The sequence below is a fragment of the Taudactylus pleione genome, unplaced genomic scaffold, assembly GCF_031769625.1.
Source record: "Taudactylus pleione unplaced genomic scaffold, aTauple2 ptg000720l, whole genome shotgun sequence".
In the NCBI taxonomy this organism is placed as follows: Eukaryota; Metazoa; Chordata; class Amphibia; order Anura; family Myobatrachidae; genus Taudactylus; species Taudactylus pleione.
In genome coordinates, this window is record NW_028285122.1 from 1 (window position 1) to 72,089 (window position 72,089).

Genomic DNA, 72,089 nt, shown 5'->3' on the forward strand with positions numbered 1-72,089 from the left:
TCTCTTTCCCTCTCTCTTTCCCTCTCTCTTTCCTCTCTCTTTCCTCTCTCTTTCCCTCTCTCTTTCCCTCTCTCTTTCCCTCTCTCTTTCCCTCTCTCTTTCCCTCTCTCTTTCCCTCTCTTCTCTCTTTCCTCTCTTTCTCTCTCTCTCTCTCTTTCCTCTTTCCTCTCTCTTTCCCTCTCTCTTTCCTCTCTCTTTCCCTCTCTCTTTCCCTCTCTCTTTCCCTCTCTCTTTCCCTCTCTCTTTCCCTCTCTCTTTCCCTCTCTCTTTCCCTCTCTCTTTCCCTCTCTCTTTCCCTCTCTCTTTCTCTCTCTCTCTCTTTCCCTCTCTCTCTCTTTCTCTCTTTCTCTCTCTTCTCTCTTCTCTCTCTCTCTTTCTCTCTCTCTCTTCTTCTCTCTCTCTCTTTCTCTCTCTCTCTCTCTCTCTCTTTCTTTCTCTCATCGTGTGAGCACTACACACCACCTTTTACAGTGCCACAGTGACCGGCACTTACTGATGTGTACCGATTAGTGACATGGTGAGCAAACTCCTAGTGGCACGTGTGCTGCATAAAATACACAGGGGCCTATTCATCAAAACATGTGATAATAAAGGTTTGAACTCGCTGCGAGTTCACACACAGTTTAGGAGGTACTCATCATGCCTCACTCATCATGCCTCACTCATCATGCCTCACTCATCATGCCTCCTGCCCTAAACTATCACTTCTGAAAAACTGACGTTTCACCTGTCCCTCTTCAGTTTTCACTGCCTGTCTTCAAGCTGCGCATCTGCAGCTTGAAGAGAGGCTGAAACCCGCCCGCCTATCTGCCTGCCCTCCCAGCTCCACTAGCCCTGCTGGTGTCTGCACCCCCCATCCTTGTAAAGCTGCCTCCGTGGCCGACAGAGACCAATGTAGACCTCCCCCGCACGAGGTGTCTGAAGCCACACCCCCTCCACTCCTCCGCTCACGGGTGTCTGATCACCAACCCCCCTCCACATGGGGGTCCGATCCGGACCCCCCTTACCACCCTGCGGGCGTCCGATCCGGAACCACAGCATCTTCTCCCTCCCTGGCTCCCCTGCTGTGTTCAGTCGGTGAGTCTGGGTCACATGTCTGCAGTGCTCAGGGGCCGTCAGCTCTGGGGATCTGCAGTGCAGACACAGCGGGAGCGATCTGGGAGCGATCTGAACAGATCCCTCCGCTGTGGCTGCCATGTAAATCTTCACAGGCTGCCATGTAAACAGCAGGTTATCGGGGGCTTAAAGCCATCTGAAAGCAGTAACATCATCAAGTTTCCGAAGAAAAATGGTTTTATTGGAACTTGATGAATGGCCCTGACACTTAATTTACACATGCTTTCTGGAAAGATAAGTGATGATGAACAGGCTTTACAGTCAGTGTGTAATTCATAGCCACCTCTTTCTGGGGTGACACTTGTAGTTCAGTGATGGTTTTATACAGAGCCCTTTAAACCGCACTGTATATTTCTAAGGCATGTTATCACTCTGTGAGCACCGCACATCCCTGCAGAACAATGTACATGGCACAAGTCGCACAGACCGGCTCTGACTTTTCTACAATGAGGTGTTATAGCGCCGATACCTGTATCGAGCATACTGCACCGTAATAATAAAGGCAGAACACAATTATATATTGTTTTTCAAAGGGGTACTCAGGACTCGCACACCGAATTATTTAATCCTTTATTACGCACTCATTTATATCTCTCAGTCCATGACAACTATAGCGTACCGAATGACAGGTTCAGTCAGCCAATCAGCAGACGGATCTACAGACATTGCATTGTCTTTATTACACATGCGCAGTGCAGTTTAGGAAAAGCGACATCTGGTGGACAGAAAGTTGTATTACACTCTCCTGCTTTTCCTGCGCTTCAGTATGTTACGATGTGACTCAATACGGGACAGTGCGACTAGCAGGGCATGTAGCAGAACACATCTGTATATAGATATATGCTGATATCTACATATTTATGATCAAGCTCCCAACTCATTACCAAGTGTGAGTGTGCAATACTTGAATAAATTTCCACTTGTTTCTCTCCGATGTTGTCTGTGAAGTGCCTCATCGCTCTGTTCCCTTCCAGGGCTCTATTTCACCTCACTCACCTGGCCGTGCCTCATCTCATCCAGACCAGAGGGAGCATTGTGAATGTGTCCAGCGTGAACGGGCAGAGATCAGTGAGTAGATGTCGTCCCTCAGTAACGAGATGTTTATAATGCTTTGGGGAATTAAATACAGTTTAGTCACATGCATGAAAGCTACAAACTAGATTGGATAAATATTTCTAATTCTGTGGGGTGAGGGGTATAACTTGCTACTAACTATGGGGGAGATGTACAGTATGAAGCCCCTTTAAAAGAGTGGAAACTTGGACAAGAGATAAAGCAGAATACACTGGGGAATAGCTCCCTTGCATGCAAAATTCTATCCTAATTATTTTCGAGGAAACCTATTTTTTTGTGATGATGATTTAAACTGATCATAAACAGGGTTAATCCAAGTCACAACCTAATCTCAGGAATCATTGATTGTAACGGATGAGCCACACCCGACAAACCAGCGTGGCCAGTCTATTTCTCAGCTTCCCAGTATGCAGCGATGTCCCTGATTATTATACACATCATTTCCTCATACATAAGTATATGGAGAGTGATATATAGAAGCACGTGGAGCTCAGCTTTCCCCAGCAATGCCCCTAATTATTATACACATCATTTCCCCATACATAAGTATGGGGAGAGTGATACATAGAGGCACGTGGGGCTCAGCTTTCCACAGTGATGCCCCTGATTATTATACACATCATTTCCTCATACATAAGTATATGGAGAGTGATATATAGAAGCACGTGGAGCTCAGCTTTCCCCAGCGATGCCCCTGATTATTATGCACATCATTTCCCCATACATAAGTATGGGGAGAGAGATACATAGAGGCACGTGGAGCTCAGCTTTCCCCAGCAATGTCCCTGATTATTATACACATCATTTCCCCATACATAAGTATGGGGAGAGAGATACATAGAAGAACGTGGAGCTCAGCTTTCCACAGTGATGTCCCCAATTATTATACACATCGTTACCCCATACATAAGTATGGGGAGAGTGAAACATAGAGGCACGTGGGGCTCAGCTTTCCACAGTGATGCCCCTGATTATTATACACATCATTTCCTCATACATAAGTATATGGAGAGTGATATATAGAAGCACGTGGAGCTCAGCTTTCCCCAGCAATGTCCCTGATTATTATACACATCATTTCCCCATACATAAGTATGGGGAGAGAGATACATAGAAGAACGTGGAGCTCAGCTTTCCACAGTGATGTCCCCAATTATTATACACATCGTTACCCCATACATAAGTATGGGGAGAGCGATTCATAGAGGCACGTGGAGCTCAGCTATCCCCAGCGATGTCCCTGATTATTATACACATAATTTCCTCATACATAAGTATGGGGTAGAGGGATTCATAGAAGCACGTGGGGCTCAGCTTTCCCCAGCAATGTCCCTGATTTTTATACACATTGTTTCCCCATACATAAGTATGGGGGGGAGAGATACATAGAGGCACGTGGAGCTCAGCTTTCCCCAGCGATGTCCCTGATTACTATACACATCATTTCCTCATACATAAATATGATGACAGCGATTCATAGAGGCACGTGGAGCTCAGCTTTCCCCAGCTATGCCCCTAATAATTATACACATCATTTCCTCATACATAAGTATGGGGAGAGAGATAAATACCGGGCTATTTATTTTTTTTGGAGCGGCCTCCTGGCCGCTCGCATAGCTGTGGGAGACCACACACAGCTATTGTGAGCGGCCATGATGATGGTCGCGATGGTCTTCATCATCGCGACCAGCGGTCTTGCAACGACCCTACTTGTGGTAGGGTCTCGTGGCCGCAAGCCCCAGAGAGCTTTCGGCTCAAACTGAGCCGGAAGCTCTCCACTGACATCACTTGCCGGGTCTCGTGCTAGCCGGGTCTCGCGCATGCGCACGACGGAGCCGGCTCCATCGTGCGCTTGCGATGTGGGTCACCATCGACCCGGTTGCGAGTGCTCAGCGCTTGTGAACGGGTCTGAATCAGGCCCCCAGTGTACCAGGTTCACAATTTGTACTTTTGTCACAACGTAGTTGGCATAAAGTCACAGATTAATGTTATTGACATGAGGACACAAGTAGCAAATTGCAGTACACACCTCCTTCACTATGCCAATGGCAGTACACACCTCCCTCACTATGCCAATGGCAGTACACACCTCCCTCACTATGCCAATGGCAGTACACACCTCCCTCACTATGCCAATGGCAGTACACACCTCCCTCACTATGCCAATGGCAGTACACACCTCCCTCACTATGCCAATGGCAGTACACACCTCCCTCACTATGCCAATGGCAGTACACACCTCCCTCACTATGCCAATGGCAGTACACACCACCCTCACTATGCCAATGGTAGTACACACCACCCTCACTATGCCAATGGCAGTACACACCACCCTCACTATGCCAATGGCAGTACACACCACCCTCACTATGCCAATGGCAGTACACACCACCCTCACTATGCCAATGGCAGTACACACCTCCCTCACTATACCAATGGCAGTACACACCTCCCTCACTATGCCAATGGCAGTACACACCACCCTCACTATGCCAATGGCAGTACACACCACCCTCACTATGCCAAAGGCAGTACACACCACCCTCACTATGCCAATGGCAGTACACACCACCCTCACTATGCCAATGGCAGTACACACCACCCTCACTATGCCAATGGCAGTACACACCTCCCTCACTATGCCAATGGCAGTACACACCTCCCTCACTATACCAATGGCAGTACACACCTCCCTCACTATGCCAATGGCAGTACACACCTCCCTCACTATGCCAATGGCAGAGACAGGTGCGCCAGGATAGGAGGTGAGGTTGCAGTACACCATGTAAGTCACTTGGAGCATGTGAGACGCTAATTGAATAAGAGGCAGATGGGAAAAAAATATTTCCCCCCTTCCCGCACTCAGTAATAATCACACTTTGTTATTTTTAAAACGATTATTCAGTAAAATTTCATCTTTCTTAGTTATAACACTTTAAATTAATTTGCATTATTGGGTGTGACTAAGGGGTCTATTTACTAAGCAGTGTTAGGAGACAGAGTGAAAAGTGATAAGACAGTGATAAGGTACCAGCCAATCAGCTCCCAACTGTCATTTTTCAAACACCGCCTGTGAGATGACAGTTGGGAGCTGATTGGCTGGTACCTTATCACTTTCTTATCACTTTTCACTCTGTCTCCTAACACTGCTTAGTAAATAGACCCCTTAGACACATATAACAAATCAGAAGTGGCGACGGCAACCAAAATAGTTCCTATAGCACATAAAATGTAAGCAGTATATACATGATCTCCTGGGCTCCTTATTCACAATCAAATATAATGAAAACCTGAGAAGCACGTAAAGTCCCGTCTCCCTGATAAGACTCACGTGTAACTTTGTGTGACCATCTTACCTGCAATCTGCATCAAAGTGCGCAGAACACGGCTTTACTGCACCTCGACTGCGTTTCTACGACCCCTCCAACCCCTGTTCCGGACCCTTCTTTTTATGGATCCGCGACTGCAGGTTGGCCTGAAAAAATTAAGCACATCGCACGAAAACACACAAACGCACAAAAAGAAACTTGCGTTAAAAAAAGGCCCAACCTGCGTTTATAGGCAACTCTGGTTCTCGCAGATGAGAGAGCGACATCTCTGTATTAGGAATTCTCTTTCTCTAAATGCTCATCCAGTGAAGGGCATGCTGGGACTTCCAGTTCCACCTCAGATAATTTACCGATTAATATTTATATAGTACAAATTAGTGCAAAAGGAAAGAAGACACCGTCTCTTGTTATTTATTTAAGTAGTATATATAATTATATTATTAATGTACATATGTTTGAAGAATTTTACAAAGAGTAATAAGAGCTGCAGCCTGAATAAACACTGTAAGGTACAGAACTCCAGCAATATCCCTCTTCCCAGCCTCACAGCACGTCCTAGTCTTACTGTAACAGGAACATTTTCACATCCCAAATATTTTCACTCTTGAGCTCCAATAACACAATTATACACCTACTTAATACCCAGGTGTTCTTCCTGTGCACGCACACCGACTTGGGTCTAGACCCGGGGCAGCCAACCTCTGTCCTCAAGAGCTACTAAAAGTTCACGTTTTCTAGACCACCTAGCTGGTACACAGGTGTATTCATTACTCACTAACACATTTGAAAAGATCCATAGGTGGAGATAATTATTTCACTGGTGATTTTGTGAGGAGACCTGGAAAACATGCAATGCTGGTAGCTCTCGAGGACCAGGTTTGGCTACCCCTGGTCTAGACTATACGTGAAAGGGGCTGACCAGGGTCGGAGTCCTGGGTCTGCGACTCTGCTCGGTAGCAGGGTTATTCCCAGGGTTGTCCCTAGTCTAAACGGCATAACCCGGGTCTCGATTACCCGGGTCATTCCTAAAAGGCTCTGATTGGCCTGTTCAGTGGCACTTGGAGATGACACCATCTCCAAGCATCCACTGCTTCCTGACGGAAGACCTGGGTCACTGCACGACCCTGGTGTGGTGTGAAGAGTGACAACCTGGTTATAACCTGTGTCATCACCCATGTGTAATAGGTGTAGCTTGGCTTCAACCTGTACTCTGTGTCCTGGGTCCGAGGGTTGAAGCCGGGACTTTGGACCTTATTCAGAGGTGGCCGTACGGTCTACGACCACACTGCCGCCTCCATGTTTTGACAGTGCGCATTCGCACGAGGGAGCCGGCTCCCTCCTGTGCATGCGTGAGACCCGCTACGACCGACAGCGCCGGTCGTAGCGGGTCTCTTTCCAAAGGGGGCGAGTTGTCGATGTTGATTAACAGCTCGCCCCATTTGGAAGGCGGGCCGGGGGGGTGGCAGCCCAAACGGAGGGGAACGCCTGCCGTTTGGGGGAGGCCCCACTGACATCACTAGTGATGTCAGTGGAGAGCTTTCGGCTCTGACAGAGCCAGAAGTTCTCCGGGGCTTACGACAAGTGAGACCCTACCCTAGGGTCTCGTCGTAAGCCCCGATGGTCGCGATGGTCTCTGACCATCGTGACCATCACCCGAGCGGTCGTTAGAGCTGTGGGTGTTAACCCACAGCCTAACGACCGCAACAGAGGCGGGCGGTCAGGATTCAAGTGGCCGCCCAGTTTCTGAGCGACCGCTTGCATCCTCCGACCGCCTCTGAATGAGGCCCTTTATGTCTTAAAGTAGTATATTTGTGGGGTCTAAAGACTCTGAGAAAGGACATGATCATCTCAGAGGAGCTGCTAATTGTTATTCTAAATAAAAGAACCAAATAGATAAAAATGAATGAATAAATAAATCAGGGATCCAAAACTCCAGTCCTAAGTTCCCGCAACGGGTCAGGTTTTCAGGATTTCTGTCAGTGGAAGCAAGTGGGATAATTACCGACTCAGCAGCATAGATTAACCCACCTGATCATTGCTAAGAAATCCTGGAAACACGACCTGTTGGGGGTTACTTGGGGACTGGAGTTGAGAACAGCTTTTTAAAATAAATACTGTTTCAAGTGCATACTGTGCGACGCTACATTAACTCGGAGTAAAAGTCAAGAGATGTGGTTAGATATGAAAGGATTGGGGGTAATAAAGGTGGAAAGAGAGAGTAAACATGCCACAACTACAGTAGAGTTAACTGAAAATCCCAGCATTGCAGAACATAAGTAAAAGAGCAAATATCTTACAGAAGACAGGAGCTATAGAATATACAGTAATACAAAGCATAGTGGTGACATGTGCCCTGCCTGTTATTCTGCTATGTGGGGAGGGGGAGTATGGGAAGAATAGAACTTTAATGAGTTTATATATAGCTGGAGGAAACCACTGGGCAATCAATACTGCGGCAGCACAGGGAGTAACCTCTGTAAGTACATTGTGCATTGTTCTATGTCTCTCAGCCGCTGGCATTACACCCACTGACATGCCTCATTTCCAGGGTGATAATGTTCTTCTCCTGTATGCCCGACTTTATACCAGTTGCATTGACCTGGGCTGAATTAGTTCATTAACAAAAAACAAAGCTTTAGGGCTCATCCACCTGGTCATAGAGACAATCTATCTGCTTCTGAGCATCACCAGATACCACTGCATAGGCAAACGCAGGGGGGTTTCCGACTGCCTGGAAACCCCCCTCCCCAGCCCACACTATGACCATGATAGAAATAGTAATATAATAGAATGTTACTAGTGCTGCATCTTCTTCTCAGTATCACAAATGAAATAATTTGCACCATCTGTGGATCTTTTAACATGTGTCAGCCAGTAATAAATTCACCTGTGCACCAACTAGGAGATGTGGAAAACATGCACTGTTAGGGGTGCACTGCTATAGACCATTAATAGGGTTAATTATTAATATTGTATAATAATACATTATCCAGTGTACAAGGAGACAATATGTACATATATGCCCACAGCAGTGCTAAGTTCTTCCGCTGCTCCCCCAGACTCCCGGACTTGCTCCAATGCCCTGGAATGATGCCCACATGTGAAAAAAAAACATTCTGCTCAGACAGGATGGCCCTACTACTGCATCTAATGGCTTACTGTGATCCTGTATATGTTGGAATTATGACACACAATACACTTTGTATGACGCATATTAAAGCTGGATAAGTGATAATTATGCCCTCTTTATGGACTGGCCACACTCACTCTAAAATCAAGCATTTGGAAACCCCCCTCTAGGAATCCTGCATTTGCCACTGCACTGTGCCCACACTAACCCAGCATTAAAGCGGCAATGTTCTCTTTGTTTTAGCTGCAGGTACTGTGGGTGCGATAGGCTGGATGCTCCTTGTCTCAGGCACTTACCAGCCGTTTGCCTCCAGTGGACCATCTCAAATTAATCTGCCGTTAATGCCCCTTTATTCAGCATAGGTTACTGCAAATGGTATAAAATGTGTGGGGACCACAGAGGCAGAATATTACCAAAGTTACTGTAGATTACTTTACCACAACATCGCTAATTTTCCTACGCACCTCTAAGGAAGATTAGCCATGTCCATTGCCACAAAATGCCTTTGCCCGACTGTACTGGAGGCACCTCGCTACTAACGCTTAGAACTGAATTTCCTGTTGTGAATCCTATTAGTAATTTGCATTTACATGTAAAGTTTGTACAAAAACCATAGCAACCAATCGGAAACCTGCGTTCAGTATATAATATGTCATTGCTGATTGGTGGATACAGTTCAGTGCATATTATTCCCCTAGCTTCAGCGTTAGAAATTAAATATTTGCCTCCATCTTGTGGGTATGATTCAGAGGAGCACGCAATATCGATGGTTGCGCAGCTGAGCTATTATTTGCTACTGCGCATGCATGAAAAGTCCTAAACACCCCAACGGAACACGCGTTCCCCTGAGGCAAAGCCATGGGATTTCCTGGGCGGTGTCTGGGAGGTGACCTGAAATGTGCGCAAAAAAGTCTGTCTCATGGGCGCGTCACGGGAGCAGTGGGAGATATTGCCTAGGGGCTGCGAGGCTGCAGTCACCCCAGCAGAATCCACTACCTCAGTGTAATCAGTGCAGTCCGTGACTCCACTGGCTACACTGTGACTGGCCGTAGCTTCCTATTGGAAGCGCCACCTGCCAGTCACACATACACCAGGCAGCCCCAGGGGCAGGAGCCAGAGAGTGATCCTGAAGTTTTCAGTGGCGGCAGCCCCTCTCATCAAAGAGGGTAGGAGCCACCGCTGCACGGGAGTGTCAGGGAATGCGGCTGCCATCTATATCTTTTATGTAAGCCGTCATCTTTTTGTTCTTGCGCACTATTGCAACGCTCCCTACTCCCATGAAAGTAGATCTAACTTGATATTGTATAAAAAAAAAAAAAAAAACCCCTTAAAAACAAATTAATGCACTTGCCTACGGTAGTTAGTAGGTGGGTCCCTCGGACTTACCAGGCCCCAGGCAGCTAACCAAACCACTTGTGGATACTCTGGCCTCAATGCCCGCCAAGCTATATCCACTACTCACGGCCCTGGCACCCAGCCACATCCTTACCCTTCTTATAACACTCCTAAAACTTTCCCAATAAAAAAAATTTCATATCATATACATTGCTTAAAAAAAAAATAAATATATTATTATATATATATATATATAGTCAATTAGAGCGGCACTCGCTGGTCTTTTCCAATAAAGATAAATAAGGACACTTAGTCCGTGATGCTGTAACGTTTCGAGGTTTAATCCTCGATCTCAGGCAGTAAATATTTTTTTTTGTATTTACTACCTGTACAAACACACAAAAAATATGCAATTACATTCAATTATAATTTAAAAAAGCTTATCTGAGAAAAATGGTAGGTCAGGTGACGGGGGTCATCCTATTCTCAACGCGTTTCGTCACTCACGAAATTTGGGCCAGACTTCATCAGGAGGATGGTTTAAGGGATATCACTTCCGGACATCCGGTGATGCTCCCCCCACCTTTTTGATTTATTTTTGGACAGGGTGCCATTTTTCTCAGATAAGCCTTTTTGAATTCTATTTGAATGTAATTGCATATTTTTGTGTGTGTGTGTTTGTGCTGAATAAAACCTTTAAAGTATTACACTATGAGAGTGTTCTTTATCTCCCTGTACTAAACATTGGGGTCCGGAGTCAAGTCCGAATTTGGACAGTAAGAAGGACCAGTGGGGACTTAAGATCTTACTACATGCCTATTAACTAGGGCAACACGGTACACATATATATAAGTGTGCAAAATACTGTATAAACTATACTTCACTATAAGGCGCTTGATTTCACTTTCTGTTATTATATATATATATATATATATATATATATATATATATATAGTACTATGATTGACAGAGAGGCAGCCAGTTTGCAGAAAAGTGCTAGTGCATACAATAAATTAATTAATAAATCACATGTAGCATAAAATAAGTATGTGGTAAAACAGTGATAAAAAAGTGCAATAATGAAGTATATATTTATAGAGATAAAAAATAATAATGAATCACATGTAGCATAAATAAGTATGTGATAAAACAGTGATAAAAAATCAAGTGCAATAATGAAATATAAAATATATAATTTTATTCTATAGAGATAAAAAATTGAAATGCATAAAGGATGATCACATGATAAGAAAATACAAAAAAAATCACATATCAATAAGTGCAATGGGTAAATGAATAAATAAATGAATAAAAAGAGGATGTCGGCTTATATGTGTAAAAAAGAGAGGTAAAGTTCATGGGGTAAGAGACTGCTAGCCCCAACGTGTTTCGTCCAGGGACTTCTTCAAGGGAATACCAAACAGGAGGGGTATCTGCCTATTTATACCCCTCCATGTGCTCATTAGGGATCACTGTTGCAATTACTTCCGGGTTACTGAGAAACACAAGACTCATGTATTTAACCCAAATTAGAGCCAGCATGTAAACATGAATGGCATAGTAATATGTTGTATTAAATCATATATTAGTCCATATGTTTACTGTCATGAATATATAGTTATTTAAATAGGAACGGGCCACTTCCGCCCTTCCTATTCAATTTAGCACTTCCGCCCAAATCTTGGATCCCGCGACATCACATCCACGTGCATGTGTGCCCGCTAGGCTTTCCATTGTGTCATCTGGTGTTTACATCAGTTCCACCCTTCTCCTCGTCGTGGCACTTCTGCCTTTAGGTAGCCAGGATCTGGGGCACATGTCTGGTCATGTGTGGATCGTGGTCACTTCTGCCCTCCGATAAAGACCAGGTCCATCTCGGGTACCTCATCTATGCTAGTTAGTGTACATCAATTCTGCCCTTCTTAGTTAGGTGACATGTGCCATATTTCCGCCCTCACAGCGCATCTTTCTGGAACTAAAGGAGATTAATATTATGAATAAAACGATCATCTATTGTCATGTCAAGTAGTGTTTTTTGTGGATCAGAGCATTCTTTCACATTTTGGCCAATATTTATAAGGAAAATACACTAGGGGAATATAGACATTTTTCAAGATATGTAAACAGACACAGTCCAATTCAGTTCTGCCAATCATAAACTAGTGAATATGATTTAAAAGGTTTGTGCAACGGATATATAGTAGGATACTAATGGCCCGCGTCTTTTAATAGTATTCCTAGAGTGCAATCCAGTTCTAGAGATGTTGATTGGTAGATAGATAATTATATAAAAAAATAAAGAGTCATTAATTGTATTCCAGGAGTCATCATTTTTCTTCACAAACAGGCCAGGAGACAAGTCCAAATGGCCAATTCCATTGTTGTATATGGATTCATTCAGGGCTTCCAGGGACTTGTGCATAGTGGATGTATGTATTATATCTAGGGGATATACCTACAGCACCTGGTATTCTTGGGAGGTCTACAATCCCAATACTGACCAAACCCAACCATGTATAGCTTCCAAGATCAGACGAGTTTTGGCATGAGCACGGTGGTATGGCTGTAGAGACCTGAATTACCCCAAATACTTTACATTCTTCCTGTCCCAGATTTCTTCATCGCTATCGATAAGTCTACAGACTCTACTACACCAGGTATTCCCAGGAGGTTACCCTTCCTAGTACTGGCTGGGCCCACCTCTAATTGGCTTCCAATTATAATTGGTTGCTTAGAGGGTGGTATAATAGTAGAAAATGTGTATCATTCTTCATAAGAAGGGGACTATTTCACAGCCTTCATTGAATCCCTTTGGGGCCATAGTACCAAGTTCAAATATCCAGTACATTTCTCTTTTGGAGAGTAGGTTGCTCAGGTCTCCTCCTCTTTCTCCTAGTGTCACATGTTCGATGGCTTTGAAACTGATTTCCTCTGGATTGGAATTATGCTCCGTGGTAAAATGTTTGGATACTGCGTGTCCTTCGATCCTGTTTTTGATGTTTCTGATATGTTTTTGAATTCTTAATTTCTTCGTTTTCCCCACATATTTTTTGCCACACTTACATTCAGATAAATGACGGATGTTGAGTTACAGTTCATGAAATCCTTGATGGTGTATTCTTTCGATCCATCATAATTAGTGAATGTTTTCCTCTTCGGATGTAAAAACTTGCAGGTATTACAATGCCCACATTTGTAACTGCCCTTAGAGGTTTGAGACAGATTTGTTTATTTCTCTTTCTCAGCATACTTGGTGCTAATATATCTTTCAAATTCCTGGATTTTCTGAAGACAAGTTGTGGTTTTGGAGGTAGTATGTCTTTTAAAATGGGATCCATAAGAAGAATATTCCAGTGTTGGTTAAAAGATTTCCTGATATGTCCCTCATGGCCACTATAGGTCGTAATAAATGGGACCATTTGTTGATCGTTGTCCTCTTTTGATTTTATACTTCAACAAATCATTTCTTTCCATGGCCTTCGTCTCATTAATGGCTGTCTGCAGGACTTTCTCAGGATATTCCTTTTCTCTGAACCTGTTGGCATTAATTTCTATCCGTTCATCATATGTCTTCGAATTGCTAAAATTGCGCTTAATCCTGCAGAATTGGGAATGTGGTATATTCTGTTTCCATCTCCTCAAATGGCAGCTTTTGAAGTGCAAGAAGCTATTGGCGTCTACTTCTTTAATTAAATTCTTTTTACATATCTTGTCCTTTTCACCTCTTAAAACCAAGTCTAAAAAGTCCACTGTCTGGGTACTAAATTTGGACGTGAAGAAAAGATATGTACAAGATATGTACATATCTTTACCTCTCTTTCTTACTCAGATAAGCCAACATCCTCTTTTTATTAATTAATTTATTTATTCATTTACCCATTTCCCTTATTGATTTGTGATTTTTTTGTATTTTCTTATCATGTGATCATCCTTTATGCATTTCAATTTTTTTATCTCTATAGAATAAATTATATATTTTATATTTCATTATTGCACTTGATTTTTTATCACTGTTTTATCACAAACTTATTTATGCTACATGTGATTCATTATTATTTTTTATCTCTATAAATATATACTTCAGTATTGCACTATTTTATCACTGTTTTAGCACATACTTATTTTATGCTACATGTGATTTATTAATTCATTTATTGTATGCACTAGCACTTTTCTGCAAACTGGTCACGTTTCTGTCAATCATAGTACTATCGCTAATTCTTGGTAATTGAACACCTTTTGCTTTTAATTATTGACTTAAGGCTGACGCCCACTATCCTATTGCAAAAGCTGCATAAACTGGTTTTTATGTTTGAATTTATATATTTATTGAACAAACACTATATGTACTGGTGCCGTATCAACTTCTGTTTTCATATATATATATACAGAATAAGAACAATAACAGTTCATGTTTTCCAAGTCTCCCCCAGAATCACAAATCAAACATTTAGCACAGACGGTGTAATGGTTAACATTACTGCATCACCGCACTGAGGTCATGGGTATAATTTCCACTATGGCCCTAACTGTGTGGAGTTTGTATATTCTCCCTGTGCTTGTGTGGGTTTCCTCCAGGGGGCTCTGGTTTCCTCCCACACTCTAAAAATATACTTAGCTCCCATCAAAATTAACTTGTGTATTTGTGTGTGCATGTGATAGGGAAAATAGATTGTAAGCTCCACTGGGGCAGAGAGTTATGTGAATGGGATGTGAATATTGTCTGTAAAGCGCTGCGGAATATGTGTGCCCTATATAAATAGTGCGAGCTTTGGATCTCTTACAATGTGTTAGTCAGTAAGTAACGCACCTGAACTCCACCCAACATTTTGGAGGGTGTGTGTGTCAGAAATGTGCGCGCACACTGAATACGTGCCATATTTCACGCCCTTGCTGCATGCCACAATGTGGGCATGGGAGTATGTCATGTCCTTATCATGCGGGGAGTGGGGACCATGAGGTGCAGACAGCAGGGGGGTAAATGACGTCACACAGTCTCCCAGCAACTCTAGTTGCGGCAGGCGCACTGTCTCCTGGTAATTACTGCCGGTGCCATGGTGCTACAGATATGCCCAGCTATATCCTTGCCACTGGAGCTGTGACCGTGCCTTCATAGGAATGAAAGGTGTGATTGCAGTGCGCTCCATAGTGTATGCAGGTGTGGGAAATCACATTGCGCGATGCATGCGCACGTTTGTGGTGCAATCAGTCACAATGTAACTGGGTGCATCTGTAGCATGCCAGGCTCCCAGCAGAACAAATACATCACCCCATCCAAGGCCAATGTTTCAGGCGGCTGCTTGTAGTACGCTGTATAAGGAGTACAGCATCTTTACCCATTAATAAAGGAGTACTGCGTCTTTACTCATCTAATAAAGGTGTACCGCGTCTTTACTCATCTAATAAAGGAGTACCGCGTCTTTACCCATTAATAAAGGAGTACTGCATCTTTACTCATCTAACAAAGGAGTACCGCATCTTTACTCATTTAATAAAGGAGTACCGCGTCTTTACTCTTCTAATAAAGGAGTACCGCGTCTTTACTCTTCTAATAAAGGAGTACCGCGTCTTTACTCTTCTAATAAAGGAGTACCACGTCTTTACTCATCTAATAAAGGAGTACCGCGTCTTTACTCATTAATAAAGGAGTACCACGTCTTTACTCATCTAATAAAGGAGTACCACGTCTTTACTTATCTAATAAAGGAGTACCACGTCTTTACTCATCTAATAAAGGAGTATCACGTCTTTACCCATCTAATAAAGGAGTGCCACGTCTTTACTCATCTAATAAAGGTGTACCGCGTCTTTACTCATTAATAAAGGAGTACCACGTCTTTACTCATCTAATAAAGGAGTACCACGTCTTTACTTATCTAATAAAGGAGTACCACGTCTTTACTCATCTAATAAAGGAGTACCACGTCTTTACTCATCTAATAAAGGAGTATCACGTCTTTACTCATCTAATAAAGGAGTGCCGCGTCTTTACTCATCTAATAAAGGAGTGCCGCGTCTTTACTCATCTAATAAAGGAGTATCACGTCTTTACTCATCTAATAAAGGAGTACCGCGTCTTTACTCATCTAATAAAGGAGTATCGCCTCTTTACTCATCTAATAAAGGAGTATCACGTCTTTACTCATCTAATAAAGGAATACCGCGTTTTTACTCATCTATTAAAGGAGTGCCACGTCTGTAGTCATCTAATAAAGGAGTGCCACGTCTTTACTCATCTAATAAAGGAGTGCCACGTCTGTAGTCGGCTCATAAAGGAGTTTTGCATTTTTCAAATCATCCAACTGACAATTTTTTATTTTTTTTTAACTACTGGACTGTGTATACTGTAAGCCAGAGGCTCCCAAACTTTTTCAGTCCAAGGCACCCTTAGGGTCTCCATGATTTTTTCAAGGCACCCCTAAGCAAATAACTATCGAGCGGTCCCTTCTTTAAAGTGGTTGGGTCAAAATAAAATAAATAATATTTAGTGTAGAACAACAATACTTATTAACTTTCAAAAATAATACACATAAATCCAAGGAAAAAGAATGTGTATATACTGTATATCAAAGAACTATTTACAGCACTTATTAACAAGAATAAGAACAAAACATAACAACAATAACCACCCAAATATGTCCTCCTCCATATGTTTGTCATTGCAGTCCCCCCATAGTTCCCCCCACCCCCCTCTCATTTTTGTCCCCTACATACAGTATATCTATCTGTCATTGCAGGCCCCCCTAAGGTTCCCTATGTGGCCCCCTCCCTATAAAACACTTTGCGGCACTCCCTCTTCCAGATCTGCTCACCATCGACTCTCTCCTGTGCAATCTCTCATTACAGCTCTCCCTATGTGGCCCCCTCCATATAGTATAGCTATCTCTCCCCAAGCTCCCCTCGTACTTACCCTTAGTAGTGATGGCCAGTGCCGTTCCTTTCAGCTCCTCAGATCAGCCAGACAGCCAAGATCCCATTCAGCAACAGGCAGCCTCGCTACCTGGTGCATACCACACCACAGGCACGCTAGCATAAACCCTCCCACGCCCCACCCCCCTCTCCCCTACACTGCTCCACACACCAAACCTCTCCAGCCATGAAAACAAATAGAAAAAAAAAACAGGCATCATCTGGGCAGCTTCGTTAGGCCACTGGCCGCGGCACCCCGGAGACAGCTCTGCGGCACCCCAGGGAGCCGTGGCGCACAGTTTGGGAACCGCTGCTGGAAGCCTCCATCAAATAAACATGACAAAAGGATGATTTCAGATGTTTATTAATGTATTATATGTTTAAGTACCTAGTTTACTTAAAAACATAGAAATATTGGTTAACATCGCTGTTCCAGAACCACTGTAGGACTAAGCAATGTTTTGTAATCAATGATAAAAACATCAGTACTTCCAATGTTTTCTTCCATTGTCCCACTCTCTGCGGCTTAGATGTTGTACGCATGTGTGCGGTCTCCATTCACTGACGCTCTGCCCTACTACTGTGTTTGCTGAGTACCAAGGGGTTCCGATAGGACCCCTGATGATGAATGGCCTGGTAACTTAAATATGTGGAAACTAGCATTTCCGCATGGTTACCGGGCCATTTATCGTTTAATGAATAGGCCCCTATAAATTTAATATATCTATTGTGTTTATTTCACCCCTATACATAAAGTAAACATTAAGGGTGGGTCACTGTACAAATTTTATTAGATAAATTGGCTAAACAGTATATTACCAGGGGTCAAAGTGGGCCACAACGGGGTGGAATTGCGTTCCGACACTTCTATTTGGAGATGGAACCAGTTCTGACTCATCTGGCCCATCTCAGCCCGGTGCTGCACGGACTCCATGTGCTCCTTTCCCACAGCGGCAGCGGCAGCCGGAGGCTTGTCCACTCCTGAGCTCCGGCTTCCATCTCCCGCAGTGAGCACTATGGGAGATATGTCATGACATCTCTCCCCTAGTTCCGAGGAGCAGCATGTTAGACGGCCGCGGACGCAGGAGCGAGGCTTAAGGTAAGTATTGTGTGCTTTTTTTTGTCTAAGTGGCACCACTACAGTGGGCATTACTGTTGCGAGCACTACTACAGGGAGCATTACTATTGGGGGCATTACTATTGTGGGCATTACTACAGGGAGCATTACTACGGGGGCATTACTATTGGGGGCATTACTACAGAGAGCATTACTATTGGGGGCATTACTATTGGGGGCCTTACTATTGTGGGAACTACTACAGGGAGCATTACTACTGGGGCATTACTACAGGGGCATTATTACTGGGGGCACTACTACAGCGGGCGCTATTACTGGGTGCACTACTACTGTGCAAAGGGAGCACTGCATAAGGGGCACGACAAATGTGGGCATTGCATAAGGGGCACCACTCCTGGGGGGCACTGCATAATGGGGCACCACTACTGGGGTCACTGCGCAAGGGGCCCTACCACTACTGAGGGCACTGCATAAGGGGCCCTACCACTACTGAGGGCACTGCATAAGGGGCCCTACCACTTCTGAGGGCACTGCATAAGGGGCACTACTGCTGGGGCATTGTATAAGGGACACTACTACTGTTGCCATCTTTTGTGTATTAGGGGCACTACTACTGTGGGCATTGTGTATAAGGGGCACTACTGCTGGGGCATTGTATAAGGGACACTACTACTGTTGCCATCTTTTTTGTATTAGGGGCACTACTACTGTGGGCATTGTATAAGGGGCACTACTATTGTTGTCATGTGTATTATGGGCACTACTACTGTGGACATTGTGTATAAGGGGGTACTGCTGTGTGTCATAACCTGAATAAGGGACATTACTATGTGGTGTAATGTAAATCAGGGCCTATGTGCGGTGTAAAGTGGATAATATTGTGCTACTGTGTGGTGCCAGTTGAATTGGGAATACCACTTCTTTAGGACCACGTTAAGCACTGTATATTACTGCTCATTACCAGGTGGGTGAGCAGTATGTTTGGCTCTCATTGGTCTGGTCTCCAGGAGTAAGGAATGGCTGGGATGAATGTATTTACAATTATCAACAAAACATAGTGAGGATAAACTAATAAGGAGAGGACGCTGCTGCTCTTACAGACATTTCACCCTTTGTGTGCCAAAGGAGCCTTGAAACAAACCATTAATATACCATCATAAGCTGTGCTGCTATCATTACTCCAATATAATTCTGCTTCTACCATAAAGCGGTGTGTAGTGATACAATATATCATTAAGAACCCTGCAATTGGAAATCCCTACATTTTCTATTTACTAAGAGAGGCAGAAGTACAGGGGTGGCATTGAGGAGTGAAACTTATCAGCGAGCACCCCCCATTCCCCTGTAACTCACACATGCACAGTAAGACTTTCCTTGGTGTTGGAATGTGCAAGTGGAAGTCTGAGAGGGCACTCATAAGTATCCAATGTCCTGAGCAGACCACTGCGATCCATGCGCGTCCCTGAGGTGGAGGGGGGAGTTGGCAGAAAGTGAACTCAAAAAGAGGCCGGTCCTTGTGTGTTTTATGGGAGTTTCTAGGGTGTGTCTACGATTGTGGCTGCATTCCTAATCACAGAACCACAGTCTTGGAGGACATATTGAGAGAGAGAGAGAGAGAGAGAGAGAGAGACATGTACCTGAAACTGTGCAGCCCAAGACTTACTCGAGGACTCCGATGTTGCATCGATGATAGTGTATTCTCAACCCCCGGCGGATTTACTAAGCAGCCCCTCCTCCCCCTCCAGCATTGTACGGACGTGTACGGCCTGCTTCCATCATAAGCCACTGAGCCAGGCTGTCACTTTGGAGTGAGGAGAGAGGAGGGGAGGAGAAGAGAGGACGGCCCCTCTTTCCCCTCCAGCCGTAGCTGTGCTGTCAATCACTGACAGTGTTCAGGCAGCGGCACAGTATAATAAGTCAGTGTGGATTATTGTATTGCCGGCTGCTGTGAGGGACAGCGGTGGGACTGAGGAGATGGCGCCCTTACAGCAAGGCGCTGTACGCGGTAGCGTACCTCGCGTAATGGGCAGGTCGGCCCTGGTAGCACGCCAGTTCCAGCGGGGAGTCTGTTGGCAGGCATATGCATATGTTCGCACATAGGCGGCATGTGAGAAAGTTGCGTATGTTATAGCGTACATCTCTGAATTAGGCCCATAATGTGATCATTTAAACAATGAACAATGTTGGGACATTTTTGGATAAAATAGCTTTATCCAGTTAAACAATCTTTATGGAGATTTATGGAGATTTATATCAGCCATAACATTAAAACTACTGACAGGTGAAGCGAATAACATTAATTATCTCCTTACAATGGCACCTGACAAGGGCTGGGATATATTAGGCAGCAAGTGAAGAGTCAGCTCTTAAAGTTGATGGCCAAAAAGTGATGGTTAGACGCTGGGTCAGAGAATCTCCAATACTGCAGGTCTTGTGGGGTGTCCCCGGTATGCAGTGTTTAGTACCTTCCAAAAGTGGTCCAAGGAAGGACAACAGGTGAACTGGTGACAGGGTCATGGGCTCAATGATGCTCCTGAGGAGTAAAATGTAGCCCGTCTTGTCCGATTCCACAGAAGAGCTGCTGCATCAAAAACTGCTGAAAATTTAGCATTATTTGCATTTGTAAAGCGCTGACCTATTACACAGTGCTGCATATTGAAGAGATCATGATACTAATACATAATGTACAATTACATGGAACAGAAGGTAAAGGTGGCCCTGTCCCATTGAGCTTATACTCTACAAAGTACGGGGAAACAGAAGGTGTTGTGATAACCACTGTTATTGAAGTTGCCATTGGTGACTGGTGTTCCTGCGCAGCTACTGGCGGTATGGTTGGATAGACCGTGTACGGTGGAGACATGATAGATGAAGCAGTGGTTGTAGAAATCTTAAGATAGTCAGTTGCTGGTAACTCTAACTGGTCTTGCACCATTTATATTAAGCTGACCTCCCTCTTGTTCTGGAGAAGGCTTTAACTTTTGTGCTGCCCGGTCTCATGATTAGCTGCTTGGCTAAAGACACTCAAGCCACGAGCCCTCCCTGCACCCTACCCCTACATGCCCTTTGCGTGGCATGGCGTGCATGTGATCAGGGGCTGGCTGGCAACTTTTAGCTTGGGGGGCAAATGCATGCAGGCGGCCCTGGCAGAGGAGTAGCGTGTAGCCAGGGTGCCCGAAAGAACATGCGTGCTACGGTGCCGCCCCCCTCAAGTGTTTCAGGGAGGAGGCGGGTCCATATGGGATTAATGTAAGGTAAAGATAAAGATTAGGGCAGCCCCCTGTCGTAGTGCCAATATGCAGTGCCCCCGTGTGCCACAGGAGAGAACACCCTTATGCAGGCCTCCAGTAGTGCCCCCAGTAGTGATCCCCCCCTATGCAGTGCCCCTTGTGCCCCCAGTTGTAAGCCCCTTATATAGTGCCCCTAGTAGTGGTCCCCCCTGTGCAGTGCCCCTTGTGCCCCTAGTAGTAAGCCCCTTATATAGTGCCCACTAGTAGTTGTCCCCCCTGTGCAGTGCCCCTTGTGCCCCCAGTAGTAAGCCCCTTATATAGTGCCCCCAATAGTGGTACCCCCTATGCAGTGCCCTTTATATAGTGTCCCCAGTAGCAGTCCACCCCCCATGCAGTGCCCCCAATAGTGGTAACCCTTATGCAATGCCCCTTAAATAGTGGCCCCAGTTGTAGTCTCCCCCCTATGCAGTACCCCCAGTATTGCCCTTTATACAGAGCCCCCAGCAGGGGTCCCTCGATGCAGTGCCCCCAGTGGTAGTCCCCTCCCCCTATGTAGTGCCCCTAGTAGTAGTCCCCTCCCCCCTGTGCAGTGCCCCTAGTAGTAGTCCCCTCCCTTTGTAGTGCCCACAGTAGTAGTAGTTGTACCCCCCCTTGTAGTGCCCCCAGTAGTAGTAGTACCCCCTTGTAGTGCCCCCAGTAGTAGCCCCCCTTGTAGTGCCTCCAGTAGTAGTAGTCCCCCCCTTCGTAGTGCCTCCAGTAGTAGTAGTCCCCCCCTTGTAGTGCCCCCAGTAGTAGTAGTCCCCCCCCTTGTAGTGCCCCCTGTAGTAGTAGTCCCCCTTGTAGTTCCCCCAGTAGTAGTAGTCCCCCCCTTGTAGTGCCCCCAGTAGTAGTAGTCCCCCCCTTGTAGTGCCCCCAGTAGTAGTCCCCCCCCTTGTAGTGCCCGCAGTAGTAGTAGTCCCCCCCTTGTAGTGCCCCCAGTAGTAGTAGTCCCCCCACTTGTAGTGCCCCCAGTAGTAGTAGTCCCCCCCTTTGTAGTGCCCACAGTAATAGTAGTTGTACCCCCCCTTGTAGTGCCCCCAGTAGTAGTAGTACCCCCTTGTAGTGCCCCCAGTAGTAGCCCCCCTTGTAGTGCCTCCAGTAGTAGTAGTCCCCCCCTTCGTAGTGCCCCCAGTAGTAGTAGTCCCCCCCTTGTAGTGCCCCCAGTAGTAGTAGTCCCCCCCCTTGTAGTGCCCCCTGTAGTAGTAGTCCCCCTTGTAGTTCCACCAGTAGTAGTAGTCCCCCCCTTGTAGTGCCCCCAGTAGTAGTAGTCCCCCCCTTGTAGTGCCCCCAGTAGTAGTAGTCCCCCCCCTTGTAGTGCCCGCAGTAGTAGTAGTCCCCCCCTTGTAGTGCCCCCAGTAGTAGTAGTCCCCCCACTTGTAGTGCCCCCAGTAGTAGTAGTCCCCCCCCTTTGTAGTGCCCCCAGTAGTGGTCTCCCCAGTAGACCCCCCCCCAGTAGACACACGTAATAAAAAAAAACACTTATCTGAATCCCCGCACCCGCTGCTGCCATCTGCTCCTCCATCTGTCCTCCCGGGCCGGGCCGCTCTGCATTATGGGAGAGACGTCATATGACATCATGACGCCTCTCCCATTGCCCACTGCGGGAGCCGGAAGATGGAGCGGCTCCTGCAGTGGGCGCAGCAGCAGCTAATGAGAGTTTGACAGACTCTCATTGGCTGCTGCTTACAACAAACACCCAGCTGCCGGAGCCAGCGGCTGTGTGTTTGTCACTTGTGTAGCGCTGACCGAACTCCGTCCGGTCAGCGCTACACACGTGGTGCCATCTGTGTCACAGTGACACAGACTGCCCGCGGCCCACATGACGCTGCGGCCCGGGGGGCACATGGCACCCTGCCCCCCGGCCCAGCCCGCCACTGCATGTGATTGTGCAGTATGGCCATCAGTATGCTCCTGTGTCTGTCTCTGGCTTGTTGATACATTCTTCCAACCCCCCCCCCCCACTTTACGATTATCCATAGCCCGTTTAGTTTTCCACTCTACAATCACAATGGCTTCCTAGCTCTAGTTATTCTCATATTTTGATTCCTCCTTCCACCTGTTGCTTGTTTCCTAGCTGTATTCTCCTATCCTTGTCTTTCAGTTCCCTGGGGTCCTGACGTATTGCATGTCCAAGTCTGCGGTGGATCAGCTGACCAGATGTGCAGCTCTCGGTATGTAGGCCTCTCTGTAATGTGTGACTGAATGTGTGTGAGGGCACCGTAGGCCCATGACTGTAACATGTGCTATTCTCAGCTTACACAATATTTCTGTGTTTCTGCGTAGAACTGGCAAGTAAGCAGGTTCGAGTCAATGCTGTCTGGTGAGTAACATTAGGATCCTTGGAAAGTTACAGTATAGAGTGGCCCATAGTATAATATAGAGGGTGCGACCCCTGTTATTCCCATCTGGGCATGGGTGGGGACTGGGCCTGCACAATAAAGCTCTTTCAGATTAAATTCCCTTGCTCCTAGATCATGGTGTATGCAGAAAGTGTCTCCGTACCAACAACCCACTTCCAGGTCCTGTAGATGCTGTGCTCCCTGACAGCCTGCCAGGCCCCCTCAGGAGCTATTTTCTAGTATTTTTCATTGATTTTATTTCTGAAGGGATGTGGTCACAGCCCCTGGCATTTGTTCATGCCCCCTATCTCTCCCAAGGCCACAGTTTTTGTCTTGGGGGCACTAAAGATGCTTACTTAGAGATCATCATTACTAGTTACTGAACCACCACAACCCTGCACTGTTGGAAAGTAGTACTGAGGACTGTAGGATTCTTCTGGTAGACATGCACTCGGTCCATTTGTCTAGAACAGGTTTCTTCAACCTTTAAGACAGTGTGGGCCATATCAAAAAATTAAATGAAGCCAGAGCACCACTAAGGTATACTGCGGTATTTAGACTCTGCTCCCTCCTCACACAATTATGGCCCATAACTGCCCCCTCCTACAGTTTTAATTAGGTCCCAGAACAGCCCCTCTCCTCCTTCAATTATAATTATGCCCCATAACGGTCTCTTCTCTTCCATTAATTATGTCAGATAGTTGCCCCATCCTCAAGCAATTATGTCCCATAACTGTCCCCTCTGCAGTGCCCCCTGTAGTGCCCCTTATACAGTGCCCCCAGTAGTGGTCCCCCTATGCAGAGGCACCAGTAGTGGTCCCCATTATGCAGTGCCCCCAGTAGTGCCCCTTACATAATGCCCCCCGTAGTAGTAGTAGTCCCCCCTATGCAGTGCCCCTTATACATTGCCCCCAGTAGTAGCCCTCAAGTGCAGTGAACCCAGTAGTAGCCCCCCCTATGCAATACTCCTAGTAGTGCCCCCTTTGCAGTGCCCCCAGTAGTAGTCCCCCCTTTGCAGTGCCCCCAGTAGTAGTCCCCCCTTGCAGTGCCCCTTATACAGTGCCCCCAGTAATAGTCCCCCCTATGCAGTGCCCCTTATACAGGGCTCCCAGTAGTAGTCCCCTCTTGCAGTGCCCCCACCCCCAGTAGTGGTCACCCCTATGCAGTGCCCCTTATATAGTGCCCCCAGTAGTGGTCCCCCCTATGCAGCACCCCTTATATAGTGCTCCCAGTAGTAAATCCCAGTATGCAGTACCCCCACACCTGTGCAGTGTTACCTATTACATACTATATATAGGATAAACACACACAAAGTAAAAAAACCAACACTTACCTGAATCCCCGCGCCTGCCGCTGCCCGCTCCTCTGTCCTCCTGGCCCGCTCTGCACTATGTGAGAGACGTCATGACTTCTCTCCCATCACCCACTGCGGGAGCCAGAAGGTGGAGCTCATGGCTGAGCTCCGGTCCAGCTCCGGCCGTGGGTGCAGCAGCCAATGAGAGTCTGTCTGACTCTCATTGGCTGCTAAAACAAACACACCGCCGCCGGGTAGTATGAGTGTACTACCCAGAGGCGGTGTTTTCTTCTGTGTAGTGTGGACCGCACTACACTAACCATCGGCGGGCCACAGCGAAGAGCTCCACGGACCACCGTGGCCCTGAGGCCATGGGTTGAAGACCCCTAGTCTCGAACACGTGTAAGGGATGCATCTGACCATGGACCTCATTCAGACCCGCTCGCAAGCACCTATGTGCTCGCAAGCGGGTCGATTGTGAGGCCCTGCGCACGGGCAGTGGCCGCAGTGCATGTGTGCTAGCTCCGGAGCGAGTGACAAATTCACTAGCTCCTGGGCTCGCTACAAAAGGGGCGGCTGTCGATGTTGATCGACAGCTCGCCCCATTTTGTAGGCGGGGAAGGGGGGTGGCCAGACAAACGGAGGCATTTGTAGGTGGCCCTACTGACATCAGCAGTGATGTCAGTAGGTAGCTTCCAGCTCTGTTAGAGCAGGAAGCTGCCTGGGGCTTGCGGTAGACAAGACCCGACCCCAAGGGTATCGTCGCAAGCCCCGATGGTCTCGACCATCACCTAGTCACTCGCTAAAGCTGTGGGTGGTATCCTACAGCTTAGCGAGCGGCCAGGAGGCCGCCTTTCAAAAGGAAAGAGCCGCCCTCATTCAGAGCAAGCGCTCGCATTTTACGAGCGGCTCTGAATGAGGTCCCATGTCCCCCCCTTACTTAGCTACACGGCTGTACATTTTTTGGGGTTTTTTGCATCAGTGAACTTACAAATAACCTGATGTGATGATCATCGTGTGCTCTGTACCCCGGCCATGATCTCCTGCTCTCTGGAGTTCTTGTCAGACTGTTTATTAAAGTGGCTGCTGCGGCCGCAGCTTATCGTTATCATTTATTCATTATCACTCAGTCTCTGCTTTGCACATTGTACTAATGCACGGATATGTCCTAGGAGTCTGCTCTTCTGACCACCATTGTCCCTGCTGATGAGACCTTTCCATCATTCATGGTTCCATCCTGACATTGCCTTAGACTCCGTTGCTCAGGAAACATCTGCTCCGTTGATCCAGTTTAGTCACTGAAGCTCCAACAATCTCCCCTATTTCAGTCAATGATGTCTCCTCTTGAAGCCATAATTATAGAGAGCCACAGCAGTCAACTGATATTACACGTCGCTGACAATGCTGGAATGTTATCTGCCTAATTAATGCATGAGCCACGTCTGTGTGGAAGCCGAGCTTTCAGTAATGTTGGATTTTCTAGGTTTTCTAATAGTGTGAGAGTGAGATGTAAAACTCCAGAACTGGCGACACAGGTCACACTATCTCCTTGTGTAAAGAAGAGTAGATTAGGGAACCTCGCTGTAGGGAAGAACAGAGATGTTACAGAAGTCCAGGGTCAATGTGCGGGAATGGGGAGGGTGCATGGGCATCAGGGAGACATGTGTCACTAGGCCCAGGAGTGTCATGTGTCACTGTGTATTTCTGTACATGAAGCAGGGGACATTGAAATTCTGCTAATAACAGAAGGGGATGATCCAAAGTTGCAGGTTGCTGCCACTGCTTTAGCGTCTTTTTCTGTAGTCTCATCTGTGGCTGTATTCTAATGCTAGTATTCGCACTTCTCTCTGGCTGAGCTTCTGAATGTGCAAGGACTGAGGCCCCACTTTATGCGTCTTTAGATGCTGAAATACCACACTTGACGTATCTGTGACCGGATGGCCTCAGCCCGACTCCCGATCACAGATTGAGGTTTTATCCCCACTGGGTCTTGGGGTATCAGGGATTCCCGCTTACAGTCAGTGACCGGCTGTCACTGACTCCGCCCACTGCCGTGGGCACGTAACGATGCTGCCTGCACCAAACTCCTGTTGGCACTTAGAACCACTTCTGCTGCATATGCATCGACCAGCTGTGGCCACACCTCCTGTTTGGTGTCAGCTGTCCCCACCTGATCCCTCGCAATGGACCAAGCTCTGCACTTTAGCGGGCAGGAGGCTTGAGCTTTGGAGATGCTTGGCTCAACCCAGAACAGTAGGAGAATGGAATAGCATTTGGCACAATCCTGTTGGTCGCAGGATTCAGATACAATAGTAGTCAGGCAATTGCTCAGTCTTAAAAAAGACTTGTCCTTCAGATTGAAGGAGAATATCAGCATTCAAAAGATGTTACAGCAATTCTTCTCCACAAAGGATATACACGGATGTACAATATTACCAGGCACGAAGTCTTCTCTTATGCCACGCCAATACACATTACCACAGGGGTAAGTCCGCCCTGGGTTCCTCTTGGCCAATCAGGCTATCTCACAAAACATAAATAACCATATCTTACATTTCCTCGTTACCAACCAAGAACATTTGGCTTTCCTAAAACACACAAACTTAGCATAGATGGTCTCTCAAATGGTCCTGTAAATATAACATTCACAGGAACTGATACATTGTATTCATTCTTTCACATACAAGGAACAATGCATAAAACCAGTTTGGCTTCCCCTGTCTGTAACACCTCCAGTTCTTAGGAAGCTCAATACAATAAGAGCTTCTTTAAACAGAAACAAATTGTCATTCCCAAACTTGCCCAGCATTGTAACCAGAGACACAGCGGAGCCTCTGCAGTGCCTTTTTCAATGAAAGTGCTAAACGAAGGGTTTGGCCACTACGTCAGGATAATTAACATATCACTAGGAGATAAGAATATCTCAAAAGCCATTTGTTTCTAAGGGCCATATTCAATTTGATATGAAAAGTCCATTATCGGAGATAATTTATCACCGTTTAATTTGTCATTTTCGCCATTTTCAATTATCCCCATATTCAATTTCAAAGACTTTTTGCAGTTGCGAAAAGTGTAAAAAAATGGGGATAAGTTTTCACCACTGTTTAGGTGGAGAAAAAAAGTGCAGAATTGGGGTTTTGGGGTGCAGAATAAAAAAAAATAGCCTGCAGCCTTTGGAATGTTCCCTTAATGTAATCTGTGTTAAAAAAATTTTAACAAATTCCTTAGGACACCACAAAAAAGGTAGTTTCATTTTGGGGGCAAAAAAAAATGTTGGGAACAAACTTATAAACTAGCGATATAGCCTCAGGGGACGTCCCCATGTATGCTGCAGGTCTTTTCTAGAATGCGGGTGGTTGCGGCATGTGGGTTTTTGAAGAATTTTTAAAAATCACTTTACGGACTTAAAAATATGCTTGCACCCATTTTCATGTACCCCAAATTTGATGGGACTATTTATTTTTTGAAAAAAAAAAAGAGATAAATGCTATTCTTAACCACTTCTTATCAGGCACATTTATGCACCTGCAGTGGCTATTTCTAAACCCTGACTACCTTCAGCAGGCCAAATCGGTGGTACCCATAGTGATCCCCCATGTCATACCATCTTTTGGGGGGTGACAGCATGACAGCAGGCCTTTACAATACTAACCTTTCCGCTGGGTCCCGTTTTCAGCAGATCCCAATTGACTACGGGGATAAGCGGGCACGCGTCCGATATTTTATGCCTGCAAAAAACGGCGAAAAGTCTGACCTCTGACTTTTTCCCTCAAATTGAATATGGCCCTAAATGTTACAGCCTTCTAAAACAAAATAACTTATACATTCCTTATAAGTGCATAGGCTATACATTTAAAAGTACATTTCCACAGCTGTGCACAGCACATTGATGTACTTATTTGATTATTTTTACCTTGGTCTAGTGCCCCCTAAGACTCTGTGCCCCATAGCAACACCCCATGCATCCACTACAGCTACACCCATGCTACAATGCATGACACTAAGGCTGTAGATCCTGCCATAGCAGCACCTGCTGGGGGAAGGCGATACGTAATCATCCACGAATTAGGTCCTGGCTCTGCCTTTTATACCATTCATGGGGGGAGGGGGGAGTGCATTCCATTCATCATAAACTCTGCTGTATAACAGTGTCTGTCCAGATAATACATAGTTAGAATATCTGTTCGGCCCTATTCACATGTCCTATGTTGTGATTCTTTCTGTACTGTATCTCGCAGCCCTGGGGTGATTATAACCAATGTCCACAGACGGGCCGGACTAAATGAGGAGCAGTATGCGCAGGTATAATAAATAACTTGTATGGTGTGTAATATAAACCAAGTCATGCCTATATTGTATTAGCCTGTCCTGCATGCTCCCTAATCTGTGCAGATTTACTCCAAATACCAAATAAGACCCAAATCTGAGTAACTTTATACCAAGCAATGTTTTATGCATTTAGATGTTTTCAATAATAAACCCTCCGTTAAGTTTTGCACTAAGGGGCTGACATTGCCGATGGCTAGTTCCCGATGGTCGTGAATCTGCGCATGCCCCAGACCCAAACTGCACGTGCGCAGTATGGTGTCCTGCTTGATCGCACACAGTTCAGCAGCGGACTGTCAGTGATTGACCGTCTACTGCCATTTCTGGTTGGGGAAGGGGATGCGAAATCCTGTTCCCCAAAATGGAGATGGGCCGTCGCCATTGGGGGAGGGGGGGGGAAGGCTAGGATCTCCGTTGGCTGACAGAGAGTTCCTGGCCTCTTTTTATGATCTGCAATAGCCGGCCTGCCCATGGTCACTCAGCCAGACGAGGATCACGCAGCTCGGACCATTAATGCTGCTTTAACATAATAACAAGGACGGAATTGGAGGCTGTTTGTGTGCGGCTCTGCAGTTCTGTCCTATGCTGAATCAGCCTCTAAGTTTTAATCTTTAGCAATATATTTATGGCCCCATTCAATTACCCCGAGGGTCTCATGCCCTGTGCTCGCAGGTTAAGCTTATACACATTTCGTGGGAAATTTTCATAAATCGTTTTATCGGATTCTAATGCAGTTCAGGTGGAAATGGCAAATTGAGGATGTTGCGCTATAATTCTGCAGTGTGCGACCGTGCGTGAAAGAGTAGGGAAATTATCCCGAACTTCTAGAAAGTGGCAAATAAGTCAGCAGGACGGTGTGGGAAGATGTTAGTGGCTTTGAGCAAAGTATTGAAGGTGGTTATATAGTGTCAAATAGTTGGTTTTTGCAACTTTTAAAAATGATGGCAATTATTCAGCAAATAAACAGTGTTCAGAGTATTTTTATGGGCATTAAAGAGTCTCCATAGTGATTTTGTTAATGTGTGTATTGAAGTTGGTATAAACCCTTTGAACTCCCATCTGCAAGTTCAAAAATCAATACGACACCGCAACATACATGTCCCACATCATTTAACCAATTTCTCATCATTACAACACCCAACATATACTGTACGGATATACATGGCCGCATGGTTCAAATCCCGGCAGCAGTGAAGATCCCAATTGTCCCAAGGTAAGTATAAACTAACCTATTCTACCCCCTAACCCTCCCTTAAGGGTGCCTAACCCTAACTTCCCCCCCAAAGTGCCTAAACCTGACACCCCCTTCTCCGCCGCCTAAACCTAAGTCCCCCGGGTGGGTACCTAACCCTAACCTCCCCCCCGGGGGAGCATAACCCATATACCCCATTCCCCTAGCCTAACCCTAACCTCCCAGGGGGGTGCCTAACCCTGAGTCCCCTCCGGGAGCCCTAAACCTAACCCCCCCCCCCCCCCCCGGGGCTGTCCGTGCCCGGCATCCCTTTTATCGGGATGCCGAGCGCCGGTCTCCCGGCGTAGGTAAAATGTCAGGCGTTGAGATTTTGATGCCTGCCATTTAACCCTTGCCGGGATTAGACAGTCGGGAAGCCGAAAAATGACATGTCTGTATTAGCCATTTTATACTTTCTAAAAACTACTAAATACATTTTTATACATTGGGATGGGTGACCCTGGTATACTCTACTGTGTCCTGACATTTTTCCCTTAACTTACTGTACTCTAGAGATGCAAGCTAAAATCCGGACAAACTCCCATTGGGACCTATGTTAAATTCATGCAGATTTCTAATTGAATAGCAGTTGTGGTTTCAGGCTTTTGAATTGCGTTAAGCAATTTTAAGGCAACTTGTGTGAAATTGAATCGGCCCCCTTAATGTTACTTAGCAGACTGAATCTGAGGCATCTTTTTGGGGTACTTCATAGTACTGTACATTTTCCATCGGTCATGTCATTGTGATCTGTATTCTCCTCTCTCAGTTCCTGAAGAACACCCAAAACACACACGCCCTTGGGCGACCCGGAACTGTGGATGAAGTCGCCCGAATGATCGCTTTCTTAGCTTCAGATGCGGCATCCTATATGACGGGAGTGACGGTTCCTGTGGACGGGGGGCGCCATGCTATGTGTCCGCGCTGAGCCTGTGCGACAGATTGTAAAGGATAGTTTTATAATGTAGCATTACAGAGAATGGCCTGTATGGGTGTGCGAGGTGCAAAGGTCACATACATCACAGATTTTAATACTTGTTATAACATTAAAGCCTTCTAACATTGAGACTGTACCTTCCGTAACATTATTACTGGTAGGCGTAATGTTCTCTGTATGTAAATAAAAGCTTATAACAGTATCCATTAATACTTGCCGATTCTCTTAAATGTCAAGAGGACTCCCCGAAGCAATGGAGAGTATAGCATGCTCCCTGAGGTCAGAATGCTTGTGCTCAACACAGCGATGATGTCATCAATCTCCATCCACCGTGGCTGTGTGTCCAATGATGTGGGTGAGTTACAGGGGATGTGTGTCCAATGATGTGGGATGAGTTACAGGGGATGTGTGTCCAATGATGTGGGAAAAGTTACCGTGGCTCTGTGTCCAATGATGTGGGAGGAGTTACGGCGGATGTGTGTCCAATAATGTGGGTGAGTTACAGGGGATGTGTGTCCAATGATGTGGGATGAGTTACAGGGGATGTGCGTCCAATGATGTGGGATGAGTTACCGTGGCTCTGTGTCCAATGATGTGGGCTGAGTTACAGGGGATGTGTGTCCTATGATGTGGGAGGAGTTACAGGGGATGTGTGTCCAATGATGTGGGCTGAGTTACAGGGGATGTGTGTCCAATGATGTGGGATGAGTTACAGGGGATGTGTGTCCAATGATGTGGGATGAGTTACAGGGGATGTGTTCAATGATGTGGGATGAGTTACAGGGGCTGTGTGTCCAATGATGTGGGATGAGTTACAGGGGATGTGTGTCCAATGATGTGGGATGAGTTACAGGGGATGTGTGTCCAATGATGTGGGATGAGTTACAGGGGATGTGTGTCCAATGATGTGGGCTGAGTTACAGGGGACGTGTGTCCAATGATGTGGAAGGAGTTACAGGGGATGTGTGTCCAATGATGTGGGAGGAGTTACAGGGGATGTGTGCCCAATGATGTGGGAGGAGTTACAGGGGATGTGTGTCCAATGATGTGGGATGAGTTATAGGGGATGTGTGTCCAATGATGTGGGATGAGTTACAGGGGATGTGTGTCCAATGATGTGGGATGAGTTACAGGGGCTGTGTGTCCAATGATGTGGAAGGAGTTACAGGGGATGTGTGTCCAATGATGTGGGAGGAGTTACAGGGGATGTGTGTCCAATGATGTGGGAGGAGTTACAGGGGATGTGTGTCCAATGATGTGGGAGGAGTTACAGGGGATGTGTGTCCAATGATGTAGGAGGAGTTACAGGGGATGTGTGTCCAATGATGTGGGATGAGTTACCGTGGCTCTGTGTCCAATGATGTGGGAGGAGTTACAGGGGATGTGTGTCCAATGATGTGGGATGAGTTGCAGGGGATGCGTGTCCAATGATGTGGGATGAGTTACAGGAGATGTGTCTCCAATGATGTGGGTGAGTTACAGGGGATGTGTGTCCAATGATGTGGGATGAGTTACAGGGGATGTGCGTCCAATGATGTGGGAGGAGTTACCGTGGCTCTGTGTCCAATGTTGTCGGATGAGTTACCGTGGCTCTGTGTCCAATGATGTGGGCTGAGTTACAGGGTAAGTGTGTCCTATTATGTGGGAGGAGTTACAGGGGATGTGTGTCCAATGATGTGGGCTGAGTTACAGGGGATGTGTGTCCTATGATGTGGGAGGAGTTACAGGGGATGTGTGTCCAATGATGTGGGATGAGTTACAGGGGATGTGTGTCCAATGATGTGGGCTGAGTTACAGGGGATGTGTGTCCTATGATGTGAGATGAGTTACAGGGGATGTGTGTCCAATGATGTGGGATGAGTTACAGGGGATGTGTGTCCAATGATGTGGGATGAGTTACAGGGGATGTGTGTCCAATGATGTGGGATGAGTTACAGGGGATGTGTGTCCAATGATGTGGGATGAGTTACCGTGGATCTGTGTCCTATGATGTGGGAGGAGTTACATGGGATGTGTGTCCAATGATGTGGGATGGGTTACAGGGGATGTGTGTCCAATGATGTGGGATGAGTTACATGGGATGTGTGTCCAATGATGTGGGATGAGTTACAGGGGATGTGTGTCCAATGATGTGGGATGAGTTACAGGGGATGTGTGTCCAATGATGTGGGAGGAGTTACAGAGGATGTGTGTGCAATGATGTGGGAGGAGTTACAGGGGATGTGTGTCCAATGATGTGGGAATTGTTACAGGGGATGTGTGTCCAATGATGTGGGAGGAGTTACAGGGGATGTGTGTCCAATGATGTGGGATGAGTTACAGGGGATGTGTGTCCAATGATGTGGGATGAGTTACAGGGGATGTGTTCAATGATGTGGGATGAGTTACAGGGGCTGTGTGTCCAATGATGTGGGATGAGATACAGGGGATGTGTGTCCAATGATGTGGGATGAGTTACAGGGGATGTGTGTCCAATGATGTGGGATGAGTTACAGGGGACGTGTATCCAATGATGAGGAAGGAGTTACAGGGGATGTGTGTCCAATGATGTGGGATGAGTTACAGGGGATGTGTGTCCAATGATGTGGGAGGAGTTACAGGGGTTGTGTGTCCAATGATGTGGGGAGAGTTACAGGGGCTGTGTGTCCAATGATGTGGGAGGAGTTACAGGGGATGTGTGTCCAATGATGTGGGAGGAGTTACAGGGGATGTGAGTCCAATGATGTGGGAGGAGTTACAGAGGATGTGTGTCCAATGATGTGGGATGAGTTACCGTGGATCTGTGTCCTATGATGTGGGAAGAGTTACAGGGGATGTGTGTCAAATGATGTGAGATGAGTTACAGGGGATGTGTGTCTAATGATGTGGGATGAGTTACAGGGGATGTGTGTCCAATGATGTGGGCTGAGTTACGGGGATGTGTGTCCAATGATGTGGGCTGAGTTACAGGGGATGTGTGTCCAATGATGTGGGGGGAGTTACAGGGGATGTGTGTCCAATGATGTGGGAGGAGTTACAGGGGATGTGTGTCCAATGATGTGGAAGGAGTTACAGGGGTTATGTGTCCAATGATGTGGGCTGAGTTACGGGGATGTGTGTCCAATGATGTGGGCTGAGTTACAGGGGATGTGTGTCCAATGATTTGGGGGGAGTTATAGGGGATGTGTGTCCAATGATATGGGAGGAGTTACAGGGGATGTGTGTCCAATGATGTGGGAGGAGTTACAGGGGATGTGTGTCCAATGATGTGGGAGGAGTTACAGGGGATGTGTGTCCAATGATGTGGGATGAGTTACAGGGGATGTGCGTCCAATGATGTGGGAGGAGTTACAGGGGATGTGCGTCCAATGATGTGGGAGAAGTTACAGGGGATGTGCGTCCAATGATGTCGGAGGAGTTACAGGGGATGTGCGTCCAATGATGTGGGAGGAGTTACAGGGGATGTGCGTCCAATGATGTGGGATGGGTTACAGGGGATGTGCGTCCAATGATGTGGGATGGGTTACATGGGATGTGCGTCCAATGATGTGGGATGGGTTACAGGGGATGTGCGTCCAATGATGTGGGTTGATTTACAGGGGATGTGCGTCCAATGATGTGGGCTGAGTTATAGGGGATGTGCGTCCAATGATGTGGGCTGAGTTACAGGGGATGTGCGTCCAATGATGTGGGAGGAGTTACAGGGGATGTGCGTCCAATTATGTGGGAGGAGTTACAGGGGATGTGTGTCCAATGATGTGGGAGGAGTTACCTGGGATCTGTGTCCTATGATGTGGGAAGAGTTACAGGGGATGTGTGTCCAATGATGTGAGATGAGTTACAGGGGATGTGTGTCCAATGATGTGGGATGAGTTACAGGGGATGTGTGTCCAATGATGTGGGATGAGTTACAGGGGATGTGTGTCCAATGATGTGGGATGAGTTACCGTGGATCTGTGTCCTATGATGTGGGTGGAGTTACATGGGATGTGTGTCCAATGATGTGGGATGGGTTACAGGGGATGTGTGTCCAATGATGTGGGATGGGTTACAGGGGATGTGTGTCCAATGATGTGGGATGAGTTACAGGGGATGTGTGTCCAATGATGTGGGATGAGTTACAGGGGATGTGTGTCCAATGATGTGGGAGGAGTTACAGGGGTTGTGTGTCCAATGATGTGGGGAGAGTTACAGGGGCTGTGTGTCCAATGATGTGGGAGGAGTTACAGGGGATGTGTGTCCAATGATGTGGGAGGAGTTACAGGGGATGTGTGTCCAATGATGTGGGAATTGTTACAGGGGATGTGTGTCCAATGATGTGGGAGGAGTTACAGGGGATGTGTGTCCAATGATGTGGGATGAGTTACAGGGGATGTGTGTCCAATGATGTGGGATGAGTTACAGGGGATGTGTTCAATGATGTGGGATGAGTTACAGGGGCTGTGTGTCCAATGATGTGGGATGAGATACAGGGGATGTGTGTCCAATGATGTGGGATGAGTTACAGGGGATGTGTGTCCAATGATGTGGGATGAGTTACAGGGGACGTGTATCCAATGATGAGGAAGGAGTTACAGGGGATGTGTGTCCAATGATGTGGGATGAGTTACAGGGGATGTGTGTCCAATGATGTGGGAGGAGTTACAGGGGTTGTGTGTCCAATGATGTGGGGAGAGTTACAGGGGCTGTGTGTCCAATGATGTGGGAGGAGTTACAGGGGATGTGAGTCCAATGATGTGGGAGGAGTTACAGAGGATGTGTGTCCAATGATGTGGGATGAGTTACCGTGGATCTGTGTCCTATGATGTGGGAAGAGTTACAGGGGATGTGTGTCAAATGATGTGAGATGAGTTACAGGGGATGTGTGTCTAATGATGTGGGATGAGTTACAGGGGATGTGTGTCCAATGATGTGGGCTGAGTTACGGGGATGTGTGTCCAATGATGTGGGCTGAGTTACAGGGGATGTGTGTCCAATGATTTGGGGGGAGTTATAGGGGATGTGTGTCCAATGATATGGGAGGAGTTACAGGGGATGTGTGTCCAATGATGTGGGAGGAGTTACAGGGGATGTGTGTCCAATGATGTGGGAGGAGTTACAGGGGATGTGTGTCCAATGATGTGGGATGAGTTACAGGGGATGTGCGTCCAATGATGTGGGAGGAGTTACAGGGGATGTGCGTCCAATGATGTGGGAGAAGTTACAGGGGATGTGCGTCCAATGATGTGGGAGGAGTTACAGGGGATGTGCGTCCAATGATGTGGGAGGAGTTACAGGGGATGTGCGTCCAATGATGTGGGATGGGTTACAGGGGATGTGCGTCCAATGATGTGGGATGGGTTACATGGGATGTGCGTCCAATGATGTGGGATGGGTTACAGGGGATGTGCGTCCAATGATGTGGGTTGAGTTACAGGGGATGTGCGTCCAATGATGTGGGCTGAGTTATAGGGGATGTGCGTCCAATGATGTGGGCTGAGTTACAGGGGATGTGCGTCCAATGATGTGGGAGGAGTTACAGGGGATGTGCGTCCAATTATGTGGGAGGAGTTACAGGGGATGTGTGTCCAATGATGTGGGAGGAGTTACCTGGGATCTGTGTCCTATGATGTGGGAAGAGTTACAGGGGATGTGTGTCCAATGATGTGAGATGAGTTACAGGGGATGTGTGTCCAATGATGTGGGATGAGTTACAGGGGATGTGTGTCCAATGATGTGGGATGAGTTACAGGGGATGTGTGTCCAATGATGTGGGATGAGTTACCGTGGATCTGTGTCCTATGATGTGGGAGGAGTTACATGGGATGTGTGTCCAATGATGTGGGATGGGTTACAGGGGATGTGTGTCCAATGATGTGGGATGGGTTACAGGGGATGTGTGTCCAATGATGTGGGATGAGTTACAGGGGATGTGTGTCCAATGATGTGGGATGAGTTACAGGGGATGTGTGTCCAATGATGTGGGAAGAGTTACAGGGGTTGTGTGTCCAATGATGTGGGGAGAGTTACAGGGGCTGTGTGTCCAATGATGTGGGAGGAGTTACAGGGGATGTGTGTCCAATGATGTGGGAGGAGTTACAGGGGATGTGTGTCCAATGATGTGGGAATTGTTACAGGGGATGTGTGTCCAATGATGTGGGAGGAGTTACAGGGGATGTGTGTCCAATGATGTGGGATGAGTTACAGGGGATGTGTGTCCAATGATGTGGGATGAGTTACAGGGGATGTGTTCAATGATGTGGGATGAGTTACAGGGGCTGTGTGTCCAATGATGTGGGATGAGATACAGGGGATGTGTGTCCAATGATGTGGGATGAGTTACAGGGGATGTGTGTCCAATGATGTGGGATGAGTTACAGGGGACGTGTATCCAATGATGAGGAAGGAGTTAAAGGGGATGTGTGTCCAATGATGTGGGATGAGTTACAGGGGATGTGTGTCCAATGATGTGGGAGGAGTTACAGGGGTTGTGTGTCCAATGATGTGGGGAGAGTTACAGGGGCTGTGTGTCCAATGATGTGGGAGGAGTTACAGGGGATGTGAGTCCAATGATGTGGGAGGAGTTACAGAGGATGTGTGTCCAATGATGTGGGATGAGTTACCGTGGATCTGTGTCCTATGATGTGGGAAGAGTTACAGGGGATGTGTGTCAAATGATGTGAGATGAGTTACAGGGGATGTGTGTCTAATGATGTGGGATGAGTTACAGGGGATGTGTGTCCAATGATGTGGGCTGAGTTACGGGGATGTGTGTCCAATGATGTGGGCTGAGTTACAGGGGATGTGTGTCCAATGATGTGGGGGGAGTTACAGGGGATGTGTGTCCAATGATGTGGGAGGAGTTACAGGGGATGTGTGTCCAATGATGTGGAAGGAGTTACAGGGGTTATGTGTCCAATGATGTGGGCTGAGTTACGGGGATGTGTGTCCAATGATGTGGGCTGAGTTACAGGGGATGTGTGTCCAATGATTTGGGGGGAGTTACAGGGGATGTGTGTCCAATGATTTGGGGGGAGTTATAGGGGATGTGTGTCCAATGATGTGGGAGGAGTTACAGGGGATGTGTGTCCAATGATGTGGGAGGAGTTACAGGGGATGTGTGTCCAATGATGTGGAAGGAGTTACAGGGGTTATGTGTCCAATGATGTGGGCTGAGTTACGGGGATGTGTGTCCAATGATGTGGGCTGAGTTACAGGGGATGTGTGTCCAATGATTTGGGGGGAGTTACAGGGGATGTGTGTCCAATGATTTGGGGGGAGTTATAGGGGATGTGTGTCCAATGATGTGGGAGGAGTTACAGGGGATGTGTGTCCAATGATGTGGGAGGAGTTACAGGGGATGTGCGTCCAATGATGTGGGAGGAGTTACAGGGGATGTGCGTCCAATGATGTGGGAGGAGTTACAGGGGATGTGCGTCCAATGATGTGGGAGGAGTTACAGGGGATGTGCGTCCAATGATGTGGGAGAAGTTACAGGGGATGTGCGTCCAATGATGTGGGAGGAGTTACAGGGGATGTGCGTCCAATGATGTGGGAGGAGTTACAGGGGATGTGCGTCCAATGATGTGGGATGGGTTACAGGGGATGTGCGTCCAATGATGTGGGATGGGTTACATGGGATGTGCGTCCAATGATGTGGGTTGAGTTACAGGGGATGTGCGTCCAATGATGTGGGTTGAGTTACAGGGGATGTGCGTCCAATGATGTGGGCTGAGTTATAGGGGATGTGCGTCCAATGATGTGGGCTGAGTTACAGGGGATGTGCGTCCAATGATGTGGGCTGAGTTACAGGGGATGTGCGTCCAATGATGTGGGAGGAGTTACAGGGGATGTGCGTCCAATGATGTGGGAGGAGTTACAGGGGATGTGTGTCCAATGATGTGGGAGGAGTTACCTGGGATCTGTGTCCTATGATGTGGGAAGAGTTACAGGGGATGTGTGTCCAATGATGTGAGATGAGTTACAGGGGATGTGTGTCCAATGATGTGGGATGAGTTACAGGGGATGTGTGTCCAATGATGTGGGATGAGTTACAGGGGATGTGTGTCCAATGATGTGGGATGAGTTACCGTGGATCTGTGTCCTATGATGTGGGAGGAGTTACATGGGATGTGTGTCCAATGATGTGGGATGGGTTACAGGGGATGTGTGTCCAGTGATGTGGGATGGGTTACAGGGGATGTGTGTCCAATGATGTGGGATGAGTTACAGGGGATGTGTGTCCAATGATGTGGGATGAGTTACAGGGGATGTGTGTCCAATGATGTGGGATGAGTTACAGGGGATGTGTGTCCAATGATGTGGGATGAGTTACAGGGGATGTGTGTCCAATGATGTGGGAGGAGTTACAGGGGTTGTGTGTCCAATGATGTGGGGAGAGTTACAGGGGCTGTGTGTCCAATGATGTGGGAGGAGTTACAGGGGATGTGTGTCCAATGATGTGGGAGGAGTTACAGAGGATGTGTGTCCAATGATGTGGGATGAGTTACCGTGGATCTGTGTCCTATGATGTGGGAAGAGTTACAGGGGATGTGTGTCAAATGATGTGAGATGAGTTACAGGGGATGTGTGTCTAATGATGTGGGATCAGTTACAGGGGATGTGTGTCCAATGATGTGGGCTGAGTTACGGGGATGTGTGTCCAATGATGTGGGCTGAGTTACAGAGGATGTGTGTCCAATGATGTGGGATGAGTTACCGTGGATCTGTGTCCTATGATGTGGGAAGAGTTACAGGGGATGTGTGTCAAATGATGTGAGATGAGTTACAGGGGATGTGTGTCTAATGATGTGGGATGAGTTACAGGGGATGTGTGTCCAATGATGTGGGCTGAGTTACGGGGATGTGTGTCCAATGATGTGGGCTGAGTTACAGGGGATGTGTGTCCAATGATTTGGGGGGAGTTACAGGGGATGTGTGTCCAATGATGTAGGAGGAGTTACAGGGATTGTGTGTCCAATGATGTGGAAGGAGTTACAGGGGTTATGTGTCCAATGATGTGGGCTGAGTTACGGGGATGTGTGTCCAATGATGTGGGCTGAGTTACAGGGGATGTGTGTCCAATGATTTGGGGGGAGTTATAGGGGATGTGTGTCCAATGATGTGGGAGGAGTTACAGGGGATGTGTGTCCAATGATGTGGGAGGAGTTACAGGGGATGTTTCTCCAATGATGTGGGAGGAGTTACAGGGGATGTGTGTCCAATGATGTGGGAGGAGTTACAGGGGATGTGTGTCCAATGATGTGGGAGGAGTTACAGGGGATGTGTGTCCAATGATGTGGGAGGAGTTACAGGGGATGTGTGTCCAATGATGTGGGATGAGTTACAGGGGATGTGCGTCCAATGATGTGGGAGAAGTTACAGGGGATGTGCGTCCAATGATGTGGGAGAAGTTACAGGGGATGTGCGTCCAATGATGTGGGAGGAGTTACAGGGGATGTGCGTCCAATGATGTGGGAGGAGTTACAGGGGATGTGCGTCCAATGATGTGGGATGGGTTACAGGGGATGTGCGTCCAATGATGTGGGATGGGTTACATGGGATGTGCGTCCAATGATGTGGGATGGGTTACAGGGGATGTGCGTCCAATGATGTGGGTTGAGTTACAGGGGATGTGCGTCCAATGATGTGGGCTGAGTTATAGGGGATGTGCGTCCAATGATGTGGGCTGAGTTACAGGGGATGTGCGTCCAATGATGTGGGAGGAGTTACAGGGGATGTGCGTCCAATTATGTGGGAGGAGTTACAGGGGATGTGTGTCCAATGATGTGGGAGGAGTTACCTGGGATCTGTGTCCTATGATGTGGGAAGAGTTACAGGGGATGTGTGTCCAATGATGTGAGATGAGTTACAGGGGATGTGTGTCCAATGATGTGGGATGAGTTACAGGGGATGTGTGTCCAATGATGTGGGATGAGTTACAGGGGATGTGTGTCCAATGATGTGGGATGAGTTACCGTGGATCTGTGTCCTATGATGTGGGAGGAGTTACATGGGATGTGTGTCCAATGATGTGGGATGGGTTACAGGGGATGTGTGTCCAATGATGTGGGATGGGTTACAGGGGATGTGTGTCCAATGATGTGGGATGAGTTACAGGGGATGTGTGTCCAATGATGTGGGATGAGTTACAGGGGATGTGTGTCCAATGATGTGGGAGGAGTTAGAGGATGTGTGTCCAATGATGTGGGAGGAGTTACAGGGGATGTGTGTCCAATGATGTGGGAATTGTTACAGGGGATGTGTGTCCAATGATGTGGGAGGAGTTACAGGGGATGTGTGTCCAATGATGTGGGAGGAGTTACAGGGGATTTGACCCCAAAGAAGTGTTCCCTAAATGTAAGAAGTGGTGACAAGAGCATACATCAGCCATGTCCCTCCATTTTATTTGGGTGCTGCTTAAATATGACATTTACCAAGCTTGAGAAAGTGTAGATTTCCAGAGCTTGGACTTGAATAGCTAGCTTCTTAGATAGCCATTGTAGTCTATGGGCTACATTACATTAACATTTGCAGGGCAGAACACATGTAATAATAAATATGCCCCATGGTGGTCTACAGTGGCGGCTCCTGAGGTGAGGCTACAGCACAGTTCAAAATTGCCCCACCAGCTGTCTGTGAGTCCCGGGACGGCGATGTTTGGCACCGTTTGGGGTGGCAGTTGGTGTGGCTCTCCCCTATTTGAGTTTTGGACCATTGTAAAGACTTACCTCTGGAGCTGCCACTGGTGGTCTATGTAGTAATTTGTGGAAAACAACTGTGTGCACATACTTTAGGCGTCTCTCAGTTTCAGGGCAGCATACGGTATGAAATGCTGATGCTGGAGAAATCTTCTGTGATAGACCAAGTATTTCTGCAGTCCGCAGTCCTCCATTATTCTCAGACCAATGTAACAGTCCTCCGTCTGGTCATCTTCTGATCCCTCCCATGCTGGCTCCATGAACCTCCCTCATGTCACAAGTTCCGATGGCTGTGCTGTGAGAAAGACGGGTCGGGACCCAGACATGAGATGCTTTCCCATTATTTTCCACACTTTGGGCCTGATTCACACACAATGCTGATGGAGTTGGGCAGGTTTCTGCTACTGCTGGTACGCAAAAGTCCCAAACAACTGTTATGGTGCATGTGTTATACGGTGTGTCCTCAGGGGAGCAGTACCGGATGACGTACTCGCTGTGTGAAAGGCAGTGGGAGCTCCTGAGAAGCAGCCATTCAGCCGCATGGAGCCGCAGCGTCTTGTGAGCGTGTTATGGGAATACCGCGGATGTGTTGCAGAACAGGTTTCGAACTGAGGAGCTTAATCGCCAATGATAGAGTCTAAACATGCACCAAGCGGCGTTACCATGTCTGACGATGCTCAAAGTGAGCGCCCCAGTCCTTGTGCCTTGCGGCACCCACTTATACACCAGGGAAGGGCTGATACCAGCATTAGCATAAAGTCACAGATGTAACTACGGCAACAGATGCTAAAGAGTTTGCAGCAGAATGAGCCCCTTTGCCAGCACAGGCACTTATCATAGCCCCCGTCCCAGCACATTATATACTGTCTTATTGCTGTGATAAGCGTCGCTAACAAATCACGCTACTCTATAGTATCCACCATTATCAACTAGAGACGAGCTTGTGCCTTCGTGTTTTGCTTTTGGTTCTAATTCATTATTAACTTTTGGCTTTGGCAAAACCACCCTCAAGTGTTTTGGTTCAGATTCGGGTTTTGGACTCCTTTAAAAATCGATAAAAATTGATTTAAAGAAATCGATAATAAACGGCAAAATTCATGTTATTTGGACGTGTTTACATGCAACCCAAAACCCGAGTCCGGTATTTAAATCTGAGTTCCGAACTGACAGCAGAACCGACCTGGACTCTGGGCCTGATCCAGACCCACTCGCAAGCGGGTCAATGGCCGGGCAGTGCGCACATGCGAGCCCCGGAGCAAGCGAGAAATCACTTGCTCCGGGGCTTGCAGCAAAACGGGGCGACTGTCGATGTTGATTGACAGCTCGCCCCGTTTTGTAAGGGGGGAGTGGCTGGCCCAACGGAGGCATTCCCGAAGGAACGCCTGCCGTTTGAGAGCGGCCCTACTGACATCACCAGTGATGTCAGTAGTGAGCTTCCGGCTCTATTACAGCTGGAAGCTCACTGGGGCTTGTGGCAGACGAGACCCTACCACAAGGGTCTCGTCGCTAGCTCGATGATTGCGACCATCACCTGGCCACTCGCAAAAGCTGTGAGTGGTCACCCACAGCTTAGCGAGCGGCCAGGAGGCCGGTATTAAAAAATAAATAAATAAAGCGGCCGCCCTGATTCAGAATGAGCGCTCGCTTTTTGCGAGCGGCTCTGAATCAGGGCCTCTGTTCCACTTGGAACCCCGAAATTCGGGTGTGTTCGTATTTCAGAAAAACCAAACTGCGCATCTCTAATTATAATTAAAATACTATTACTACTTAATTATTGTTAACAATTAGAATATAATTACTGGAATATATGTAATGCCTATTGGCAGTAATTATATCTCCGCAGGCTTCAGCTGTTGTTTATATGCATAAGCCTCTGTGTTTCTTATAATTACTAATTAGACAAGAATAGGAAAACAAACAGCGCTTGAAGCCTGCAGTCACTGAATGGTTCCAAAAATATTTATTTATAAACTTTAATAATAATAAAAATTAAGCACTGTATCTGTTAAACACATGCAAATCCAAACAAGTATCACATTTACACAATTAGCTGATAAAATGACATTATTCACTTTACTTCATATATGCGGAGTGTCTCTCTGCTGAATATTTGTAACAATGTATCACTTGTTAAAACATTGTTTTTAAATATCTCCTTTGTTTACCCAGCAGTCTCAGAGATAAATGCACAAATGTACAGAGTACTTTAATATAATATGTAAATAAAGTAGTGAAATAAAAAATACAAAAATAAAATAATTATGTAAATAAACCTTTTAATTTTCTGCACAACACTGATGATTAGTGATTGGCTTAGGCCCTGGATTTGTACTGTGCATGCGTTGATAATTACGGATCACAGTCCTCTCTAAACCGCAGTGTTACGGTCATGCTGTGGTTGAATGGAGACTGGAAAGGGGAAGAGATGGACAACATTCTCGAAAATGGGTGGCATCAGCCCCGTTTTCAAGGCACAGTGAGGCCAGGTTTGGTGCATTATGTCATTCAGGAACAATATAACTAAACATTTGGGTGTATTCAGGCACACAGAGCATTATCAGTACGAGGTGTCAGAAGGACGTGAAGTACAGGAGAGTCCAATCACAGTGTATGTGCAGGATATGGCAGTCTCTGTGACCGCAGCCTATGGGGCTCTCATTGTCTGCCCCCAGCTCACATGTCTGCAGACACCGAACCTAACAGAGTAAGATACAGAATATCTGGTTCTGAGTTTCATGCAAAGCAAACCATATAAATACAACTCTGCGCTGGTGTGTTTGTCTAAAAAATATGTATTCAATAAGCATAACTCATAAAATCAAGTAAAAGTTGCAACATTTAGTTACATTAGCGTAACAACCCAGTAGTACAGTATATAAATGTAACATCAGCAGTTACAACATTTAAGAAACAATGGGCCTCATTCAGACCCACTCGCAAGCGACTGTCCGCTCGCAAGTGGGTCGACGGTGTGCACTGTGCATGCGCACGACGGAGGGAGCTCCGTCGTGCGCATGCGCCAGACGCGACGAGCGAAGGACTTTCCTTCGCTCGTTGTGTCTGATCAAAGGGGGCGTGTTGTCGATGTTGATTGACAGCACGCCCCCTTTGGTGGGCGTGCCGGGGGCGTGCCTCCCAGACGGAGGCGTTCCCAAGGGAACGTCTACCGTCAGAAGCCGGCCCCACTGACATCACTAGTGATGTCAGTGGGAGTGATTTTGGCTCTGATAGAGCCAAAATCACTCCAGGGCTTGTGGTCGGAAACCCCGACCACAGGCTTCTGGTCGCACTGGTGATGGTTGCGATGGTCAAGACCATCGCGACCATCATCCTGCACGCTCGTATGAGCTGTGGGTGGTGACCCACAGCTATACGAGCGTCCAGGAGGACGCTCCATTTTTATGGAGGACGGCTCTCATTCAGAGCGAGCGCTCTGCTCAGAGCGTCCGGCTCTGAATGAGGGCCAATGTCCATTGGTATACGTAACAAAGTAGCGCTGAGTATAATCCTGAGTGCACAAAATCCAACCTTTATTCTAGTAGGTATACAGTAGTTTCACATACATAAAAGCATTTAGCTTATAACAAAAAAAAAAATAAGAACAGTCTTGATATTGGTAAACAAAAGCTCCTCTTATATTAGATATATCTGTCTATGGAATGTATTCGTCATTTTTAGTTTATTTTTATATCACTTTTACTGACTATTTTTTTAAGAATTTTTCTTTTTATTATAATTTACTTTAGAGATATGTAAATGATTCCTCAAATTGTTTATGAGCCGTAATATAAGTCTGCCAGAATGAATCAGAAGGTTGATTTTAAATATTTATAATATTTGAAAAATGTATTTATATTAATTGGCAATTAACATTCTATATTGGTATGTGCTGTTTCTTTAATGAAAATACACATATATGTTATTGCAACAAATACAATAATGATGGTGAGTACATATCACAAATGAAAGAATAAATGTATATAAAATAGAATCTATACCAGTACTCTGAGCGTTAACAATTCCAATATACGATACTCAATCAGATTAAGATATGTGCAGTGGTGGAATTAAAGCTTGGTGGGCTCAGGTGCAAGAAATATGTGTTGGCCCCCCTATGCAATGCCCCCAGTAGTGGTCCCCATATAGAGTGCCCCCATTAATGGTCCCCCATACAAAGTGCACCGACAAGTGGTCCCCTCTACACAGTGCCCACAGTAGTGCCCCTTATACAGTGCCCCAGTAGTAGTCCACCCTATGCAGTGCCCCCAGTAGTAGCCCCCCTATACATTGCTCCCCGTAGTAGTCCCCCTATGCAGTGGCCTATATACATTGCCCCAGTATTGGTCCCCCTATGTAGTGCCCTTTATACAGTGCCCCCAGAAGTGGTCCCACCTACACAGGGCCCACAGTAGTGCTCCTTATACAGTGCCCCCAGTAGTAGCCCCCCTATACATTGCCCCCAGTAGTAGTCCCCCCTCTGCATTGCCCCCAGTAGTAGTCAACTTGAAAAAGGTCACAGGGATGAAGTAAATGTGTAGTTGCTTTGTAAACTGACACATTGGGACCATCAGCCACAGTGGTGAGCTCATTGGATTTATTGCCTGTCGCACAGTGCAGTGGACTTGCAGGGGAACGTCCCATGTGTTTGCTGACCAGAGTTGCTTATGGTCACTGAGCACCGCACAGGTGAATACACTGGGCGCTAACGGAGGTTGTATACATCCGCACGCTGAGCACACGAGCCGGTGTACATAGAAGGATACTGCAGTTGGATTCGGCTCTGCATGCTAAATATTGGTGAACTCTCGTCTATTAAGGACATAAATATCTACAGAGGCTGTATACAGCAGTTGTGTTCCCAGCACTAAAAACCAGGTCTTACTCTAATATACATACTGGAAATAAGCACCAGCTTTTATTATAATTTTCAGCAACTGATTGTCTAAAGTTAGGAAATAACTTCAATCAAGACTGTTCTTTTTATTTGTTTACATTTTTCCTCTTTTTTAATAGCTAAATGCTTTTATTTATGTGAAACTACTGTATACTGTATACCTACTGGGGGAAAGGTTGGATTTTGTGCACTCCGGATTGTACTCAAGTTACTTTGTCATTTATACCAATGGACATTTGTTCTTAAATGTTGCAACTGCTGATGTTACATTTATATACTGTACTACTGGGTTAGTAAGCTAATGTAACTAAATGTTGTTACTTTTATACAAGTTGATTTTTATTTGATTTTATGAGTTATGCTTATTGAATACATATTTTTTAGACAAACACACCAGCGCAGAATTGTATTTATATGGTTTAGTTTTTGTGTGAGGTGGGCAATTACCTCTTAATTATTCTGCAGCAGGCGTGGTGGTGTTAGCTTGGGTGTGGAACGAGTGCTGAGAATATATATTGATTCTGAGTTTCATGCAATTCTGTATATGGGCACATCTCAGCCACTGGTCCGTGTATACATGTCTACTTACAACTGCATCCTGGGCTGTTATTCGGGGGGGTGCAAATGGTGCCCCCGCACACAGCGCAAATCCATGTGGGTGGCACTGTCACTACCTCACATCCCCTGTATCTGGCTAGCAGGGCGCCTAGAACATCACCCTGAGCCAAAATCGCTGCTGCAGTGTTGCCGGGAGAATCCTTTGAATGCTACAGTGAAGCACCTACAGCAGGTACAGCCCCCCTGGATATCCTGAGGATGCTCCCAGCAGTGCTATAATTCCTGGCACAGATGACCTCGTCCCCTCATCATGACAACACGAGGTCATGTGCTCAGCACAGGGGGCAATAAAGCAATCTTACGGTGCTGACTGTACTGCAGGAGAGGAAGGGGATCTGCATGGAAACTGCACACGGACCCTTCCTATATTAAACTGCCCCTGTTGTAAATCCAGTGCTAACTCTGGGATTAGATCATATTTAGGTTAGTATTAAGGCCATGGAGCTTAAAGGTTAAATTAACCCAAAACTATAAATAAATATATATCATGCAGATTATTTAATCACTGACCTCTTTAGAGATCTGCAGAACATTACTCTACTGTAATATTGTAGAACTTATCCCAAAGTACAGGTACAGGTGATGTTTAGGGCCTGATTCAGACTATCACGCAGTCTCCATCCAGAAGTAAGCGTCCGATGATTGATGCTCTGGGGCCACAGTGTGCTTGTGCTGCGATGCTACTGCGACCCCTGGACTCTGAGTGACGTGCTGCAGGCAGTCCTGGTTGAAGTCAGGAACCATTATGTGGTAATGGTGGCCTCAGCAATACCTCCAGTCAGTGACTTTTAGCACAAGGGGGGAAATTTACTAACAATCGTGTTGGGATGTGATCCATTCTCACACCTTACCACCAGAATGTTTTTCACTGCAAAACGCACATTTACAAAGAATCGTGTTTGCTTGTGTTGTGTCATTCGATGGTGTAACTAGTCATGTTATAGTATGTGCGAGATCAGTCAGTTTGGGTGTTTTTTTTATAGTGAAATCACAAATGTGAAATATGACAGTATTTGCACCCCCCAAATTTGCATGTGAAATCAGAGCAAATTGCAGAAAATCGCAAACAATCCGAATTGGTCAGAATTCCCACATGCTTCTAGTGGCATCTGCATGGTGGTATAAATATGCCCACAAAGTGCTGGGACAATGTCAATTGGTGTTGTTAGTATTGATTGGAGTGTGTGCAGTGGTTGGAGAGGAGAGTTTTGCTGAAATACCGATGTGTCCTTTTACATCTCTGCTCATAGTCGGGCATTCTGGCTTCCCTGCCGTGACTTGTCAATAACATTATGACATGGCGTACCACTCGCAGCATTTCTTGGCATACTGTATGCAGTGATCGAATCCACGTCATGCAATACACAGTTTAGCCTCCGGGTGGTGAATGCACCATGGATGAACACTGCAGTAATTAATAAAATACTGACGTTGATCCGCGAGAGGCTGACCAATCACATTCAGGCAGTGTAAACAGTCACCCCACCTGCTTGAAATGATCACTTTATGTCAAGACTAAACCGCTATAGACATTATATTATAAAGTACTAATTTAAATAAACTAGTCTTGTGATTTCTAAAAATACATATCTGTGTTGGCCAGAAGACGCACACCCAGCATTAAATAAAGACAGAGCAATTCAAGTTCAATATTCTTGAGGAACTCTGCCGAACTCAATACATTGCTCCCAACTTGCCACCACCTGACATTTCTGAGCTATAGTATGCCACCAGCTGCATTTTATGCTAAACTGCTATAGATGTTGTATTATACACGTTACCGGGCCTTCTGTACTGCACAGTAAACTGTCCTTACATGGTAAAGAAGCATGATATAAAGATGGACAGGAAGTTGTTCATCAAGAGAGTTCTTTTCCTGCACTTTCCCCCTCCCTTCCTCTCTGTGTTAGGCCACACAAGCTGCATTAAACCCTAAACTGCTATTGACATTGTATTGTGCACTGTATCTGGTGTTGTGTAAAGTCAAACCCTGAACATCACATGCACAACAGGGGTGGCTGCTGATATGGCTAGCATGTGGAGCAAGTGGGTAAGGTGAGCATCTTACGGACCTGGTACCTCAGGTTCGAGGCCTCGAAAGAGACATTGGGCCTGATTCAGCAGTGCATGCAAGATTCACAATTATCAGGAATATGCGCGTGCACAGGACCCATTCTGTGAGTGTGCAGAATGGGTCCTGCGTGGTTGTATGCAGACCCTTCTATGCCTCTGCCGGATTGACAGGCAGAGGCATTTAAGGAGTGGTGCAGGGGGTGGCCAGCATTCTCGGAAAAGGAGGTATGTCTTTCCTGTTTTCCAAAAGTGACAAGCCCAGGGAATGCGTCAACAGAAGCAGTGTCCTGGGCTCGCAAGCCAGCCAGCCTGAGTGAGCTAAGGCTTACTCAGCTGGCTGGTGACCCAGGGCCGTCCATCATCGCATCCATAGACTATTGATGGTGTTAACAGCCTGCGACCTCTGGCACAGTGCTGGGATCACAAATGCAGCAGGGGGTGTCATACACCTACAGCTGCATTTGCATAATAGCATGCAGCTTTACAATCAGCCCCAATGTCATTTCGTAAAACTTTTTTTTTTTTATATATATATATTTTTTCAAAACAGGATAATATAATGAATTAAATCATTTGGTGTGTGAGTCCTGTGATTTGTAAAAATACATATCTACATTGTCCAGAAGAAACACACCCAGCAATAAATAAATAAAGAGCAATTCAAGTTCAATATTCTTAAGGAACTCTGCCAAACTCAATACATTGCTCTCAACTTCCCACCACCTGTTATTTCTAAGCTACAGTACAGTATGCCACCCAGCTGCATTAGACTCTAAACGGCTATTGACATTGAATTGGACACATACAGTGTACACATTTCTTGGAGTAATACACACACGGTTTGCTCTGCTGTCTAGGTCCTTTTCTCCCAGATCAAAACCAGTATGAGAAATGGGCCTCAGACTGCACACCTTGAACATATATACAGTATACACACATATACAGGTTGAGTCTCCCATATCCAAAATGCTTGGGACCAGGGGTATTTTGGATATCTGAATGTTCCGTAATTTGGAATGCCTGCATACCGTAATAAATATCTTGGGAATAGGACCCAAATCTAAGCACAGAGAGCAGTTATGTATTATATACACCTTAAACACACAGCCTGCAGATAAATTTATATAATATTTTTTATAATTTTGTGGCTCAAACAAAGTTTGTGTACATACATGAAATTAATTTATGTTTCATATACACCTTGTACACACTGCCTAAAGGTTATTTTATACTATATTTTTAATCATTTGGTGCCTTAAACAAAGTTTGCGTGCATTGAAGCATCAAAAAGCAAAGGTTCCACTATCTCAGTCATGCTAAAAATATTCCGTATTTCGGAATATTTGGCTATAGGAGACTCAACCAGTGTGTGTATATGTATATTTAGATATACTGTATGTATTTCTCGACCGTGGAGGGCAGCGGAGCATTTCCTGCTATTGGAGTGCCGGACAGACTTGGAAATGTATATATATATATATATATCTAATTGGAGGTGCTACCTGTGGAGACAATTGACAAATGCACAAAAAAAGAAGTACAGGTGCTCAACTCCAAATTAACTGATTATATATAAATAAATACATTTTTGCAATGAATAGAGGTTTTTGGCATAATCTTGGCCAAGGTTATGGGCCTACCCACCGCATCCGGGTAACCTCTGTCGGGTAGGTCCCTAACATACTAGGGTTCAAATGCAGAGCGCAGGACACCCCCAAACTGGGCCAGCTAAGCCACCCCAGGGCACAGTTATAATAAGAAAAGTGCAGTGTAAAAGAGATCGTTAAGAGCAGCTGCATATAAAGAATGAAAATAAAAAGTGAAGTACATATATAATAAACACACAGTGAAGGGTTAAAATGTGCTCTAAAGGAAAAATGTGTTATAATGCGGTGCCCTGAGACAGATCAACCAAAGCAATCCAGGAGGACCAACACCCCAAAAATGAACCAAAGCTGCACTACACAGTCTAAATATTTGCAGGACTTACCTATATTGTGCGTCTGACTGGTGTGCGTATTACTATGCCAGACTCCATGCTGTAACCAATGTAATCAGGGTGCTAGTCTGACTGGTGTGTATATTACAATGCCAGACTCCACGCTGTAACCAATGTAATCAGGGTGCTAGTCTGAGTGGTGTGTATATTACTATGCCAGACTCCATGCTGTAACCAATGTAATCAGGGTGCTAGTCTGAGTGGTGTGTATATTACTATGCCAGACTTCATGCTCTAAACAATGTAATAAGGGTGCTAGTCTGACTGGTGTGCATATTACTATGCCAGACTCCATGCTGTAACCAATGTAATCAGGGTGCTAGTCTGACTGGTGTGTATATTACTATTCCAGACTTCATGCTCTAAACAATGTAATAAGGGTGCTAGTCTGACTGGTGTGCGTATTACAATGCCAGACACCATGCTTTAACCAATGTAATCAGGGTGCTAGTCTGAGTGGTGTGTATATTACTATGCCAGACTACATGCTCTAACCAATGTAATAAGGGTGCTAGTCTGACTGGTGTGCGTATTACAATGCCAGACACCATGCTTTAACCAATGTAATCAGGGTGCTAGTCTGAGTGGTGTGTATATTACTATGCCAGACTACATGCTCTAACCAATGTAATAAGGGTGCTAGTCTGACTGGTGTGCGTATTACAATGCCAGACACCATGCTGTAACCAATGTAATCAGGGTGCTAGTCTGAGTGGTGTATATATTACTATGCCAGACTCCATGCTCTAACCTATGTAATCAGGGTGCTAGTCTGACTGGTGTGTATATTACTATTCCAGACTTCATGCTCTAAACAATGTAATAAGGGTGCTCGTCTGAAAGGTGTTCATATTACTATGCCAGACTACATGCTCTAACCAATGTAATAAGGGTGCTAGTCTGACTGGTGTGCGTATTACAATGCCAGACACCATGCTTTAACCAATGTAATCAGGGTGCTAGTCTGAGTGGTGTGTATATTACTATGCCAGACTACATGCTCTAACCAATGTAATAAGGGTGCTAGTCTGACTGGTGTGCGTATTACAATGCCAGACACCATGCTTTAACCAATGTAATCAGGGTGCTAGTCTGAGTGGTGTGTATATTACTATGCCAGACTACATGCTCTAACCAATGTAATAAGGGTGCTAGTCTGACTGGTGTGCGTATTACAATGCCAGACACCATGCTGTAACCAATGTAATCAGGATGCTATTCTGAGTGGTGTGTATATTACTATGCCAGACTCCATGCTGTAACCAATGTAATCAGGGTGCTAGTCTGACTGGTGTGCATATAACTATGCCAGACTCCATGCTGTAACCAATGTAATCAGGGTGCTAGTCTGACTGGTGTGCATATTACTATGCCAGACTCCATACTCTAACCAATGTAATAAGGGTGCTAGTCTGACTGGTGTGTATATTACTATGCCAGACTCCATGCTGTAACCAATGTAATAAGGGTGCTAGTCTGAGTGGTGAGGATATTACTATGCCAGACTCCATGCTCTAATCAATGTAATAAGGGTGCTAGTCCGAGTGGTGTATATTACCATGCCAGACTCCATGCTCTAACCAATGTTATAAGGGTGCTAGTCTGACTGGTGTGCATATAACTATGCCAGACTCCATGCTGTAACCAATGTAATCAGGGTGCTAGTCTGAGTGGTGTGCATATTACTATGCCAGACTCCATGCTCTAACCAATGTAATCAGGGTGCTAGTCTGAGTGGTGTGCATAATACTATGCCAGACTCCATGCTCTAACCAATGTAATCAGGGGGCTAGTCTGACTGGTGTGCCAATTACTATGCCAGACTCCATGCTCTTACCAATGTAATAAGGGTTAATGTAAAAAGTGGATAATGGGCAAATGTTAATGTGCACAATAAATGAGAAAGATTGGAAAAAATCTAGAATAACATATAAAGTGACATGTGCAAATTCATATAAAGTGTGCATAGCATATAGGCTTAAACTGTAAATCAAGATTTAAGACACAGTAAAGGTCAATAATGACAGACTTTATAAAGTGACATGTGTAAATTGTATATTTAATGTGCTTTGCACCTGAGCCTTGAACTGTAACTCAATGCGCCAAGACACAGAAACATATAGGCTTAAACTGTACAACAAAATTATACACAGTAAAAGTCAATAATAACAAGCTCTATAAAGTGACACGTGCAAGTTTCATGTTAGATGTGCATTGCATATAAGTTTTATCTGTAACTCAATGCACAAAGAGTATGTAAATAATAATCACTTATACAGATGTATTGTTGTACATAGCATGGGTGCTGCTTCAAGGTATATCAAATTAATGCAAGTGAAGGTATAAATACCAGATGAAGGAAGCAAGTCTGGGATATAGAAAAATGCACCCACACTCCTGGAAAAGGCCAGTACCTTTTTGGATGTTCATCTACGTCAACATGTTCTGGGCCTTCCATCCTATACTAAAGATACAACCAATGTCCTTTGAAAAATACACGACATCACCTTGGATGGTACTCACCTTCTCGTCAATCTGGACATGGAATCACTCTATACGTCTATCATTCATGAATTAGGCATTCAAGCGGAGAGATATTTTTTTAGCATGGAAGGTTTGGGTGATTTCCAAGAATATCTCTTGGAACTCTTAGATTTTGTTCTACATTTTAACTATTTCACTTTTAATAACCGTTTCCATTTTCAAATAAGGGGAACAGCGATGGGGGATGCGTGCGCACCCACATACGCTAATCTCTTTTTGGGATGGTGGAAGCGGGAGCACGTATTCCAAAACTCTAATGAAATCCATACCCAACACATCATTAGTTGGATGCGCTATTTAGATGACATCTTAATGATTTGGGATGGAACTAAGGATGAATTGGATCTTTTTGTTGGTCATCTCAACAATAATAACATCAACTTGAAACTTACCTGCAACAGTAGTAGTACCAGTATTGCCTTTTTGGACTTGAGGATCTTTAAAGGAGCCAATGACAAAATCTGCTCTGATATTTGTAGGAAAAAAACCTCTACTAATAGTCTACTACATAACAGCAGCTCTCATTTCCCTCCCACTGTTAAGAACATCCCAAAAGGCGAATTTTTGAGACTACATCGCAACTGTTCAGATGACTCATCCTTTGTGACTCAAAGTAGAGATCTTGCATCCAGACTTCAGGAGAGGGGTTATAGTAAAAGATCAATTAGAAAAGCTTACAATGAAATTTCAAGAACTCAACTGGAAACTTTCATTTTTGGTGAAAAACATCAAAAAGAAAAGAACAATGTGATTCGTTTCATTGGTGACTTCTGCAATAACTGGCGAGAAGCCCACATTTCCCTGCAAATACACTGGCATATTTTACTATCCAATAATGATCTAGCCACCAGTCTGGAGGATAGGGTTAAGATGAGCTGGCGCAGAGCACCAAACATTAAAGGTCGCTTAGTCAGGAGTCATTTTGCCACACACCAAGATAGGATACCCACCATAGTTGGTAGCTATCCATGTGGTAATTGCAAAATATGTTCCCATATTAGCAATATTGATGTGATTACTGGCAAATTTGGCCCAAAAAATTAAGATCAAAGAGTTTTTCAATTGTAGGACTACTAATGTGATCTACTGCATCACCTGTTCTTGTGACAAGAAATACATAGGCATGACGTCCAGGATGATGAAGGTCAGGATTTTAGAGCACCTGGGTAATATATGTAATACTGAAGCAGATCTCATAAAAATGAAACAGCTAACCTCTGTGGCCAGACACTTTCATAAAGTGCATCACGGTCGGATACAAGATCTTAAAGTTTTCTGTTTGGACAAAATCAAACTTGGACTAAGAGGAGGTGATCTAAATAAGACCCTCCAGAGAAGGGAAAGTGAATGGATTTTCCGTCTAGGGACTCTGATACCCAAAGGCCTCAATGAATATATAAATTATGGTGTTTTTCTCTCTGACTAATTATGAGTTGATTTAGCCCTCAATCACTGTTATTGTGTACTCCATTTATCTTACTTTATTTCCTTTCAGTTTACCTATATTATCTCAGGTCTTTACTCTTTCTAACCTCAATATGTGTTTACAATATTCCTTTTCTCACATTTTATTGTTATCATTCTAATGTATATTCATCACACATTTGCCTCACCCACATCACACTTTACTTTATTTATCATCCTTTCCCCTTTTTACATTCTATTCCATCTTTAGTTCTTACTGCTCTTAACAATCATTATTTTATCATTTTATTACACATATATATTTTTATATTTTTTTCTTTGTTGCACTTATTCTGTCCACTGCTTTTATGATATTTCACATTTTTTATTCATCTCACTGACTCGTCTCATACTCTTTCTCATACACATTTATAATTCACATTGTTGGACCTCTGGTCCTTTATATTCACCTTTTCCATGATTCTCCTTTGTGTGATGTACATTAACATACTCTGTGTAAATTTGTCCCCAGATATCAGCTCATTTATTTATTATTTTCATTTTTGCTCTGATGACAGTGTAAGTACTTACCGTCTCATTGGTAAACTTACATTATTGTCAATTCTCTCCTTTTTCTGCTGACTAGCACATAAATATATATATATATATATATGCAATTTTAGCACTACTTTATGTTGTCTTTTGTTTTAATATACACTTTATATTCTTTTACACATGCTAATTCTTTTTCAGTGGACCTGGGTGGCAGTCGTGATCATATATTTTGATATATATCACTTCTACATATCCTCACTGAACACTTTTTTCCCTGTATTTTAATTATTCAGTTATCTTTCTCTGTTTATCATCGATCTTTCTTCTACACTTTATTTTACCATTAGTACCTACTAACCTAAACACTTATTTCATTCTTTTATTTTATTTTTTCCTACAATAAAATATATCTCTTTCTCACCCTCAACTTTCATATTTTATTGTTATGTGTATATTTTGTCCCCAGACATCAGTCTATTTTTTATTATTTTTTCTCTGGTGTTATTGCAAGTCTTCGTTATTTATTAATATACATTAATGCTTATTTTTTTTCTCCCTTTTCTGTTTGATTAATATATGTACATATACATTTTCTGTGTAACGGAATGCTGTCTTTTGTTTTAACAAACGCTACATGTTTGTTTACATATGCTAATGTCTTCCCCGTGGACCTGGGTGGTAACTGTGATTTGATATTTTGCATCCACCTAGAATTGGATCCATTTTCTGTCAATTTCAAACATATCCTCCTGATTGGGGGAATGCCCTTTATCTTTCAGCAAGCATTAGTAACCTCCGATGATCAGGTGACCAAGCTCCGTTGGTGAAACGCGCGTCCTTTCCTCCCTGCTGCAGACGGCAGCGGCAGCGGGATCTCCACTCCACACTCATTACACTGCAGCTTCGAATACACTTTGTTATCCACAATCAGGTACTTTTCTTACTCTCTCGGCGCTCCCTCATCTCAGCCCCTGGCTGATGACTCCTCCTGCAATGCCCTATTGGTAACAGGTGAGACACTCGGCCACTTCTCAGACAGCAGAAGCGCTGGCTGTTGTTTCCTCTGGGATAATATTGCACTTACACCCTCTCATCCCCCGTTTGATCGACGGGCGACAGTAGAAGTGCGGGTGCATTTTTCTATATCCCAGACTTGCTTCCTTCATCTGGTATTTATACTTATACCTTCACTTGCATTAATTTGATATACCTTAAAGCAGCACCCATGCTATGTATAACAATACATCTATATAAGTGATTATTATTTACATACTCTTTGTGCATTGAGTTACAGATAAAACTTATATGCAATGCACAAATAACATGAAACTTGCACGTGTCACTTTATAGAGCTTGTTATTATTGACTTTTACTGTGTTTAATTTTGTTGTACAGTTTAAGCCTATATGTTTCTGTGTCTTGGCGCATTGAGTTACAGTTCAAGGCTCAGGTGCAAAGCACATTAAATATGAAATTTACACACGTCACCTTATAAAGTCTGTCATTATTGACCTTTACTGTGTCTTAAATCTTGATTTACAGTTTAAGCCTATATGCTATGCACACTTTATATGAATTAGCACATGTCACTTTATATGTTATTCTAGATTTTTTCCAATCTTTCTCATTTATTGTGCACATTAACATTTGCCCATTATCCACTTTTTCATTTGTCTTTGGAGTTGCATCATACTATTAAATTATCCTTATCATTTTCCCAGATGATCGCTATTCAGCATTATAGTTCTTCATATTTTTTTCATGTTATTTGATACTCTACAGTTTTTCACTGGGACTTTGATTAGATTAACTGGAGTGTGAGATCCACTGTATTTATTATATTTTCGCCACTTGAATTTATTATTTATCCTTTCTACAATATATGTTGGTATAAATTATATATGCCATACATGTCATATTCATACTATGTTGGTTAGCAATTTGCCAGTTGTGCTTATTTCATAATTTAATGTTTATTGATTATAATAGCCACATATACATTGCTCACCTGTGTTTTGGATCACTTTGGTGATCCTCATTTGCCAATAAATTGGGAGATATATCTATATATGTGATGTTCTGTTCGGTACTATTTACCCTTATTTTCATTAAAATACTCAAGAGAGAATATATTTTAGGTTCTTTATTAAATGCTAAGTTTTATTGCACTATCCATCTATCATATATAAATTAATTTACTATTTATCTGCTTAGAGTGCCCCAACAAAGGCATATTTGTCTTTAACCTATATTTTTTTGTTTCTTTGCAAAAAAATTTTGTCTTCTACTGTGTAACGCACAAATCCTGTGGGTGCACCACCAACCTAGTGTCATTTTACTATATATAATACACGATTGACCCTTCATGTTGGTTTTTCCTTCATTTCATTAAATATATTGGATCACAGATTCAATTATATCATATATTATTTATTTTGTAAACCAGTGCGGACTCTACCCCCCTTCCCTTTATTATGTGTATATTACTATGCCAGACTCCATGCTGTAACCAATGTAATAAGGGTGCTAGTCTGACTGGTGTGTACATTACTATGCCAGACTCCATGCTGTAACCAATGTAATCAGGGTGCTAGTCTGACTGGTGTGTATATTACTATGCCAGACTCCATGCTCTAACCAATGTAATCAGGGTGCTAGTCTGAGTGGTGTGTATATTACTATGCCAGAGTCCATGCTGTAACCAATGTAATCAGGGTGCTAGTCTGACTGGTGTGTATATTACTATGCCAGACTCCATGCTGTAACCAATGTAATCAGGGTGCTAGTCTGAGTGGTGTGTATATTACTATGCCAGACTCCCTGCTGTAACCAATGTAATAAGGGTGCTAGTCTGAGTGGTGTGTATATTACTATGCCAGACTCCATGCTCTAACCAATTTAATAAGGGTGCTAGTCTGAGTGGTGTGTATATTACTATGCCAGACTCCATGCTGTAACCAATGTAATAAGGGTGCTAGTCTGACTGGTGTGTATATTACTATGCCAGACTCCATGCTCTAACCAATGTAATCAGGGTGCTAGTCTGACTGGTGTGCGTATTACTAGGCCAGACTCCATGCTGTAACCAATGTAATCAGGGTGCTAGTCTGAGTGGTGTGTATATTACTATGCCAGACTCCATGCTGTAACCAATGTAATCAGGGTGCTAGTCTGAGTGGTGTGTATATTACTATGCCAGACTCCATGCTCTAACCAATGTAATCAGGGTGCTAGTCTGAGTGGTGTGTATATTACTATGCCAGACTCCATGCTGTAACCAATGTAATCAGGGTGCTAGTCTGACTGGTGTGTATATTACTATGCCAGACTCCATGCTGTAACCAATGTAATAAGGGTGCTAGTCTGAGTGGTGTGTATATTACTATGCCAGACTCCATGCTGTAACCAATGTAATCAGGGTGCTAGTCTGAGTGGTGTGTATATTACTATGCCAGACTCCCTGCTGTAACCAATGTAATAAGGGTGCTAGTCTGAGTGGTGTGTATATTACTATGCCAGACTCCATGCTCTAACCAATTTAATAAGGGTGCTAGTCTGAGTGGTGTGTATATTACTATGCCAGACTCCATGCTGTAACCAATGTAATAAGGGTGCTAGTCTGACTGGTGTGTATATTACTATGCCAGACTCCATGCTCTAACCAATGTAATCAGGGTGCTAGTCTGACTGGTGTGCGTATTACTAGGCCAGACTCCATGCTGTCACCAATGTAATAAGGGTGCTAGTCTGACTGGTGTGTATATTACTATGCCAGACTCCATGCTGTAACCAATGTAATCAGGGTGCTAGTCTGACTGGTGTGTATATTACTATGCCAGACTCCATGCTGTAACCAATGTAATCAGGGTGCTAGTCTGACTGGTGTGTATATTACTATGCCAGACTCCATGCTGTAACCAATGTAATCAGGGGGCTAGTCTGACTGGTGTGTGTATATTACTATGCCAGACTCCATGCTGTAACCAATGTAATCAGGGTGCTAGTCTGACTGGTGTGTATATTACTATGCCAGACTCCATGCTGTAACCAATGTAATCAGGGTGCTAGTCTGACTGGTGTGTATATTACTATGCCAGACTCCATGCTCTAACCAATGTAATCAGGGTGCTAGTCTGAGTGGTGTGTATATTACTATGCCAGAGTCCATGCTGTAACCAATGTAATCAGGGTGCTAGTCTGACTGGTGTGTATATTACTATGCCAGACTCCATGCTGTAACCAATGTAATCAGGGTGCTAGTCTGAGTGGTGTGTATATTACTATGCCAGACTCCCTGCTGTAACCAATGTAATAAGGGTGCTAGTCTGAGTGGTGTGTATATTACTATGCCAGACTCCATGCTCTAACCAATTTAATAAGGGTGCTAGTCTGAGTGGTGTGTATATTACTATGCCAGACTCCATGCTGTAACCAATGTAATAAGGGTGCTAGTCTGACTGGTGTGTATATTACTATGCCAGACTCCATGCTGTAACCAATGTAATCAGGGTGCTAGTCTGACTGGTGTGCGTATTACTAGGCCAGACTCCATGCTGTAACCAATGTAATAAGGGTGCTAGTCTGACTGGTGTGTATATTACTATGCCAGACTCCATGCTGTAACCAATGTAATCAGGGTGCTAGTCTGACTGGTGTGTATATTACTATGCCAGACTCCATGCTGTAACCAATGTAATCAGGGTGCTAGTCTGACTGGTGTGTATATTACTATGCCAGACTCCATGCTGTAACCAATGTAATCAGGGGGCTAGTCTGACTGGTGTGTGTATATTACTATGCCAGACTCCATGCTGTAACCAATGTAATCAGGGTGCTAGTCTGACTGGTGTGTATATTACTATGCCAGACTCCATGCTGTAACCAATGTAATCAGGGTGCTAGTCTGACTGGTGTGTATATTACTATGCCAGACTCCATGCTGTAACCAATGTAATCAGGGTGCTAGTCTGACTGGTGTGTATATTACTATGCCAGACTCCATGCTGTAACCAATGTAATAAGGGTGCTAGTCTGACTGGTGTGTATATTACTATGCCAGACTCCATGCTGTAACCAATGTAATCAGGGGGCTAGTCTGACTGGTGTGTGTATTACTATGCCAGACTCCATGGTGTAACCAATGTAATCAGGGTGCTAGTCTGACTGGTGTGTATATTACTATGCCAGAGTCCATGCTGTAACCAATGTAATCAGGGCGCTAGTCTGACTGGTGTGTATATTACTATGCCAGACTCCATGCTGTAACCAATGTAATCAGGGTGCTAGTCTGACTGGTGTGCGTATTACTATGCCAGACTCCATGCTGTAAAGAATGTAATAAGGGTGCTAGTCTGACTGGTGTGCGTATTACAATGCCAGACACCATGCTTTAACCAATGTAATCAGGGTGCTAGTCTGACTGGTGTGTATATTACTATGCCAGACTCCATGCTGTAACCAATGTAATCAGGGTGCTAGTCTGAGTGGTGTGTATATTACTATGCCAGACTCCATGCTGTTACCAATGTAATCAGGGTGCTAGTCTGAGTGGTGTGTATATTACTATGCCAGACTCCATGCTGTAACCAATGTAATCAGGGTGCTAGTCTGACTGGTGTGTATATTACAATGCCAGACTCCATGCTGTAACCAATGTAATCAGGGTGCTAGTCTGACTGGTGTGTATATTACAATGCCAGACTCCATGCTGTAACCAATGTAATAAGGGTGCTAGTCTGACTGGTGTGTATATTACTATGCCAGACTCCATGCTGTAACCAATGTAATCAGGGTGCTAGTCTGACTGGTGTGTATATTACTATGCCAGACTCCATGCTCTAACCAATGTAATCAGGGAGCTAGTCTGAGTGGTGTGTATATTACTATGCCAGACTCCATGCTGTAACCAATGTAATAAGGGCGCTAGTCTGACTGGTGTGTATATTACTATGCCAGACTCCATGCTGTAACCAATGTAATCAGGGTGCTAGTCTGAGTGGTGTGTATATTACTATGCCAGACTCCATGCTGTAACCAATGTAATCAGGGTGCTAGTCTGAGTGGTGTGTATATTACTATGCCAGACTCCATGCTGTAACCAATGTAATCAGGGTGCTAGTCTGACTGGTGTGTATATTACTATGCCAGACTACATGCTGTAACCAATGTAATAAGGATGCTAGTCTGACTGGTGTGTATATTACTATGCCAGACTCCATGCTGTAACCAATGTAATCAGGGTGCTAGTCTGACTGGTGTGTATATTACTATGCCAGACTCCATGCTGTAACCAATGTAATCAGGGTGCTAGTCTGAGTGGTGTGTATATTACTATGCCAGACTCCATGCTCTAACCAATGTAATCAGGGTGCTAGTCTGACTGGTGTGTATATTACAATGCCAGACTCCATGCTGTAACCAATGTAATCAGGGTGCTAGTCTGACTGGTGTGTATATTACTATGCCAGACTACATGCTCTAACCAATGTAATAAGGGTGCTAGTCTGACTGGTGTGCGTATTACAATGCCAGACACCATGCTTTAACCAATGTAATCAGGGTGCTAGTCTGAGTGGTGTGTATATTACTATGCCAGACTCCATGCTCTAACCTATGTAATCAGGGTGCTAGTCTGACTGGTGTGTATATTACTATTCCAGACTTCATGCTCTAAACAATGTAATAAGGGTGCTCGTCTGAAAGGTGTGCATATTACTATGCCAGACTACATGCTCTAACCAATGTAATAAGGGTGCTAGTCTGACTGGTGTGCGTATTACAATGCCAGACACCATGCTTTAACCAATGTAATCAGGGTGCTAGTCTGAGTGGTGTGTATATTACTATGCCAGACTACATGCTCTAACCAATGTAATAAGGGTGCTAGTCTGACTGGTGTGTATATTACTATGCTAGACTCCATGCTGTAACCAATGTAATCAGGGTGCTAGTCTGACTGGTGTGTATATTACTATGCCAGACTCCATGCTCTAACCAATGTAATCAGGGTGCTAGTCTGACTGGTGTGTATATTACTATGCCAGACTCCATGCTCTAACCAATGTAATCAGGGTGCTAGTCTGACTGGTGTGTATATTACTATGTCAGACTCCATGCTGTAACCAATGTAATCAGGGTGCTAGTCTGACTGGTGTGTATATTACTATGCCAGACTCCATGCTCTAACCAATGTAATCAGGGTGCTAGTCTGACTGGTGTGTATATTACAATGCCAGACTCCATGCTGTAACCAATGTAATCAGGGTGCTAGTCTGACTGGTGTGTATATTACTATGCCAGACTCCATGCTCAAACCAATGTAATCAGGGGGCTAGTCTGAGTGGTGTGTATATTACTATGCCAGACTCCATGCTGTAACCAATGTAATAAGGGCGCTAGTCTGAGTGGTGTGTATATTACTATGCCAGACTCCATGCTGTAACCAATGTAATCAGGGGGCTAGTCTAACTGGTGTGTATATTACTATGCCAGACTCCACGCTGTAACCAATGTAATCAGGGTGCTAGTCTGAGTGGTGTGTATATTACTATGCCAGACTCCATGCTGTAACCAATGTAATCAGGGTGCTAGTCTGACTGGTGTGTGTATATTACTATGCCAGACTCCATGCTGTAACCAATGTAATCAGGGTGCTAGTCTGAGTGGTGTGCATATTACTATGCCAGACTCCATGCTCTAACCAATGTAATCAGGGTGCTAGTCTGAGTGGTGTGTATATTACTATGCCAGACTCCATGCTGTAACCAATGTAATCAGGGTGCTAGTCTGACTGGTGTGTATATTACTATGCCAGACTCCATGCTGTAACCAATGTAATAAGGGTGCTAGTCTGAGTGGTGTGTATATTACTATGCCAGACTCCATGCTGTAACCAATGTAATCAGGGTGCTAGTCTGAGTGGTGTGTATATTACTATGCCAGACTCCCTGCTGTAACCAATGTAATAAGGGTGCTAGTCTGAGTGGTGTGTATATTACTATGCCAGACTCCATGCTCTAACCAATTTAATAAGGGTGCTAGTCTGAGTGGTGTGTATATTACTATGCCAGACTCCATGCTGTAACCAATGTAATAAGGGTGCTAGTCTGACTGGTGTGTATATTACTATGCCAGACTCCATGCTCTAACCAATGTAATCAGGGTGCTAGTCTGACTGGTGTGCGTATTACTAGGCCAGACTCCATGCTGTAACCAATGTAATAAGGGTGCTAGTCTGACTGGTGTGTATATTACTATGCCAGACTCCATGCTGTAACCAATGTAATCAGGGTGCTAGTCTGACTGGTGTGTATATTACTATGCCAGACTCCATGCTGTAACCAATGTAATCAGGGTGCTAGTCTGACTGGTGTGTATATTACTATGCCAGACTCCATGCTGTAACCAATGTAATCAGGGGGCTAGTCTGACTGGTGTGTGTATATTACTATGCCAGACTCCATGCTGTAACCAATGTAATCAGGGTGCTAGTCTGACTGGTGTGTATATTACTATGCCAGACTCCATGCTGTAACCAATGTAATCAGGGTGCTAGTCTGACTGGTGTGTATATTACTATGCCAGACTCCATGCTGTAACCAATGTAATCAGGGTGCTAGTCTGACTGGTGTGTATATTACTATGCCAGACTCCATGCTGTAACCAATGTAATAAGGGTGCTAGTCTGACTGGTGTGTATATTACTATGCCAGACTCCATGCTGTAACCAATGTAATCAGGGGGCTAGTCTGACTGGTGTGTGTATTACTATGCCAGACTCCATGGTGTAACCAATGTAATCAGGGTGCTAGTCTGACTGGTGTGTATATTACTATGCCAGAGTCCATGCTGTAACCAATGTAATCAGGGCGCTAGTCTGACTGGTGTGTATATTACTATGCCAGACTCCATGCTGTAACCAATGTAATCAGGGTGCTAGTCTGACTGGTGTGCGTATTACTATGCCAGACTCCATGCTGTAACCAATGTAATAAGGGTGCTAGTCTGACTGGTGTGCGTATTACAATGCCAGACACCATGCTTTAACCAATGTAATCAGGGTGCTAGTCTGACTGGTGTGTATATTACTATGCCAGACTCCATGCTGTAACCAATGTAATCAGGGTGCTAGTCTGAGTGGTGTGTATATTACTATGCCAGACTCCATGCTGTTACCAATGTAATCAGGGTGCTAGTCTGAGTGGTGTGTATATTACTATGCCAGACTCCATGCTGTAACCAATGTAATCAGGGTGCTAGTCTGACTGGTGTGTATATTACAATGCCAGACTCCATGCTGTAACCAATGTAATCAGGGTGCTAGTCTGACTGGTGTGTATATTACAATGCCAGACTCCATGCTGTAACCAATGTAATAAGGGTGCTAGTCTGACTGGTGTGTATATTACTATGCCAGACTCCATGCTGTAACCAATGTAATCAGGGTGCTAGTCTGACTGGTGTGTATATTACTATGCCAGACTCCATGCTCTAACCAATGTAATCAGGGGGCTAGTCTGAGTGGTGTGTATATTACTATGCCAGACTCCATGCTGTAACCAATGTAATAAGGGCGCTAGTCTGACTGGTGTGTATATTACTATGCCAGACTCCATGCTGTAACCAATGTAATCAGGGTGCTAGTCTGAGTGGTGTGTATATTACTATGCCAGACTCCATGCTGTAACCAATGTAATCAGGGTGCTAGTCTGAGTGGTGTGTATATTACTATGCCAGACTCCATGCTGTAACCAATGTAATCAGGGTGCTAGTCTGACTGGTGTGTATATTACTATGCCAGACTACATGCTGTAACCAATGTAATAAGGATGCTAGTCTGACTGGTGTGTATATTACTATGCCAGACTCCATGCTGTAACCAATGTAATCAGGGTGCTAGTCTGACTGGTGTGTATATTACTATGCCAGACTCCATGCTGTAACCAATGTAATCAGGGTGCTAGTCTGAGTGGTGTGTATATTACTATGCCAGACTCCATGCTCTAACCAATGTAATCAGGGTGCTAGTCTGACTGGTGTGTATATTACAATGCCAGACTCCATGCTGTAACCAATGTAATCAGGGTGCTAGTCTGACTGGTGTGTATATTACTATGCCAGACTCCATGCTGTAACCAATGTAATCAGGGTGCTAGTCTGACTGGTGTGTATATTACTATGCCAGACTCCATGCTCTAACCAATGTAATCAGGGTGCTAGTCTGAGTGGTGTGTATATTACTATGCCAGAGTCCATGCTGTAACCAATGTAATCAGGGTGCTAGTCTGACTGGTGTGTATATTACTATGCCAGACTCCATGCTGTAACCAATGTAATAAGGGTGCTAGTCTGAGTGGTGTGTATATTACTATGCCAGACTCCATGCTGTAACCAATGTAATCAGGGTGCTAGTCTGAGTGGTGTGTATATTACTATGCCAGACTCCCTGCTGTAACCAATGTAATCAGGGTGCTAGTCTGAGTGGTGTGTATATTACTATGCCAGACTCCATGCTCTAACCAATTTAATAAGGGTGCTAGTCTGAGTGGTGTGTATATTACAATGCCAGACTCCATGCTGTAACCAATGTAATAAGGGTGCTAGTCTGACTGGTGTGTATATTACTATGCCAGACTCCATGCTCTAACCAATGTAATCAGGGTGCTAGTCTGACTGGTGTGCGTATTACTAGGCCAGACTCCATGCTGTAACCAATGTAATCAGGGTGCTAGTCTGACTGGTGTGTATATTACTATGCCAGACTCCATGCTGTAACCAATGTAATCAGGGTGCTAGTCTGACTGGTGTGTATATTACTATGCCAGACTCCATGCTGTAACCAATGTAATCAGGGTGCTAGTCTGACTGGTGTGTATATTACTATGCCAGACTCCATGCTGTAACCAATGTAATCAGGGGGCTAGTCTGACTGGTGTGTGTATATTACTATGCCAGAATCCATGCTGTTACCAATGTAATCAGGGTGCTAGTCTGACTGGTGTGTATATTACTATGCCAGACTCCATGCTGTAACCAATGTAATAAGGGTGCTAGTCTGACTGGTGTGTATATTACTATGCCAGACTCCATGCTGTAACCAATGTAATCAGGGTGCTAGTCTGACTGGTGTGTATATTACTATGCCAGACTCCATGCTGTAACCAATGTAATCAGGGCGCTAGTCTGACTGGTGTGTATATTACTATGCCAGACTCCATGCTGTAACCAATGTAATCAGGGTGCTAGTCTGACTGGTGTGCATATTACTATGCCAGACTCCATGCTGTAACCAATGTAATCAGGGTGCTAGTCTGAGTGGTGTGTGTATTACTATGCCAGACTCCATGCTGTAACCAATGTAATCAGGTGCTAGTCTGACTGGTGTGTGTATTACTATGCCAGACTCCATGCTCTAACCAATGTAATCAGGGTGCTAGTCTGACTGGTGTGTATATTACTATGCCAGACTCCATGCTGTAACCAATGTAATCAGGGTGCTAGTCTGAGTGGTGTGTATATTACTATGCCAGACTCCATGCTGTAACCAATGTAATCAGGGTGCTAGTCTGACTGGTGTGTATATTACTATGCCAGACTCCATGCTCTAACCAATGTAATCAGGGTGCTAGTCTGACTGGTGTGTATATTACAATGCCAGACTCCATGCTGTAACCAATGTAATCAGGGTGCTAGTCTGACTGGTGTGTATATTACTATGCCAGACTCCATGCTCTAACCAATGTAATCAGGGTGCTAGTCTGACTGGTGTGTATATTACTATGCCAGACTCCATGCTGTAACCAATGTAATCAGGGTGCTAGTCTGAGTGGTGTGTATATTACTATGCCAGACTCCATGCTGTAACCAATGTAATCAGGGTGCTAGTCTGACTGGTGTGTATATTACTATGCCAGACTCCATGCTGTAACCAATGTAATAAGGGCGCTAGTCTGACTGGTGTGTATATTACTATGCCAGACTCCATGCTCTAACCAATGTAATCAGGGGGCTAGTCTGAGTGGTGTGTATATTACTATGCCAGACTCCATGCTGTAACCAATGTAATAAGGGCGCTAGTCTGAGTGGTGTGTATATTACTATGCCAGACTCCATGCTGTAACCAATGTAATCAGGGTGCTAGTCTGACTGGTGTGTATATTACTATGCCAGACTCCATGCTGTAACCAATGTAATCAGGGTGCTAGTCTGAGTGGTGTGTATATTACTATGCCAGACTCCATGCTGTAACCAATGTAATCAGGGTGCTAGTCTGAGTGGTGTGTATATTACTATGCCAGACTCCATGCTGTAACCAATGTAATAAGGGTGCTAGTCTGACTGGTGTGTATATTACTATGCCAGACTCCATGCTGTAACCAATGTAATCAGGGGGCTAGTCTGACTGGTGTGTATATTACTATGCCAGACTCCATGCTGTAACCAATGTAATCAGGGTGCTAGTCTGACTGGTGTGTATATTACTATGCCAGACTACATGCTGTAACCAATGTAATAAGGGTGCTAGTCTGACTGGTGTGTATATTACTATGCCAGACTCCATGCTGTAACCAATGTAATCAGGGTGCTAGTCTGACTGGTGTGTATATTACTATGCCAGACTCCATGCTGTAACCAATGTAATCAGGGTGCTAGTCTGAGTGGTGTGCATATTATTCCAGACTTCATGCTCTAAACAATGTAATAAGGGTGCTAGTCTGACTGGTGTGTATATTACTATGCCAGACTCCATGCTGTAACCAATGTAATCAGGGTGCTAGTCTGACTGGTGTGTATATTACTATGCCAGACTCCATGCTCTAACCAATGTAATCAGGGTGCTAGTCTGACTGGTGTGTATATTACAATGCCAGACTCCATGCTGTAACCAATGTAATCAGGGTGCTAGTCTGACTGGTGTGTATATTACTATGCCAGACTACATGCTCTAACCAATGTAATCAGGGTGCTAGTCTTACTGGTGTGTATATTACAATGCCAGACACCATGCTTTAACCAATGTAATCAGGGTGCTAGTCTGAGTGGTGTGTATATTACTATGCCAGACTACATGCTCTAACCAATGTAATAAGGGTGCTAGTCTGACTGGTGTGTATATTACTATGCTAGACTCCATGCTGTAACCAATGTAATCAGGGTGCTAGTCTGACTGGTGTGTATATTACTATGCCAGACTCCATGCTCTAACCAATGTAATCAGGGTGCTAGTCTGACTGGTGTGTATATTACTATGCCAGACTCCATGCTCTAACCAATGTAATCAGGGTGCTAGTCTGACTGGTGTGTATATTACTATGTCAGACTCCATGCTGTAACCAATGTAATCAGGGTGCTAGTCTGACTGGTGTGTATATTACTATGCCAGACTCCATGCTCTAACCAATGTAATCAGGGTGCTAGTCTGACTGGTGTGTATATTACAATGCCAGACTCCATGCTGTAACCAATGTAATCAGGGTGCTAGTCTGACTGGTGTGTATATTACTATGCCAGACTCCATGCTCAAACCAATGTAATCAGGGGGCTAGTCTGAGTGGTGTGTATATTACTATGCCAGACTCCATGCTGTAACCAATGTAATAAGGGCGCTAGTCTGAGTGGTGTGTATATTACTATGCCAGACTCCATGCTGTAACCAATGTAATCAGGGTGCTAGTCTGACTGGTGTGTGTATATTACTATGCCAGACTCCATGCTGTAACCAATGTAATCAGGGTGCTAGTCTGAGTGGTGTGCATATTACTATTCCAGACTTCATGCTCTAAACAATGTAATAAGGGTGCTCGTCTGACTGGTGTGTATATTACTATGCCAGACTCCATGCTGTAACCAATGTAATCAGGGTGCTAGTCTGACTGGTGTGTATATTACTATTCCAGACTTCATGCTCTAAACAATGTAATCAGGGTCCTAGTCTGACTGGTGTGTATATTACTATGCCAGACTCCATGCTTTAACCAATGTAATCAGGGTGCTAGTCTGACTGGTGTGTATATTACTATGCCAGACTACATGCTCTAACCAATGTAATAAGGGTGCTAGTCTGACTGGTGTGCGTATTACAATGCCAGACACCATACTCTAACCAATGTAATAAGGGTGCTAGTCTGAGTGGTGTGCCTATTATTATGCCAGACTCCATGCTCTAACCAATGTAATCAGGGTGCTAGTCTGAGTGGTGTGCATAATACTTTGCCAGACTCCATGCTCTAACCAATGTAATCAGGGGGCTAGTCTGACTGATGTGCCTATTACTATGCCAGACTCCATGCTCTTACCAATGTAATAAGGGTTAATGTAAAAAGTGGATAATGGGCAAATGTTAATGTGCACAATAAATGAGAAAGATTGGAAAAAATCTAGAATAACATATAAAGTGACATGTGCAAATTCATATAAAGTGTGCATAGCATATAGGCTTAAACTGTAAATCAAGATTTAAGACACAGTAAAGGTCAATAATGACAGACTTTATAAAGTGACATGTGTAAATTGTATATTTAATGTGCTTTGCACCTGAGCCTTGAACTGTAACTCAATGCGCCAAGACACAGAAACATATAGGCTTAAACTGTACAACAAAATTATACACAGTAAAAGTGAATAATAACAAGCTCTATAAAGTGACACGTGCAAGTTTCATGTTAGATGTGCATTGCATATAAGTTTTATCTGTAACTCAATGCACAAAGAGTATGTAAATAATAATCACTTATACAGATGTATTGTTGTACATAGCATGGGTGCTGCTTCAAGGTATATCAAATTAATGCAAGTGAAGGTATAAATACCAGATGAAGGAAGCAAGTCTGGGATATAGAAAAATGCACCCACACTCCTGGAAAAGGCCAGTACCTTTTTGGATGTTCATCTACGTCAACATGTTCTGGGCCTTCCATCCTATACTAAAGATACAACCAATGTCCTTTGAAAAATACACGACATCACCTTGGATGGTACTCACCTTCTCGTCAATCTGGACATGGAATCACTCTATACGTCTATCATTCATGAATTAGGCATTCAAGCGGAGAGATATTTTTTTAGCATGGAAGGTTTGGGTGATTTCCAAGAATATCTCTTGGAACTCTTAGATTTTGTTCTACACTTTAACTATTTCACTTTTAATAACCGTTTCCATTTTCAAATAAGGGGAACAGCGATGGGGGATGCGTGCGCACCCACATACGCTAATCTCTTTTTGGGATGGTGGAAGCGGGAGCACATATTCCAAAACTCTAATGAAATCCATACCCAACACATCATTAGTTGGATGCGCTATTTAGATGACATCTTAATGATTTGGGATGGAACTAAGGATGAATTGGATCTTTTTGTTGGTCATCTCAACAATAATAACATCAACTTGAAACTTACCTGCAACAGTAGTAGTACCAGTATTGCCTTTTTGGACTTGAGGATCTTTAAAGGAGCCAATGACAAAATCTGCTCTGATATTTGTAGGAAAAAAACCTCTACTAATAGTCTACTACATAACAGCAGCTCTCATTTCCCTCCCACTGTTAAGAACATCCCAAAAGGCGAATTTTTGAGACTACATCGCAACTGTTCAGATGACTCATCCTTTGTGACTCAAAGTAGAGATCTTGCATCCAGACTTCAGGAGAGGGGTTATAGTAAAAGATCAATTAGAAAAGCTTACAATGAAATTTCAAGAACTCAACTGGAAACTTTCATTTTTGGTGAAAAACATCAAAAAGAAAAGAACAATGTGATTCGTTTCATTGGTGACTTCTGCAATAACTGGCGAGAAGCCCACATTTCCCTGCAAATACACTGGCATATTTTACTATCCAATAATGATCTAGCCACCAGTCTGGAGGATAGGGTTAAGATGAGCTGGCGCAGAGCACCAAACATTAAAGGTCGCTTAGTCAGGAGTCATTTTGCCACACACCAAGATAGGATACCCACCATAGTTGGTAGCTATCCATGTGGTAATT

The 72,089-nt window shown here is 44.7% G+C and overlaps 1 protein-coding gene across 1 annotated transcript; it reads left to right on the forward strand.

Moving 5' to 3' along the window:
- Positions 1-2,090: 2,090 nt before the first annotated feature.
- LOC148477373 (uncharacterized) lies at positions 2,091-31,566 on the forward strand (the record flags this gene model as incomplete). Its single annotated transcript, XM_088456796.1, has 5 exons — positions 2,091-2,184; positions 23,342-23,411; positions 23,524-23,560; positions 29,112-29,175; positions 31,197-31,566. Coding segments are annotated over 5 exons (424 nt in total), but the record flags the coding sequence as incomplete, so codon positions are not given.
- Positions 31,567-72,089: the final 40,523 nt, after the last annotated feature.